At 39.1% G+C, this 72,089-nt stretch overlaps 1 non-coding gene across 1 annotated transcript; it reads left to right on the forward strand.

Annotated features, from left to right (window-relative positions):
- The first annotated feature begins 45,586 nt into the window (after positions 1-45,586).
- On the forward strand, positions 45,587-45,694 carry LOC130964263 (small nucleolar RNA R71). Its single transcript, XR_009080363.1, has one exon. It is a non-coding gene; the product is annotated as a small nucleolar RNA R71 (small nucleolar RNA).
- Positions 45,695-72,089: the final 26,395 nt, after the last annotated feature.

A 72,089-nucleotide genomic window follows, 5' to 3' on the forward strand; every position in this document is an offset into this window, starting at 1 on the left:
GCTGTACTCCTTGGGTATGAACCTCACAGCTTTATAGTTTGCCATATCCGCAAACCATGGAGCTTCCTGAATGGCAAAGAGTTGCTCATCTGGGAAAGTCTCAGAGATCTCAGTAGAAGGGAGGGACGCCCCAGCTACTGGTTCTATTCGGGACAGATGATCAGCTACTTGGTTCTCTGTCCCTTTTCTGTCTCTTATTTCTATATCAAACTCTTGCAGAAGCAACACCCATCTGATAAGCCTGGGTTTTGAATCCTGCTTTGTGAGTAAGTATTTAAGAGCAGCATGGTCAGTGTAAACAACCACCTTGGATCCTACTAGATAAGATCTAAACTTGTCAATGGCATAAACCACTGCAAGTAATTCTTTTTCTATGGTTGTGTAATTCTTCTGTGCATCATTTAGAACACGGTTAGCATAGTAAATGACATGCAGAAGTTTGTTATGCCTCTGTCCCAACACTGCACCAATGGCATGGTCACTGGTATCACACATTAATTCAAATGGTAATGCCCAATCTGGTGCAGAGATGACTGGTGCTGTGACCAGTTTAGCTTTCAGGGTCTCAAATGCCTGCAGACACTGTGTGTCAAACACAAATGGTGTGTCAGCAGCTAGCAGGTTACTTAATGGTTTTGCAATTTTCGAAAAATCCTTTATGAACCTTCTGTAGAATCCTGCATGCCCCAGAAAGCTTCTGATTGCCTTAACATTGGCAGGTGGTGGTAATTTTTCAATTACCTCTACCTTTGCCTTATCCACCTCTATTCCCCTGCTTGAAATTTTGTGCCCAAGGACAATTCCTTCAGTCACCATAAAGTGACATTTCTCCCAGTTTAAAACCAGGTTAGTCTCTTGGCACCTTTTCAGGACAAGTGATAGGTGGTTAAGACAGGAGCTGAATGAGTCTCCATATACTGAGAAGTCATCCATGAAGACTTCCAGAAATTTTTCTACCATATCTGAGAAGATAGAGAGCATGCACCTCTGAAAGGTTGCAGGTGCATTGCACAGACCAAAAGGCATCCTCCTATAGGCAAACACGCCAGAAGGGCAGGTAAATGCTGTTTTCTCTTGGTCCTGAGGATCTACTGCAATTTGGTTGTAGCCTGAATAGCCATCCAAAAAGCAGTAATAATCATGACCAGCTAGTCTTTCTAGCATTTGGTCTATGAATGGTAAAGGAAAATGATCCTTTCTGGTGGCTGTATTGAGCCTTCTGTAGTCAATACACATACGCCACCCTGTGACTGTTCTTGTAGGAACCAGTTCATTTTTTTCATTATGAACCACTGTCATGCCTCCCTTTTTGGGGACAACTTGGACAGGGCTCACCCAGGGGCTATCAGAAATAGGATAAATAATCCCAGCCTCTAGTAATTTAGTGACCTCTTTCTGCACCACCTCCTTCATGGCTGGATTTAGCCTCCTCTGTGGTTGAACCACTGGTTTGGCATTATCCTCCAATAGGATCTTGTGCATGCATCTAGCTGGGCTAATGCCCTTAAGATCACTTATGGACCACCCAAGAGCTGTCTTGTGTGTCCTTAGCACTTGAATCAGTGCTTCCTCTTCCTGTGGATTCAAAGCAGAGCTTATAATCACTGGAAAAGTGTCACCCTCTCCCAGAAATGCGTACTTCAGGGATGGTGGTAGAGGTTTGAGTTCAGGTTTGGGAGGTTTATCCTCCTCCTGAGGAATTTTCGAAAATTCCTTTGCTTCCTCTAGTTCTTCTTGATCAGGTTGAGCATCTTTGAAGATGTCCTCAAGCTCTGATTCTAGGCTTTCAGCCATATTGATCTCTTCTACCAGAGAGTCAATAATGTCAGCGCCCATGCAGTCATTTGGTGTGTCTGGATACTGCATAGCTTTTACAGCATTCAACTTGAACTCATCCTCATTGACTCTGAGGGTTACTTCCCCTCTTTGTACATCAATGAGAGTTCGTCCAGTTGCTAGGAAAGGTCTTCCTAGAATGAGAGTTGCACTCTTGTGCTCCTCCATTTCCAGCACCACAAAGTCAGTGGGAAAGGCAAAGGGCCCAACCTTGACAATCATGTCCTCTATTATGCCTGATGAGTGTTTAATGGAGCCATCAGCAAGTTGGAGGCATATCCTGGTTGGTTTGATTTCTCCAGCCAACCCAAGCTTTCTGATAGTGGATGCAGGTATTAGATTGATGCTTGCTCCAAGATCACATAGAGCTGTCTTGGTGCAAGCACCTTCTAATGTGCATGGTATCATAAAGCTCCCAGGATCTTGAAGCTTTTCTGGTAAGCTTTTCAGAATGACTGCACTGCATTCTTCAGTGAGAAACACTTTTTTAGTTTCTCTCCAATCCTTCTTATGACTTAGGATCTCTTTCATGAACTTAGCATAAGAAGGTATTTGCTCAAGTGCCTCTGCAAACGGAATCTTTATTTCAAGAGTCCTTAGATAGTCTGCAAAGCGGGCAAATTGCTTATCCTGCTCCGCTTTGCGGAGTTTCTGAGGATAAGGCATCTTGGCTTGATATTCTTCAACCTTAGATGCTGCAGGTTTATTTCTTACAGAAGTGGTTGAAGAAGCCTTGTTAGAGGGATTACTGTCAGCACTCTCAGGTGTCTGATCTCTCCTTGGCGTCTGAACGTCAGGAATGGGTGAAGATTGGGCGTTAAACGCCAACTTCTCCCCCTTTCTTGGCGTTTGAACGCCAGAACTGGGCAAGGAATGGGCGTTTAACGCCAGCTTTCCTTCCCTTTCTGGCGTTTGAACGCCAACAACATTCCTCTCTGGGCTCTTAATGTCCTCAGAGGGATTTTGCACATTGGTTTGGTTATCCTCTGTCAATTGTTCCTTGTTTGGCTTTTTGATCTTTTGAGCAGTGGTATTCAGTGTTTTCCCACTCCTCAGTTGAACTGCTTGACATTCTTCTGTTATCTGTTTAGATATTTGCTGTTTTGCTTGGTTCAACTACAGTTCTATGTTCTTGTTAGCAACCTTAGTATCATGGAGCATTTCTTTAAATTCTGCTAACTGTTCTGTCATCAGGAGCAATTGTTGATTAAGCTCATTCATCTGTTCCTGAGGATTAGGATCAGTGACTAATGCCATGACTTCCTCCTTTGGAACGAACTCATTGCTAGAATATAAGTATTGGTTTCTAGCAACAGTGTCTATAAGCTCTTGAGCTTCTTCAATTGTCTTCCTCATGTGTATGGATCCACCAGCTGAGTGGTCTAAAGACATCTGAGCTTTTTCTGTGAGCCCATAGTAGAAGATGTCTAACTGTACCCACTCTGAAAACATTTCAGAGGGGCATTTTCTAAGCATACCTCTATACCTCTCCCAGGCATTATAAAGGGATTCATTATCCTCTTATTTAAAGCCTTGGATGTCCAGCCTTAGCTGTGTCATCCTCTTTGGAGGGTAAAAATGATTCAGGAATTTGTCTGTCAACTGTTTCCATGTCTTTATGCTTGTTGTAGGTTGGTTATTCAACCACCTTTTAGCTTGATCTTTACAGCAAATGGAAACAGTAATAGTCTGTAGACATCCTGATCTACCTCTTTATCATGTACTGTGTCAGCAATTTGTAAGAATTGTGCCAGAAACTCAGTAGGTTCTTCCTGTGGAAGACCGGAATACTGGCAATTTTGCTGCACTATGATAATGAGTTGAGGATTTAGCTCAAAGCTGCTTGCTTTGATGGGAGGTGTACAGATGCTACTCCCATATGCAGCTGTAATGGGGTTAGCATATGACTCCAGAGTCCTTTTGGACTGATCAATCCCTCTTAGGTCCATAATGGACAAAAGGGAAATGATAATGATTGCAAATAGATAAATTTTGTTTTTTTTTGTTTTTTTTTTGTTTTTTTTTGTTTTGTTTTTTTTTTAGTTAAACGAAAAAAATAAAATAAAACAAAAGAAAATTAAAATAAAAATTCGAATATCAAAAAGAAAATAAGATCAAAGCAAATTGAGAACTGAATAAATTAGTTAATTAAAAAGATTTTGAAAATAGCAATTAAAAAGATATGATTGAAAAAATTTTTATGAAAAAGATTTGATTTTTGAAAAGAGGAAAGATAAAAACAACAAAAAGACACCAAACTTAAAATTTTTAGAAAATCAAACACTAATTTTCGAAAATTTTAAAGTAAAAACACAAAGAGGACACCAAACTTAGAATTTTTATGAATCAAAAAGGGACTAAGAACATGCAAAAACGAAAATCAAGAGAAAAATAAAAGCATGCAAAAGACACCAAACTTAAAATATGAACTAGACTCAACTAAAAGACTCTAAACCAACAAAAATAAACAGTCCTAATCTACGCAACAAGATAAGCCGTCAGTTGTCCAAACTCGAACAATCCCCGGCAACGGCGCCAAAAACTTGGTGCACGAAATTGCAATAACACTTTTGCAATCCCGCACAACTAACCAGCAAGTGCACTGGGTCGTCCAAGTAATACCTTGCGTGAGCAAGGGTCGATCCCACGGAGATTGTCGGCTTGAAGCAAGCTATGGTTATCTTGTAAATCTTAGTCAGGATATCAGAAATAATCAGGATTGATTGTGAAAAGCAAGAGAACATGAAATAGGTACTTGTTTAGCAGTAATGGAGAATAGGTTGAGGCTTTGGAGATGCTCCATCTTCTGAATCTCTGCTTTCCTACTGTCTTCTTCATCAAACACGCAAGGCTCCTTCCATGGCAAGCTGTATGTAGGGTTTCACCGTTGTCAGTGGCTACCTCCCATCCTCTCAGTGAAAATGTTCCTATGCTCTGTCACAGCATGGCTAATCAGCTGTCGGTTCTCGGTCAGGCCGGAATAGAATCCATCGATCCTTTTGCGTCTGTCACTAACGCCCCGCCTGCTAGGAGTTTGAAGCACGTCACAGTCATTCAGTCATTGAATCCTACTCAGAATACCACAGACAAGGTTTAGACCTTCCGGATTCTCTTGAATGCCGCCATCAGTTCTAGCTTATACCACGAAGATTCTGGTTAAGGAATCCAAGAGATATCTACTCAATCTAAAGTAGAACAGAGGTGGTTGTCAGGCACATGTTCATAGTTGAGAATGATGATGAGTGTCACGGATCATCACATTCATCCGGGTTAAGAGCAAGTGATATCTTAGAATGGAAGCAAGCATGATTGAATAAGAAACAGTAGTAATTGCATTAATCCATCAAGACACAGCAGAGCTCCTCACCCCCAACCATGGGGTTTAGAGACTCATGCCGTGGAATGTATACAATGAAACGTGTAAAATGTCATCCGGTACAGATACAATGTCAAAAGATCCTATTAATAGCAAACTAGTAGCCTAGGGTGTACAGAAATGAGTAAATGACAGAAAAATCCACTTCCGGGCCCACTTGGTGTGTGCTTGGGCTGAGCATTGAAGAATTTTCGTGTAGAGACCTTTTCTGGAGTTAAACGCCAGCTTTCATGCCAGTTTGGGCGTTTAACTCCAAGTTTTATGCCAGTTCCGGCGTTAAACACTGGAATTTCTGATGCTGATTTGCCACGCCTGTTTGGGCCATCAAATCTTGGGCAAAGTATGGACTATCATATATTGCTGGAAAGCCCAGGATGTCTACTTTCCAACGCCGTTGAGAGCGCGCCAATTGGGCTTCTGTAGCTCTAGAAAATCCACTTTGAGTGCAGGGAGGTCAGAATCCAACAGCATCTGCAGTCCTTTTCAGTCTCTTAATCAGATTTTTGCTCAGAACCTTCAATTTCAGTCAGAAAATACCTGAAATCACAGAAAAACACACAAACTCATAGTAAAGTCTAGAAAAGTGAATTTTAACTAAAAACTAATAAAAATATACTAAAAACTAACTAAAAGATACTAAAAACATACTAAAAACAATGCCAAAAAGGGTATAAATTATCCGCTCATCAGCAATGCACCTGCAACCTTTCAGAGGTGCATGCTCTCAATTTTCTCTGATATGGTGGAAAAATTTCTGGAAGTCTTCATGGATGACTTTTCAGTGTTTGGAGACTCATTCAGCTCCTGCCTTAACCATTTAGCACTTGTTCTAAAGAGATGCCAAGAGACTAACCTGGTTTTAAACTGGGAAAAGTGTCACTTTATGGTGACTGAAGGAATTGTCCTTGGGCACAAAATCTCGAACAAGGGGATAGAGGTGGATCAAGCTAAAGTAGAGGTAATTGAAAAACTACCACCACCTGCCAATGTTAAGGCAATCAGAAGCTTTCTGGGGCATGCAGGATTCTACAGGAGGTTTATAAAGGATTTTTCAAAAACTGCCAAACCTCTGAGCAACCTGCTAGCTGCTGACACGCCATTTATCTTTGATAAAGAATGTCTGCAAGCATTTGAGACTCTGAAAGCTAGATTGGTTACAGCACCAATTATCTCTGCACCAGACTGGACATTACCATTTGAATTAATGTGTGATGCCAGTGACCGTGCCATCGGTGCAGTATTGGGACAAAGGCATGACAAGCTTCTGCACGTCATTTACTATGCCAGCCGTGTTTTAAATGACGCACAGAAGAATTACACAACCACAGAAAAAGAGCTACTTGCAGTGGTTTACGCCATTGACAAATTCAGGTCCTATTTAGTAGGATCAAAAGTGATTGTGTATACAGATCATGCTGCTCTTAAATATCTACTCACAAAGCAGGATTCAAAACCCAGACTTATAAGATGGGTGCTGCTTCTGCAAGAGTTTGATATAGAAATAAGAGACAGAAAAGGAATAGAGAATCAAGTAGCAGATCACCTGTCCCGAATAGAACCAGTGGAAGGGGCGTCCCTCCCCCTCACTGAGATCTCTGAAACCTTTCCGGATGAGCAACTCTTTGCCATCCAGGAAGTGCCATGGTTTGCAGACATTGCAAACTACAAGGCAGTGAGATTTATACCCAAAGAGTACAGTAGACAGCAAATAAAGAAGCTGATCACGGATGCAAAGTATTATCTTTGGGATGAGCCATATCTCTTTAAGAGATGTGCAGACGGAGTAATCCGTAGATGTGTGCCTAAGGAAGAAGCACAGAAGATCCTATGGCACTGCCATGGATCACAGTTTGGAGGACATTTTGGAAGTGAGCGAACAGCCACAAGAGTCCTCCAATGTGGCTTCTACTGGCCTACTCTCTATAAAGACTCCCGAGTGTATGTACTTAATTGTGACAGTTGCCAAAGATCTGGCAATCTACCTCACAGTTACGCCATGCCTCAACAAGGGATCTTGGAGATCGAGTTGTTTGATGTATGGGGCATTGACTTCATGGGACCCTTCCCACCATCATACTCAAACACTTATATTTTGGTGGCAGTGGATTATGTATCCAAATGGGTGGAGGCTATTGCAACACCCACCAATGACACTAAAACAGTGTTAAAATTCCTCCAGAAATACATCTTCAGTAGATTTGGTATCCCTAGAGTGTTAATCAGTGATAGGGGCACTCATTTCTGCAATAAATAGCTTTATTCTGCTCTGGTTCGTTATGGAGTTAGCCACAGGGTAGCTACTCCATATCATCCACAAACTAATGGACAAGCTGAAGTCTCAAATAGAGAACTCAAAAGAATCCTGGAACGGACTGTAATTAACCGTAGAAGGGATTGGGCAAGAAGCTTGGATGATGCTCTGTGGGCATACAGAACGGCATTCAAGACCCCTATAGGGACCTCTCCATACCAGCTTGTGTATGGAAAGGCATGTCACTTGCCAGTGGAACTGGAACACAAGGCCTATTGGGCAACCAGATTCCTAAACCTTGATGCCAAGATAGCTGGAGAAAAAAGATTGCTCCAGTTAAATGAGCTAGAGGAATTTAGACTCAATGCTTTCGAGAATGCAAAGATTTACAAAGAGAAAGCGAAAAGATGGCATGATAAGAAATTGTCATCCAGAGTCTTTGAGCCGGGGCAGAAGGTTCTGCTATTTAATTCTAGGCTCAAATTATTCCCCGGGAAATTAAAATCCCGGTGGAGAGGTCCATATGTCATTACAAACGTATCACCATATGGATACATAGAGCTTAAGGATAATGAGTCTAACAAAAAGTTCATTGTTAATGGACAAAGAGTTAAACATTATCTTGAAGGAAATTTTGAGCAAGAATGCTCAAAATTGAGACTTAATTAAAACTCAGTAATAGTCCAGCTAATGACATTAAAGAAGCGCTTGTTGGGAGGCAACCCAGCCAATCACAAAATTTAATTTTATTTGTTTTTGTTGATTTTTACAGGTATAAGTCAAAATATCCTCAAGGTAAAATAGCAATTGATTGGATTCACAAAGTTAAAGGGGAATTTAGAAGTTCACTGGCGAAAAAAGGCCAGTAAGAAACATTTTGGGCGTTGAACGCCCAAAAGAAGCACCCACTGGGCGTTCAACGCCAGTAAGGGTAGCCATCTGGGCGTTAAACGCCAGAAAGGAGCATCTTCTGGGCGTTAAACGCCAGAAAGAAGCACCTTCTGGGCGTTTAACGCCAGATTGACAGCATTCTGGGCGTTCAGAAAAACGCCCAGTAACAAAGGTCTTCCTGGCGTTCAACGCCAGAAAGATGCATCAGCTGGGCGTTGAACGCCCAGGAGAAGCAACATTTGGGCGTTAAACGCCCAAACCATGCAGCAGTTGGGCGTTTAACGCCAGGATGGTGGGGAGGAGGTAAAATTCATTTTTTTACAATTTTTCTAAATTTTTTATGTTTCAATTCATAATTTCTTACATCAACATGTTTCAAATTATCATCCCTCAAATCAAATTAGTTTTCTAAAAATCCTAATTTCTAAAATCCCTTTTTCAAAAATATCAAATGTATCTTAATCCATAAGGACAAATTAAATTTCAATCCAATCCAACTCTTTTAAAGTTTGTTTTCAAAACTCAATTATCTCTTTAAAAATCTTTTTCAAAATTAAAAATTCAAATCCATCTTTTTAATTATTATTCATATCTTTCTCTTTTTAAACTATATCTTCTTCTTATCATATCTATCTTTTATAAATCATATCTTCTACCTTATCCTTTTCTTATTTTCGAAAATTTCCCACCCCCTCCCTTTATATTGAGTTCGGCGCCCCCCTCATCATCACTTTGCAACACTTGCTCTCCTCCTATCCCTCTCCTTTCTTCTCTTTTGCTTGGGGACAAGCAAAGCTCTAAGTTTGGTGTGGTTATCCGTGATCACAAAAACATACTCATTAAGATCATGGCCCCTAAAGGAAAACAACCCACCCCAAGAGGCAAGAAAGAGAGCGCTCCAAAGCCACTTTGGAATCAAGGAAAGTTCTTAACTAAAGAACATTCAGACCATTACTACAAAATAATGAGTCACAGATCAGTGATCCCGGAAGTCAAATTTGATCTGAAAGAAGATGAATATCAAGAGATTCAAGAGCAAATTCGAATCAGGAATTGGGAAATTCTGACCAATCCTGAAACGAAAGTGGGAAGAAACATGGTTCAGGAGTTCTATGCTAATCTATGGCAGACAGACAGGCAGAGAATAATTGGAGCTGCTCTCTATGACCATCGGACCTTAGTCAGAGGAAAGATCGTTCATACTCATCCTGACAAGATCAGGGAGATATTTAAGATTCCTCAACTGAAAGATGACCCAGACTCCTTTAACAGGAGAATGATGAGGGTAAATAAAGGCCTAGACAAGATTCTAGAGGATATATGCATCCCTGAAGCCAGGTGGACCACCAGCACCACTGGCACCCCAATTCAACTCAAAAGAGAAGATCTAAAACCAGTAGCCAGAGGCTGGCTAGATTTCATTGGGCGTTCCATATTGCCCACCAGCAACCGTTCTGAAGTTACCATTAAAAGAGCTGTCATGATTCATTGCATCATGTTGGGAAAAGAAGTAGAAGTCCATCAACTGATCTCATGCGAGCTATACAAAATAGCAAACAGGAATTCCAAAGACGCCAAATTGGCCTATCCAAGCTTAATCTCTATGCTCTGCAAAGATGCCGGAGTGAAGATGGGAATAACAGAGTATATTCCAGTTGAGAGGCCAATCACTGGACTATCAATGGTCAGACAACAGCAACAAGATGATTCAGCCAAGAGGAGAGCACAGAAAGCCCTCCCAGAACTGCCTCAATTCGAATATTGGGAACATCTTGAGGCTTCTATTTCCAAATTGCAAGAAGCTATGGACCAAATAAAGGAAGAACAGAACAATCAAAGTAGCATGCTTTGCAAACTGCTTAAGGAACAGGAAGAGCAAGGGCGTGATCTAAGGGAGCTAAAGCGCCAAAAATTAATCCTTGAAAAGCACCCCACAGATTAGAGGAACATCTACTCCTCAAAACAACAGGTTGCTGAGTTCCAATTTTTCTGCTTTAACTTAGTGATAGTAGTATTATAGAAATTTACCTTAGGAGATATTTAGTAGTAGTAATTAGTATGTCTATTTTGATTTTATTTCCAATTAAGCTATAATTTATTTTTCTCATCATCATCAGGCATGAATAAAGTAGTAGATTTTTTTTTAGAATAAAGAAGTAATCTATATTTTTCGAGTTCTTAATAATAAAAATTATAATTAATTATGTGCGGTGGCAATACTTTTGTTCTCTGAATGAATGCTTGAACAGTGCATAATTTTTATCTTGAATTTTATGAATATTGGCTCCTGAAAGAATGAGGAACACGAAAAATATTATTGATGATCTGAAAAATCATGAAATTGATTCCTGAAGCAAGAAAAAGCAGTCAAAAAAAAAAAGAAGAAGCAGTAGAAAAAGCCAATAGCCCTTAAAACCAAAAGGCAAGGGTAAAAAGGATCCAAGGCTTTGAGCATCAATGGATAGGAGGGCCCAAGGAAACTAAATCCAGGCCTAAGCGGCTGAATCAAGCTGTCCCTAACCATGTGCTTGTGGCATGAAGGTCCAAGTTACAAACTTGAGACTGAGTGGTTAAAGTCGTGATCCAAGGCAAACAGAGTGTGCTCAAGAGCTCTGGACACCTCTGACTGGGGACTCTAGCAAAGCTAAGTCACAATCTGAAAAAGGTTCACCTAGTCATGTGTCTGTGGCATTTATGTATCTGGTGGTAATGCTGGAAAACAAAGTGCTTAGGGCCACGGCCAAGACTCATAAAATAACTGTGTTCAAGAATCAACATACTACACTAGGAGAATCAATAATACTATCTGAATTCTAAGTTCCTATGGATACCAATTATTCTGAAATTCAAAGGATAAAGGGAGATGCCAAAACTGTTCAGAAACAAAAAGCTACAAGCCCCGCTCATTTAAAAAGAACCTGAGCTCCATTTAAAACTCTTAGATATTATTACTTCTTAATTTCTCTCATCCTATTTTATTTATCTAGTTGCTTGAGGACAAGCAACAGTTTAAGTTTGGTGTTGTGATGAGTGGATATTTTATACGCTTTTTGGGGGTAATTTCATGTAGATTTTAGTATGTTTTAATTAGTTTTTAATAGAATTTTATTAGTTTTTAAGCAAAAATCATATTTCTGGACTTTACTATGAGTGTGTGTATTTTTCTATGATTTCAGGTATTTTCTGGCTGAAACTAAGGGAGCTGAGCCAAAAATCTGACTTAGGCTGAAAAAGGACTGCTGATGCTGTTGGATCCTGACCTCCCTGCACTCGAAATGGATTTTCTGGAGCTACAGAAGTCCAATTGGCGCGCTCTCAATGGCGTTGGAAAGTAGACATCCAGGGCTTTCCAGCAATATATAATAGTTCATACTTTGCGCGAAGATAGACGACGTAACTTGGCGTTGAACGCCAAGTACATGCTGCTGTCTGGAGTTAAACGCCAGAAAAATATCATGATCCGGAGTTGAACACCCAAAACACGTCATAACTTGGAGTTTAACTCCAAGAAAAGCCTCTACTCGTGGATAGCTTTAGTCTCAGCCCCAGCACACACCAAGTGGGCCCCAGAAGTAGATTTCTGCACCAATTATCTTAGTTTATTCATATTCTGAAAACCTAGGTTACTAGTTTACTATTTTTAAACAAATTTTAGAAACTTATCTTGTACCTCATGACATTTTCTGATCTGAATTACATACTTTTTGATGGCATGAGTCTCTAAACTCCATTGTTGGGGGTGAGGAGCTCTGCAGCGTCTCGATGATTTAATACAATTCCTTTGTTTTCCATTCAAACACGCTTGTTCTTATCTAAGATGTTCATTTGCGCTTAATTATGGAGAAGGTGATGATCCGTGACACTCATCACCTTCCTCAATCCATAAACGTGTGCCTGACAAACACCTCCGTTCTACATCAGATTGAATGAGTATCTCTTAGATTCCTTAATCAGAATCTTCGTGGTATAAGCCGGATTGATGGCGGCATTCATGAGAATCCGGAAAGTCTAAACCTTGTCTGTGGTATTCCGAGTAGGATTCTGGGATTGAATGACTGTGACGAGCTTCAAACTCCTGAAGGCTGGGCGTTAGTGACAGACGCAAAAGAATCAATGGATTCTATTCCAACCTGATTGAGAACCGACAGATGATTAGCCATGCTGTGACAGAGCATAGGAACGTTTTCACTGAGAGGATGGGAGGTAGCCATTGACAACGGTGACACCCTACATAGAGCTTGCCATGGAAGGATCTTGCGTGTGTTGAAGGATTTCAAGAAAGAGTTGAAGTTCAGAGGACAAAGCATCTCCAAAACTCCAACATATTTCTCATTACTGCACAACAAGTAACGCTATTATTCTCTTTTATTTTTCCAATCTAATAATTTCAACTGATAATTTTGATTAACATCCTGACTAAGAACAATAAAATAAACATCGCTTGCTTCAAACCAATAATCTCCGTGGAATCGACCTTTACTCACGTAAGGTATTACTTGGACGACCCAGTGCACTTGCTGGTTAGTTGTGCGAATTGTCAAAGAGTTAGATTGCATTTCGTGCACCAAAAATCACCCCCAGCGAGATAGTGGGAGGTTAGGATCCCCTCCTTGGTTCCTTTTGGGCATATGAGAACGTACCTCCTGGGTAGTAGCAAGGGTTGTGGTTGCGCCCCACTTGCTCCAGGTTGGTTAGTATAGAGACTCCCCGGGTGGATGCAAGGGTTGTGGTTTTGTCCCACTTGCCCCGGATTATGATGAGTAATGTATAAATGTGCAATCATGTGATGTATAAATGACGATATGGTCATGGTGAATGATTATGGAATGTTATGAATGAATGTGGAATGACTATCTGAGATACGAGTTTTCCTGGATGAAAACAGTGGCTAGCCACCACGGGCCCCAGGTGGAGACTTGATACTCTGCTGACTCTATGTCTTAAGTGTGGCCGAACACTGTGAAAGTTCCGAATGAGCTCGCCCCCATGGATAAACACCAGTGTGGGTGTTGTATGATTATGATTATGATCATAATGATGATCGAGAATAACTCGAGTTGGGGATGCATGACAGAGGGACAGTCCAATGGTTAGCTACCAGGACTTGTCTGGTTGGCTATATAACCGATAGATGATATCATCAGCCATAGGGCAGGCACTCATCATTTGCATATGTTTGAATTATTTGGATTTGCCTACTTATTTTGAATTGCTATATCATATATGGTATACTACCTGATTAGATGCTACTTGTTCTACTTGTACCTTAATTGTACACGACTTGTCAAAAATTCTTGTCAAGATGAATATTCCGTGATCAAATTCTTTTTGTATTGCTTGTGTTTAGACAACTGAGAGGTCCATCATGCTGGTGTCGGTGGACACTGAGGGCTGTTCTTAATGAGATGAATTGATGATGTAATTGAATAATGATGATGATTATTGAATGAAATCATTTGAGCTCCCTGGGTAGATGCAGTGAAGTGGATTCACTTGCTCCAAGTGAGGATATGATGTATTGGTATAGAATTGCTGAGACAGAATAACTGGTTATGGTTTTGTTTATGATTCTGATTCTGATTTGTTGGAGAGTTAGAAAGTTGGAGAACATGAAAGATATGAGTTAGATTTAGCATTCCCTTATGACAGTTGCCTAATCATGGATTAGCGAGAACCTAGGATGGATAATTGGTGAAGAGAAGTTTAAGATGTTTAGTGAGTTTTTATTGCAGTGCATTGTATTTATTTGGCACTTTTACCGTAATGAGAACCCATGGGTCGGGAGTTCTCATTCCGTATATATCTCTTATTTTTCAGATACAGGTCCAGGTGCTCAAAAGTGAGCTGTGGTTCGTCTGAAAGACGACAAAGATCTTTATATTCTCTACTTTATGTTTTGCTTAGAATCTCCTTACCTTTATTTTGAAAAGATTATCTTATGTATTGAACTCTTTTGAACTTGCCTATAGAGGCTTTCATTTTCTATTTGGGAGAGCTTAGGAGATTCTGTTGTCAACTACTCTTATACTGAACGCATAACATAATCAACTACTCTCATATTGAAATTATCTTATGTATTGATTAATGAACACATAACATATTACTTTTTTATTAATCAAATTACTACAATTTAAATTAATTTCAATAAAATAATTTAAAATTATAATTTCAACCGACGAATTATTGAACAATTTATTATTATATACATGACACGAATTATTAAACCATTTCTCATGTGTTTTTTTTTTCAAAATAAAAATACTATTTTTACTTATAATTATTATTCTTTATTAATTATTTCATTTAAATACTAATATTATTTATTAATTTTTTAATTTTATTTCCCAGATTTATTAAAAATTCCTTTTCAATATTTTAGGTATTAATTGTTGTTATTTAATTAACTTATTTTAGGTATTAAATTATTAAAATTTTAGGTATCAATTATACCTCAATTACGGTATTAAGACTTTGAACATAATTTTAATTTAATTTTAGACAATATCAAAAACAAATAAACATATATGATATTTTAGGTATTAATTATTGTTATTTATTAACTTATTTTAGGTATTTAATTATTAAAATATTAGATATTAATTATATTCCATTTATTATGTTAAGACTTTAGACATAATTCTAATTTAATTTTGGACAATGTTAAAAATAAATATATATAATATTAAATTAGAAGAATAGCTTTTAATTTTACATAAAATAATATAATAAATATAGAGTATAAATAAATTTACTTGACAAATATAATTATTCATAGTGTGATATTTTATTACGATAACATATCTTTGTGTATTGGCTCTCTATATAACAATAATATATATATATATATATATATATATATTTCTTTTTAATTTATTATTTTTTATCACATGACATATTTATTATTATATTTCAAATTAAGAGTTTTCTTGATCTAACATTGTGGTAAAAGAATGGCAAGCAAAAAAAATGAGAACATTCTAAACATAATTACCGCTAATCCTTTTTTTTAGTTTTTAAATATATTATTTATTTTATTTATTTAAAGTAATAATTAAATTTATTATAACTGTATACAATTATCTTTAAACTATTAGTATTATTAGTATATTTTTAAAATTATTTACATATTATTAGTATATATAATAAGTAATAGTAAATTTTCTTTCATATTTATCATTTAAAAAATTTATAATTTTGACATAGTTTTTATTCTATTTTTTTCATACCTAATGACTATTGACTACGATCCTATTAATAGTATCACTTATAGTAGATTATACAAAGAGAAAGTATGAAAAATAAAGATAAGAATTATAAGGTTATAGAAAGGCTCATCCAAGTTTGACAAGAGTAAAACGGCTTACATAGAAATATTTCTAATAGATGATAATATTAGTTGATTTATATACTAAACTTTTTCAAGTAATGCTAAGTTCAATTTATAAATAGAGTTTAATTTCGATGCACTGATAGTGTAAAGTATTTTACAGAGTCGTGCAATCACATCCATTTTTTTGGATGACCACTCACGCGGTCAATGTGAAAGGTATTTATTTTTATTAATGTGTCATTACGTAATTGGATGCATATGTAAAACTACTTTACAATGTTAGTGCATCAAAATTAAATTCTTATAAATATTTGTAGTTTATATTTTTAAGTTAATTTTATAAGTATACCATTTCACAAGTCAAAGACAATTCTTTTCAATAGCTTTGTAAATGCTAATAACTTTTATATTTAATTTATTTTGCTATACGATAAAATTCATTGTTCAATCAAGAATTATTTGACAAAAATATTTGAGAATGAATTGGTAGAAAGGAAGGTCTATGTCTGCTCAAATTTTGAGATTGAGAAATCAAGCGACATATATCTTCTGACTGTACACACGTGCAAAATATCTTTTGAGAATGAGTCATGTATAGTACATACGGTCGATGATTGTAAAATTCTGGATAATCATTTTAATTTTCTTGCCCATGCTGATATATTGAAACAAACAAATGAACGATTCTACTTATTTAGTACGTACTTAATTTATATTAACCCACACAAAATTATTTTCCTTTTGATTCTAAGTTTTGCCAAAAACTTGTATAATAGCATCATTTTATCTGATAACAAAAATTTTAACAGTTTATTTATGAAAATATTTGAAATTGTATTGTGACTTATTTTAAAGATATATCCTTTTATTAATATACTATTGTTAGTTTTATCGTTTAACGTAAAATAAATCAGTAAATTCTCTTTATTTTATACACGTACGAAGTTATAATTTCTTATATTATTCACTCATTTGTCCTTAATTTGATACTTTTAATTCAAATTTTTTTGTTCAATTAGATGTTATTGAACTCTTAACTGAAAAAGAAAAACTTATATCATGGTCAAAAATAGAGAAAAGTGACCAGTACATTATGATTGATCTTCATGATTTGCAGTATGTAAAATTTTAATCTTTTAATATGAATATCTTTTGGTAATAATTATATGTTGTGGTGCAAATTTTTTTATTTATGTATTACTATTTACTCTTTTAATTCTCACTTTCATTCAAAAATGAGAAAAAAATAAGATGTTCACTATGAGATCAATTTACAATCCAATTACTTGATCGTCTCTATGACCATCAAGCAACCGAATACATAATTTATTCTCTAATTTATAAAATTTAACAAAGACAATAGTAAACATATTAGTTTCGCATTTATTTATATATTTTATTTATTTATGTTATATTTGTAATTATATTATATCTATTTTTATCAATATATTTTTTTAAAAAATACCGTTAGTATTAGCACATGGTGTATTAAATAAATTAAATGATAAAAAATACGTAACTATTTTTTTTTCAGTCAAGATTCAGTAAAATACTAGAATTTAGACTTGCAATATCAATATATTAATAGTAAAGTGGAGAAAAAAATATAATATTATATCAAAGAAATTTTTTTAAATCATAATTTAAATATTTTAAACGGGATAATTTTATTTAGAAAATTCATAATTCAAACATAATTTTTATACACTTAATAGCTACATTCGAGTTAATACATTTAATACTATGTTTAAAAAAAACACGAACAATACATATCATATTATTTATTTATTAATTAAATTATTACAATTCAAATTAATTTTAATAGAATAATTTAAAATTATAATTTCAATTTTATCACGTGCATAGCACGGATTATTACACTTGTTATAAATAAAAAATTTCCCAACTTATATATAAAAATATCTGAAATATACTCTTGAAATAAATATAATAAGTCATAAATAACTTTTTATTTAATTTTAATTTTTAAAAATATGGAGTCTTACATCAGGGGCTGAAGAGAGACTGAGAGGAGAGAGGTTAGAGAGAGAGAGAAAAGGGTGAGAGATTAGAGCGAGAAAACAAATTCGAAACGAAGGGATAGAGGGTTCGAGGTTTGAATTTGAGGCACAATTACTATTGAATTCACTGCCGGATTAATCCGACAGTACTGTGATGCGTGTAACCAAAACGCAACGTTTCACTAAACAAAGTTCAGCGTTGAATTTTCTCGCTGGTATATTCGACGGTCACTAACGCGCCAAAATTTCTTTTTTTCCCTCCAAATGTTACCGTTGAAACATCAACTCTGACGGTAATATTTTAGGGTGACAAATTTATTGTCAAATCTGACGGTTAATGTCCGACGTTAAGCCGATTATTTTTAATATTTTTCTTATAGTGTTTCAGAAAATAAAAGAAAAGAGCATGATATTGATATATATGCAATAAAGAATAAATTATATTTTTTTTTTATCTCTAATGTACTAAACTTCTTTAATGTTTAATTTAATTAAACTTTATTTTGAAATTTAAAATAAATTTTAATTTTGCCCTTCAATAATATTAACTTTTAATGGTAGATAATTATTCAATTATTTTTTAAATCATATCTAAGTAAATTACTCTTAATTATATTACTTTCATTCTAATTAATTTTTTTATTAAGAGTAAAATTAAAAAAATAAATTGAATAATTATCTATCGTAAAGAATTAAAATTATTAAAGGATAAAACTAAAATTTATTTTAAAATTAGAATAAAGTTTAATTAAATTAAACATTAAAAAAATTTAGTATCTAGAGATAAAAATGTATAATTTATACTTTATTGTATATATGTCATGTTCTTTTTTTTTCTTTTCCAAAAATTTATTTACTAGACATTCTATAAACATAAATAAAAATCTTGAATTCGTAATACAATCCATTCTGTTAAAATTTATTTTTATTTTATTTAATTTAGTAATTCTTCTCTCAGAGAAATATATCTTTTTTGTATCTAACGTTTGAAAATCGTTTCAATGTTATCCTATCGTCAATTCTATTAACAGATAATGGCATGATAACATTGAGACGATTTTAAAACGTTAAAAATTTAAATACGATGTATAAATATTAAGGACAACTTTAAGATTTATTCTAAATAATAAAAACAAAAATAACACTTTACTCTATTTTTTTAGTTCTCAAAATTTCCACTAGAAATTCAGCTTGTTCAAAAACTCTGTAGCTCCATAACACAATTAGATACTAAAAAGAAGTTCGTCCAATAGATATAATTGCTGGGAAAAAAAAGCTAGTCTAATCAAACATAATAATACAAAGAGCAAACTACCAATTCTATTCCTGACTTATGAAAACGCTAACAAATATGGATTTTATGTTTGTCACTGTTATCAAAGATATATGTAGACGTAGCACAAGTGAAGAGGAAATTATTAAGAGATAAGCATGCTAACTAATCATTGACCCAACGCACTAAAGGCATCAACTGTGACTATGACTCTGGCTTCCACAAAGCTGGCACTGCCATGCGTATCCATTTTGTTCATCCAGGACAGCTTTTCGCAACTCGATTGAGAGTTGGGTTAGGGATCAACCTTGGTCCGAAATGCGCTAGCCATGTACTTGAGTTCCCCAAGGTCAAAATTTTTCCATGTACACTCTTCAAATTTGGTTCATCCTATAGACATCATTGATATACACGTGTCAGTCAAGGTGCTGGTTGGCACAAGCACAGATGTAACGATAAGGAATTTGATCAGCTTGAAAGTCACTGCAATCACAATATCTAGCATATAAATACACTGTGTATTGCTCCCTGCCAGGACTCGACACTTTATTTGTCTATCAAAACGACTCACTTAAATCTTTTCATCAGTTGCATGAAGGTTCGCTTCAAGTCACCTTGTGGCTTAGATTAGTGTTGTTGCTAGGAGATTTCACGCGTCCTTTAACATAGAATTGATGTACTCTACTAGATTCGTCGTCATGTGATTCCAACCATGTCAGTTAAACTCTAAGGGTTGAACCATGACCATTTTTATTTTAGTATAGCATACCTATCATCTTGGCCAATTTTAATTTTGTTATTATTATCCATATTCAATACACTAGTATAATTTAATTTGAATATGTTTAAATGTTTAATGTTGACAGTTAAGAGTTTTATTAGAATATCAGGTGGTAAAATGGTGAGATCAGGTAAATGAGAAGACAAAGAAGAGTTTATATGATGTATAAATTATTTTATTTTTTTTCATTTTCCAAAATAACCACGTTTTTGCCTAGTTTAAGTGCCAAATTAAAATAATGTTATTTAATCCCGTGTCTATCGTAACAAATTAGAAGTAACTTAGCATTTCGTTCGTTGACTCAACGCTAAAAAGGGTCTAAGAACCAATATGGTACTTAGAGCTGGATCTCGATAATCATTATAATAAACTTTAAATCTGAGGAACTAAAATAGTAAAAATTTTAAATTTTAGACTATGACAATTTAGTCTAGTAAGCAAAGCATCAAAATTAAATTTTATATTATATGAAATGGCAGAGAGTCAAGCAAAAATGTTTAAAACATCTTTAAATAAAGATTTTTTATTTCGTCCATTGAATTGATTATCATGTATTAGATTTTCGACAGGTGACATATATTAAAAGTGGAATAAATGATAATTTGTATCCATAAAAGATGAAAATACTAATATATATATCAACACTAGATTGAAACTAAGCTTGTACTCAAGCAAGATTTTTTCAATGTGACAAAAGTATCCTACGTGGCACTCCAATCCTCCAAAGACAGGATATTTTTGTCACACAGAAGGCATCTTGCATAAGTACAAATTTAGTTTCGATTTAATATAGGTATATATGTCAGCATTTTCATCTTTCATGAAAAAATATTTCTATATTCTTGAATATGATAGCAATTTTTTAGTTAGCTTAAAATTTAAATTTTTAACAAAAATTTTATTACGGAATTATTTTATTATTTTATTGTTTTTTATATTTTTATAAAATTTTTCTGCTTTCTTTCATTATCATTTTGATACTTTTTTTCATTTTACGAATTTAATAATTTTTTGTTAGTTAAATTTTTATTTATAATTTTTATAATTCTTTTCATATTTTTTATTTTTAAAGATTGATATTTTAATCTACTAATTTTTATTGCTAATTGTTTTATTTGTAGTCTAATATTTTTTATTTCTTTTTAAATTCTTTGAGTAAAATTTATTATAAAATTAAAATTTTAAAAAAATATATATTTTATATTAATTTAAGAAATTTAGTATTATTTGAATTAATATTAGTTAAAGTTATTAATATAATTATTTCTTTTTTTAAATTTTTTATTTTATTCATAATTTATACTTTTATTTATTAATCTAAGTTTTTTAACTGTAGTCAAATAAACAACTTTAAAGAGAAAATTATTTGTTATCTTTGTACGAGTGGTGTCCATATGAAATAGATGAATTAATTTGTATTCAACGTTATAAAAAAACAAGCTTTTATATAATGGATGAGATTTCATTTTTGTCTATATATTATAATAATAAGAATTGCTGTAATTTATTCTCTTTATTTATTTATTTTTGTCAGAAATTTCTTTAAGCATATTCTGTAAGATTAGAGAAAATGAGGAGAGAAAGCGCCGCATCTCCATTGCTGGATTAACTCTCATCGAAGTTGAAAGCTCTGGTTAAGATATGCAAGAAATATCTGGTCGTCATTTAAAAACAATCAAAATGTAGCATTTTTTCATCCTTATATTTAAGTTCATTTAAACTTTGCAATTGACACGATTGATAAGTTGAAACTCAGGCCAACCAGATTAAAAGTAAAACAAAAATAGTCTAACTACACATCCAAGCATTTTTGACAATTAAATTAGGCCAAACTCAATAAAAATTACTTTTATCACACCAGCGTGTATACACGCTCATTTCAACGACGTAAATCCTTGTTCGTCTTCGACTTTGTGTTTGCGTTCTTTCTTCTTCTTCTTGACTTTCTTCCTTCTTCGTCTTCGCATTTTTCCTTCTTTTTTTCGGGTTCTTCCTTCTCTTTCATCTTCCTCCTTCTTCTTCGCATTCCTTCTTCTTCGCATTCCTTCTCCTTCTTGGTGTGTTTTTTCTCGATCGTCATTCTTTTATTGCTGCTGTTGTTATTGCGTTTTTTCTTTTCCTCCTTCTAATTGATATTTATTTGGATTAAAAAATGAATTCAATGTGTTTTTGTTAATGATCGAATCTTTTTTACTGTTGTTCATACCCTGACCCAATGACAAGACCCAGATCTAATAGTACGTAAAGGCCCAATCCACAAGATTGGCTTTTCCCCGCAAACCGACCCCCTTGTAAGAGGTCAGGTTCGACATAGGTTCTGCCACAAAGAAGTCAGGGACGAAGGTTAGTTGTCAGATAACACTTATTCAAATAAGTAACTGCCCCAAAATCTCTCAACTCACTTCCAGGAGTCAAATCTTAACCTCCCTAAGATAAAGGGACGGTTATCCTCCTTAAAAGGTGGAACCACTCCAACGGTGGTTATGGGTTCACCACTATAAGTACAATGACAACCCTCAGGTATCTCTAAGTTCTCATACTCTCTAAACTTGCTTATACCCTTGCTGACTTAGGCATCAGAGTGTTTTTGCAGGTACCACCCTCTTATCTTTCCTTCGAATACAAGTTGGACGAAGGTCTCAAACGCAGGACCAAGCCTGAAGGCCTTCTTCCCAAGAAGATTGGGCCAACATCGCGAGTCCAGTCTATCAATCTCCGGTTACCCAACGTAACATTGGCGCCGTTGGCGGGGACCCGAGAGATCATCCTTCGATGGCGGACAACTCACCCGAAGATGGCCATGCCACGACCGATTCAGAACAAAAAAATCTGAACACAGGAAACAATGATGCAGACATGGCCCTCCACCAGGAAGCGAATGACCAACACAAAGAAGGTATCTCGGGGTTAAAAAACCAAAGGCAAATTCTTCGGAAGGATGCGAATCAGGAAAGGAAGGACCGCCCCATGCAGCCAAACTAATTGGATTGGTCCACGGCCACCAGGGATGTTTGGAACAGCTAGAACAGGAATTTGAATGATAACGAGAGGCGGAGAGGAACTTAAGGGAAGAGATAGAGCGACAAAAAGAGTTAGAAGAAAAACTCTTAAAGCTAGAATCTTCCCTTAAAAGCCGAAATTCTCGTAGTGACCGAGAAGATTCACCCTTGGGGGGAGACGACCCGTTCAGTGAGGACATAATGAGGGCAAAAGTTCCAAGGAACTTCAAAAGCCCTGATATGGACCTCTATGACGGGACCACAGATCCAAAGCATCATCTGAGCAACTTTAAAAGTCGGATGTACCTGGCCGACGCTTCTGATGCCACTCGCTGCAAAGCTTTCCCGACCACCTTGACGAAAGCAGCGATGAAGTGGTTCGACAGCCTCCCTCCAAGATCGATCACGAGCTTTGACGACCTCTCGCGGAAATTCCTGATGCGGTTCTCCATTCAAAAAGACAAGGTAAAACACGCACCAAGCCTCCTGGGTGTGAAACAAGAGATTGGAGAACCTTTAAGGAACTACATGGAAAGGTTCAATAAAGCGTGCTTGGAGATTCAAGACCTGCCCATGGAGGTAGTAATCATGGGCCTAGTAAATGGACTCAGGGAAGACTCCTTCTCCCAATCCATATAAAAAAGGTACCCTACCTCCTTGAATGATGTACAGGAAAGAGCCGAAAAGTACATCAACATGGAGGAAATGCTAGACTACGAGAGCCGAGTTGGCGGCTTGGGCACTCTCATCTGTCGAAAGAGAAAGAGAGAGAGCCCAAGAAGAAGGAGGAGATCGGCGTAGAGAAGTCGAGGAGATATCACTCTTATACTCCTCTGAAAGTTTCTCTAGTCGATGTGATAGGAAAATCTGCCATACTGAAAGGCTTCCACCTCCTAGGCCCATCAAGAACAAAAAGGGGGAGGGGAGTCGTGACGACTACTACGAATACCATAAGATGTATGGTCACCCTACAAATGACTGTTACGACCTCAAAAACGTGATAGAAAAACTGGTCAGGGAAGGTCGGCTTGACAGATATCTCATAGAAAGGTCAGACAATCATGGAAAAAGGAAGCGAGATAACAGTGACCGAAGAGACCCACCACCACAGACCCCAGAGAGACATATACACATGATCTCGGCGGGATTTGGGGGAGAAGGGCTCACCAAGTCATCTCGCAAGAGACATCTAAAGCGGGTCTACCAGGTCAGAAGCGAGACTCCCGATCTTCCAACCATCTCATTCACCAAAGAGGATGGACAAGGGATCATCCCCGGGCATAACAACCTGGTGGTGATAACCATGATCCTGGCAAAAGCCCATCTCCACAGAACCTTGGTGGATCAAGGGAGCTCGGCTGACATCCTCTTCAAGCCAGCATTCGACAAACTAGGGTTAGATGAAAGGGAGCTAAAAGCTTACTCGGACACCCTGTATGGACTAGGAGATATGCCAATAAAGCCACTAGGATACATACCCCCTCCACACGACCTTTGGAAATGGGGAAAAATCCAAAACTCTGAGCTTCGACTTTATAGTCGTCGATGTGGGGTCGGCGTATAATGCCTTAATTGGCAGGACTACCCTAAATTGGCTCGGAGCGGTGGTGTCAACCCCTCACCTTTGCATGAAATTTCCAACGCCTAAGGGAATAGCGACGGTGCGGGGAGACCAGAAATTTGCAAGAAAGTGCTACAATGAAAGCTTAAACCTCAGAGAAAAGGGCAAGAAAGTTCACACCATAGAGCTCGGTGCGGTAAAAGCTAAAGAAGTGCTGCGGCCGCAATCGGGGAGAAAAACTGAAAAGGTTCAAATCGGAGAAGATGAAGGGAAAAATACCAACATAGGAGCCAGTCTAGTGGAGATTTAAAATAGAGGCTGATAAAGCTCCTACGAGAAAATTCCGACCTCTTCGCCTGGAAAGCTTCTGACATGCCAGGGATAGACCCTCAACTCATGTCCCACAAGCTTTCAGTACACCCCGGATCACGACCCGTACAGCAGTGCGGGCGTAAGCTCGGACCAGAACGAGCTCAAGTGGTGGAGGAGTAAGTACAAGCCCTCTTAGAGGCCGACTTCATCTGGGAGGTCAAGTATCCAGCATGGCTAGCAAATGTAGTGCTAGTCAAAAAGCAAAACGGCAAGTGGAGGATGTGCGTCGATGATGAGCAGATAATTTATACGCTTTTTGGCATTATTTTTAGTAGGATCTAGCTACTTTTTGGTATATTTTTATTAGTTTTTAAGCAAAATTTACATTTCTGGACTTTACTATGAGTTTGTGTGTTTTTCTGTGATTTCAGGTAGTTTTTGACTGAAATTGAGGGACCTGAGCAAAAATCTGATTCAGAGGCTAAAAAAGGACTGCTGATGTTGTTGGATTCTGACCTCCCTGCCCTCAAAATGGATTTTCTGGAGCTACAGAAGCCCAATTGGCGCGCTCTCAATTGCATTAAAAAGTAGACATCAAGGACTTTCCATCAATATATAATAGTCCATACTTTGCTCGAGTTTTGATAACACAAACTGGCGTTCAAACGCCAACTTCGTGCCTTATTCTGGCATTAAACGCCAGAAACAGGATAGAAGCTGCAGTTAAACGCCCAAACTGGCATAAAAGTTGGCGTTTAACTCCAAGAAAAGTATCTACATACGAAAGCTTCAATGCTCAGCCCAAGCACACACCAAGTGGGCCCGGAAGTGGATTTCTGTATCATTTACTTATTTCTGTAACCCTAGTAACTAGTTTAGTATAAATAGAACTTTTTACTATTGTACTCACATCTTTGGATTATCCTTAGATCATCTTTGATCAGTTTTATGCTATCTTAGACTTTTATAGGGGCTGGCCATTCGGCCATACCTGGACCTTCATCATTTATGTATTTTCAACGGTGGAGTTTCTACACACCATAGATTAAGGTGTGGAGCTCTGCTGCTCCTCAAGTATTAATGCAATTACTACTATTTTCTATTCAATTCATGCTTATTATTGTGCTAAGATATCTATTCACACACAAGAACATGATGAATGTGATGATTATGTGACACTCATCACCATTCTCAACTTATGAACGCGTACCTGACAAACACTTCCGTTCTACATGACAACAAGCTTGAATGCATATCTCTTGGATTCCTGGTCCATGCGTTTGATTGCCTCTCCTGACAACAGAGCCTTCAATTCCTTGAGATCAGAGTCTTCGTGGTATAAGCTAGAACCAATTAGCAGCATTGTTGAGATCCAGAAAGTCTAAACCTTGTCTGTGGTATTCCGAGTAGGATCTGGGATGGGATGACTGTGACGAGCTTCAAACTCATGACTGTTGGGCGTAGTGACAGACACAAAAGGATCACTAGATGCTATTCCAACACAAGTGAGAACAGACAGATGATTAGCCCTACATAACCCGTAGCTGGACCATTTTCACTGAGAGGACGGGAGGTAGCCATTGACAACGGTGATACCCGAACATACAGCTTGCCATAGAAAGGAGTATGAAAGATTGGATGAAGGCAATAGGAAAGCAGAGATTCAGAAGGAATAACGCATCTCCATACGCTTATCTGAAATTCCCACCAGTGAATTACATAAGTATCTCTATCTTTATTTTATGTCTATTTATCTTTTAATGATCAAAACTCTATAACCATTTGAATCCGCCTGACTAAGATTTACAACATGACCATAGTTTGCTTCAAGCCGACAATCTCCGTGGGATCGACCCTTACTCACATAAGGTTTATTACTTGGATGACCCAGTGCACTTGCTGCTTAGTTGTGCGAAGTTGTGAAAAAGAGTTGAGATTACAATTGTGCGTACCAAGTTTTTGGCGCCGTTGCCGGGGATTGTTCGAGTTTGGACAACTGACGGTTCATCTTGTTGCTTAGATTAGGTATTTTTATTCTTCTTTTTTTTTTCAATCTTTATTTTATTTTCAAAAAGTTTTCAAAAATCTTTCAAAATTTTTTCTTCTTTTTCATTTTTCCAAAATAATTTTTGAAAAATCCAAAAAAAATTTAATAAAATCATAAAAACCAAAAATTTTGTGTTTCTTGTTTGAGTCTAGTGTCAATTTTTTAAGTTTGGTGTCAATTGCATGTTTTTAAAATTGGTGCATTTTTCAAAAAATTCATGCATTGCATTCTTCATGATCTTCAAGTTATTCTTGATAAGTCTTCTTGTTTGATCTTCATATTTTCTTATTTTGTGTCTTTTGTTGTTTTTCATATGCATTTTTGAATTATTAGTGTCTAAACATGAAAAATCTCTAAGTTTGGTATCTTGCATGTTTTTTTTTCTTGAAAATCTTTCAAAAATAAGTTCTTGATGTTCATCATGATCTTCATAGTGTTCTTGCATGCATCATTGGTTTTGATCCAAAATTTTCATGTTTTGAGTCATTTTTGTATTTTTCTCTCTCCTCATTAAAAATTCAAAAATAAAAAAATATCTTTCCCTTATTTCTGTCATAAATTTCGAAATCTTTGGGTTGACTTAGTCAAAAATTTTTAAAATAAGTTGTTTCTTGTTAGTCAAGTCAAGATTTCAATTTCAAAAATTTATCTTTTCAAAATCTTTTTCAAAATCAAATCTTTCTAAATTTCTTTTTCAAATCTTTTTCGAAATAAATTTCAATCATATATTTTTAATCATATCTTTTCAATCATATCTTTTCAAACATATCTTTTTCAAATCATATCTTTTCAAAATCAATTTCAAAATCTTTTCTAACTTCTTATCTTTCCAAAATTGATTTTCAAATCTTTTTCAATTAACTAATTGACTTTTTGTTTGTTTTACTATTTCTTATCTTTTTCAAAACCACCTAACTACTTTTCTCTCTCTAATTTTTGAAAATCACCTTCCTCTTTTTCAAAATTCTTTTATTTAACTAATTATTTCAAATTTTAATTTTAATTTTATTTCCTCTCTTAATTTTCGAATTCTAACTAAATTTTAAAATAAAAACAAAATTATTTTCCTTTTCCTTTTAATTATTCTCTCCTTCTATTTATTTTATTTATTTACTAACACTTCTCCTCCACTCATCAAAAATTCGAACCCTCTCCCTCTCTCTGAGTTCGAATTTTTCTCTTTCTTTCTTCATTCTTATTCTTCTTCTCTTCTACTCACATAAAGGAATCTCTATACTGTGACATAGAGGATTCTTCTTCCTTTTCTATCCTCTTCTTTTTCATATGAGCAGGAGCAAGGATAAGGATATTCTTATTGAAGCAGATCTTAAACCTGAAAGGACTCTGAAGAAGAAGCTAAGAGAAGCTAAAGCATAATAATCCAGAGAAAACTTTACAGAGAATCTCGAAAAAAGAAGTAATGGCTGAACCCAACAACAATGCAAGAAAGATGCTTGGTGACTTCACTGCACCAAATTTCAACTTCCATGAAAGAAGCATCTCAATCCCTGCCATTGGAGCAAACAATTTTGAGCTAAAGCCTCAATTAGTTTCTCTGATGCAGCAGAATTGCAAGTTTCATGAACTTCCATCAAAAGATCCTTTTCAGTTCTTAACTGAATTCTTACAGATCTGTGATACTGTTAAGACCAACGGAGTTGATCCCAAGGTCTACAAGCTTATGCTTTTCCCTTTTGCTGTAAGAGATAGAGCTAGAGTATGGTTGGACTCTCAACCTAGAGATAGCTTGAACTCTTGGGATAAGCTAGTCATGGCTTTCTTAGCCAAGTTCTTTCCTCCTTTAAAGCTGAGCAAGCTTAGAGTGGATGTTCAAACCTTCAGGCAGAAAGAAGGTGAATCCCTCTATGAAGCTTGGGAAAGATACAAGCAACTGACCAAAAAGTGTCCTTCTGACATGCTTTCAGAATGGACCATCTTGGATATATTCTATGATGGTCTGTCTGAATTGTCTAAGATGTCATTGGACCATTCTTCAGGTGGATCTATTCACCTGAAGAAAATGCCTACAGAAGCTCAGGAACTTATTGAAATGGTTGTAAATAACCAGTTCATGTACACCTCTGAAAGGAATCCTGTGAGTAATAGGACGCCTTAGAGGAAAGGAGTTTTTGAAATTGATGCTCTGAATGCTATATTGGCTCAGAACAAAATGTTGACTCAGTAAGTCAATATGATTTTTCAGAGTCTAAATGGATTGCAAAATGCATCCAACAGTACTAAAGAAGCATCTTCTGAAGAAGAAGCTTATGATCCTGAGAACCCTGCAATGGCAGAGGTGAATTACATGGGTGAAGCCTATGGAAACACCTATAATCCCTCATGGAGAAATCATCCAAATTTCTCATGGATGGATCAACAAAAGCCTCAACAAGGCTTTAATAATGGTGGAAGAAACAGGTTTAGCAATAGCAAGCCTTTTCCATTATCCTCTCAGCAACAGACAGAGAATTCTGAGCAGAGCCCTTCTAGCTTAGCAAACATAGTCTCTGATCTATCTAAGGCTAGTCTAAGTTTCATGAATGAAACAAGGTCCTCCATTAGAAGTTTGGAGGCACAAGTGGGCCAGCTGAGTAAAAGAGTCACTGAAACTCCTCCTAGTACTCTCCCAAGCAATACAGAAGAGAATCCAAAAAGAGAGTGCAAGGCCATAACCTTATTTGGTGTGGCCGAACCTAGAGAGGAGGAGGAGGACGTGAATCCCAGTGAGGAAGACCTCATGGGACATCCTCTGGACAAAAAGGAGTTCCCAATTGAGGAACCTAAGGAATCTGAGTCTCATCTAGAGACCATAGAGATTTCGTTGAACCTATTTCTGCCATTCATGAGCTCTGATGACTATTTCTCCTCTGAAGAGGATGAAGATATTACTGAAGAGAAAGTTGCTAAGTACCTTAGAGCAATCATGAAGCTGAATGCCAGGTTATTTGGTAATGAGACTTGGGAGGATGAACCCCCCTTGCTCACCAATGAACTGAATAACTTGATTAGGCAGACATTACCTCAAAAGAAAGAGGATCCCGGAAGGTTCTTAATACCTTGTACCATTGGCACCATGACCTTTGAGAAGGCTCTGTGTGACCCGGGATCAGGCATAAACCTCATGCCACTCTCTGTCATGGAGAAACTGGGAATCTTTGAGGTTCAAGCTACAAGAATCTCACTAGAGATGGCAGACAAATCCATGAAAAATGCTTATGGACTAGTAGAGGACGTGCTAGTGAAGGTTGAAGGCCTTTACATCCCTGCTGATTTTATAATCCTAGACACTGGGAAGGATGAGGATGAATCCATCATCCTTGGCAGACCTTTCCTAGCCACAGCAAAAGCTGTGATTGATGTTGACAGAAGAGAGTTGGTCCTTCAATTGAATGAGGACTACCTTGTATTCAAGACTCAAGGTTCTCCTTCTGTACACATGGAGAGGAAGCATGAAAAGCTTCTCTCAATACAGAGTCAAACAAATCCCCCACATTCAAACTCTAAGTTTGGTGTTGGGAGGCCACAATCAAACTCTAAGTTTGGTGTTGAGAGGCCACAACCAAACTCTAAGTTTAGTGTTGATAGGCCACAACCATGCTCTAATTATCTGTGAGGCTCAATGAGAGCCCACTGTCAAGCTATTGACATTAAAGAAGTGCTTATTGGGAGGTAACCCAATTTTTATTTATCTATGTTATTTCATGTTTTCTTTAGGTTGATGATCATGTGGAGTCACAAAAACAACTGCAAAAATCAAAGTAAATTAAAAAACAGCATTAAAAATAGCACACCCTGGAGAATAAGCTTACTGGCATTTAAACGCCAGTAAGAGTAGCAGAATGGGCGTTAAACGCCCAGTCTGGCACTATTCTGGGCGTTTAACGCCAGAAATGGGCACCAGACTGGCGTTTAACGCCAGAACAGAGCACCAAGTTGGCGTTAAACGCCAGAAACAAACAACAGCTTGGCGTTAAACGCCAGGAAAGGTATAAAAGCTGGCGTTTAATGCCAGAAACAAGCAGCAGTCTGGCGTTAAACGCCAAAATTGCACTCTAAGGGTGTTTTTGCATGCCTAAATAGAACAGGGATGAGAAGTCCTTAACCCCTCAGGATCTGTGGACCCCACAGGATCCCCACCTACCCCACCTCTCTCTCTCCCCCTCACACATCTCTATAACACTCTACCCAAAACACCACTCACCTATCATATCTTATTCTCTTCCTTATATTCTCTTCACCAATCACCTCTATCCTTCTTTCCCAAAAATCCCACCTACCTCACTTTCAAATTCAAACACTTTTCCCTCCCAAACCCACCCAATCCCATTCGGCCACTCTCCCTCTCTTTCCCTATAAATACCCTTCTTCACTCCTTGGTTTTCACACATCACAAACCCTCTCCTACCCCCTTGGCCGAACCTATCTCTCCCTCCATCTCCTCTATTTTCCTCTTTTTCCCCTTCTTTCTTTCTTCTTTTACTCTAGGATGAGAAAATTTGTTAAGTTTGGTGTGGTAAAAGCATTGCTTTTTGTTTTTTCATAACCATTTATGGCACCTAAGACCGGAGAAACCTCTAGAAAGAGGAAAGAGAAGGCAAAAGCTTCCACCTCCGAGTCATGGGAGATGGAGAGATTCATCTCAAAGGTCCATCAAGACCACTTCTATGAAGTTGTGGTCAAGAAGAAGGTGATCCCTGAGGTCCCTTTCATGCTCAAGAAGAATGAGTATCCAGAGATCCGACATGAGATCCGAAGAAGAGGTTGGGAAGTTCTCACCAACCCCATTCAACAAGTCAAAATCTTAATGGCTCAAGAGTTCTATGCCAATGCATGGATCACTAGGAACCATGATCAAAGTATGAACCTGAATCCAAAGAATTGGCTTACAATGGTTCGGGAGAAATACTTAGATTTTAGTCCGAAAAATGTAAGGTTGTCATTCAACTTGCCAATGATGCATGAAAACACACGCCCCTACACTAGAAGGGTCAACTTTGATCAAAGGTTGGACCAAGTCCTCATGGACATATGTGTGGAAGGAGCTCAATGGAAAAGAGACTCAAGAGACAAGCCGGTTCAATTGAGAAGACCGAACCTTAAGCATGTGGCTAGAGGATGGTTGGAGTTCATCCAACGCTCCATCATTCCTACTAGCAACTGATCTGAAGTGACTGTAGATCGGGCCATCATGATCCATAGTATCATGATTGGGGAGGAAGTGGAAGTTCATGAGATCATACCTCTAGAACTCTACAAGGTGGCTGACAAGTCCTCCACTTTGGCAAGGTTAGCCTTTCCTTATCTCATTTGTCACCTATGCAATTCGGCTGGAATTGACATAGAAGTAGACATCCTCATTGAAGAGGACAAGCCCATCACTAAGAAAAGGATGGAGCAAACAAGAGAGCCCACTCATGGACCTCAACAAGAGCATGAGGAAATTCCTCATCAAGAAATCCCTGAGATGCTTCAAGGGATGCATTTTCCTCCACATAATTATTAGGAGCAACTCAACACCTCTTTGGAAGGTTTGAGTTACAACATGGACCAACTAAGGGTGGAGCACCAAGAGCACTCCATCATTCTCCATGAGATTATAGAAGATCAAAGAGCTATGAGAGAGGAGCAACAAAGGCAAGGAAGAGACATAGAGGAGCTCAGGCATTCCATTGGATCTTCAAGAGGAAGAACTAGCCGTCATCACTAAGGTGGACCCGTTCTTTAATTTCTTTGTTCTTATTTTTCTGTTTTTCAAATTTGATGCTTTATGTGTTATCCATGTTTGTGTCTTTATTACATGATCATTAGTGTATAGTGTCTGTGCCTTAAAGCTATGAATAATTCCATGAATCCTTCACCTATCTTAAATGAAAAAAATGTGCCTAATTACAAAAGAACAAGAAGTACTTGGATTTCAAATTTTATCTTGAAATTAGTTTAATTATTTTGATGTGGTGGCAATACTTTTTGTTTTCTGAATGAATGCTTGAACAGTGCATATTTTTTATAGTGAAGTTTATGAATGTTAAAATTGTTGGCTCTTGAAAGAATGATGAACAAAGAGAAATGTTATTAATAATCTGAAAAATCATGAAATTGATTCTTGAAGCAAGAAAAAGCAGTGAAAAAAAAGAAAAAGAAAAAGAAAAAGAAAGAAAAAAGAAAAAGCAAGCAAAAAAAGCCAATAGCCCTTTAAACCAAAAGACAAGGGTAAAGAGAATCCAAGGATTTGAGCATTAATGTATAGGAGGGTGATGCAAATGCATATTTGCTTTATTAGTTAGTTAGTTTAGTTAGTTTTAGCTTAATTTCACTCATTTTCTCTATATAAACAAGTCCTTTTATGAATTTTGTTTCCATGCATGAGAATACCAAGGAATATGTTGATTCTAGCCAAATTCATGCAAATGATTTAAGGAATGCATATATGAATGAGTATGAATGAATCTCATGAAATTTATTGCATGAATTGGTAAGACTTTGAAGCTATTTCCCTTGTTGATGATAGGTGATGAAACAAGGAAGCATGGAAGCAAGAATGATGCAAGCTGGGCAAGAAGTTGGCGTTGCCAACTTAGATATAATGGGCGTTGTTCTTGCCAACGCCAGGAAGAGGAGTTGGTGTTGCCAACTTGGGATTAGAGGGCGTTGTTGAGGATAACGCCAGGCTACCAAGAAGAAGAGTTGGCGTTGCCAACTTGGGAAGAGAGGGCGTTGTTGAGAACAACGCCAGGCAGCCTTGGAAGCAAAGTTGGCGTTGCCAACTTGAAGAATAGGCTGAGTTGTTGAAGGCAACGCCCACACAAGCAAGAAGCTTGGGCCATGAAGGAGTGTCGAGGGCGTTGCCAATGCCAAGAACTATGGGCGTTGTTGAAGGCAACGCCACACAAGCAAGCTTGGCCCTGGATGAAGTGAAGCACGTTGCCAACTTGAGGAGGGCGTTGCCAACGCCACACACAAGGAACTTGGCCCTGGAGGAAGAGCTAGCGTTGCCAACTCTAGGACCACGTTGCCAACGCCCACACAAGGAACTTGGCCCTGGAGACACAAGCAAGGGACTTGATCCTGGAAGAAAAGGAGCTGGCGTTGCCAACTCAAGATGGGCGTTGCCAACGCCACACAACCAAGCAACAAAATGGAGCCTTGAAGAGAAGCTCGAGGGCGTTGCCAACGCCAAAAACCATAGGCGTTATTCAAGGCAACGCCACACAAGAATGCTTGGCTAGGCACCAAGTCTTGGTGCCAACCAAGTTACCAACGCCCAAGCCTTGCCAACCAAGTTGCTAACGCCAGGGAGAGGCACCATTCAAGTTGCCAACGCCAGGAAAGGCACCATGCACGTTGCCAACGCCCATTAGCCTTGCTATGCACGTTGCCAACGCCAGAAAGCAAAACGTCAGCTTTAGGCCCTAAAAACCAGAGTCACCTTTAGGCCCTAAAAACAAGAACATGAAGTTGAATTCAAGAAGGCTAGAGATTAGCCTTGGAGTGTGGCACGAGCACGTTGCCAACGTGCTAGATAGGGGGCGTGTTTTGCAACAACGCCAGCCCCAAGCCCCTGCCTTGGGAGGCTATGCACGAGCACGTTGCCAACTTGGGAGTGAAGGTGCGTTTTTGGCAACAACTTGGCAGCTTGACCTTACCTTCTTTGAGGAACCATAACTTGAGCTAGGAAAGTCCAATTGAGGTGATTCCAGTGGCATTAGAAAATAGACATCAAGAGCTTTCCAATGATGTATAATAGTTCATATTGAGGCTGAAGGTTGACACTCAAATTCTGGGCTACATTTAGCATGAAAGTAGAGCCAAGAAGAGGAAAAGCAAGTTGTTGGCAACAACTTGGGCTAGCAACGCCCAAGTCTCATACTTCACTTCCAGGAAAATGTCTTGCACGTTGCCAACGTGCATTTGGCCTGGAGTTAGTGCCAATAACGCCAAGCCAATGGGCCAGAATTGGTGCCAACTTACTCTGCCTCCTCTATTCCTCACAAAGGCCAGAAACTTCATCAATTGAACCAGAAATTCAACAAAGAGAAAGTCCATATTGCTAACCCACTTAAAGATCTTTGAAAGAGCTTTAGGACTAGTATAAATAGAGATTGAGTTTGTACTTTGAGGGATATTTTTTTTTTGACTTTACTTTTACACTTTGACACTTAGAACTTTTTTTCATACTTTTAGCACTTTTATTTTGAGAACTCTTTGGTACTTCCGGGAGGATAACCAGAGAGCTTTTTTGGTGTTTCTTGGAACTTTTCTTTATTTTCAAGTTTTAAGCACTTCATTCTTCCGCTTCTTCTTCCTCTTTTACACTTAGTTTAATTTTTGTTGATGGAAATTGTTGTTGAAATTGGAGCAATGACTCACTAAACCCCACCTTCATTAGGGGGAGGAGCTCTGTTTGTTGGAATGAATTGGTGAACCCATCTTCTCCTCCTCAATTCTAGTGGTTGATCTAAAGAGGGAACTCTTGCTCTTCATAGATTCAACCACCATCGAGAGAGGGGTTAATCTACATGAATTATGTGGTGAATTTGAGGAATGAGCCACATAATTCAGTTTAGAGTTCATCCTTTCATGATTTCTTTAATCAATATACCTTGGTTAGTATGTGAGATGTAACTCTCCTTGGTTGAGATTATAGGAATTGTGTGGCTGGATTAGATTTGAGCTTCATCTCTTCTCATGAACAATTAGATCACGAGAGTGGCAATTGGTTATGTTGAGAGAGATTGAATCACCAAGAGATTGGGATTCAATCACCCACTTGCCATGGATCTATACCCATGATTGAGGAAGATTTGACTAACATCAATTCATGAAAACTAGCATCTCTGATCCCTAATGATCTTCTCTATCATTAATTCTTATTTCTCTTGTTCTTAGTGTTTGACAACCCATTGCCCAATTCCCTTCTACATCCTGTCAATTTACTATTCTTGTTATTACATTCTGTTCCTTTATTTCTTGCCATTTACTCTTATGTTCTTTAAATTTCTGCAACCTTTAATTCCTTGCAATTTATCTTTGATGTCATTTAAGTTTCTTGCACTTTAAGTTTCCGTCATTTACTTTCATTTCATTTCTCTATTCTAGTTCTTTACATTTTGTGTCATTTACATTCTTGCAATTATGTTCAAAAATCAAAATGCTCATGAAATTAAAACTATGTTTGCTTGACTAAATCTACCATTTAACTAAAGTTGCTTAATCTACCAATCCTCGTGGGATCGACCTCACTCCTAGTGAGTCTTATTACTTGATGCGACCCGGTATACTTGCCGGTTGTACGTGAAATCTAATTTTTACATATCAAGTTTTTGGCGCCGTTGCCGGGGATTGGAAAGATTGACAATGATTAAGTGAAAGGTGGTTTAGATTAAGCAATTTTTTTGTGTTTTTGTTAAGCCCACTAACTGTTTGATATTTTGTTTCACTAACCCCAATTCCACTCTAGTTCTAGAATATTTCACTTGTGATTCTGGTTTTATTTGTGTATGTCAGGAGCTAATAGACATAATATTGAGGACGAGAGAACCCGCCGAAGGATAAGGAGAGCAGAAAGAGGAAAGGGAATAGTTGGTGAAGAGGATTCAGAGGGAGAAGATCAAGTCATGGAGGATGAGATGCACAATCCTGGAGGGGTCAACAACAATGATGGACCACCTAGAAGGGTGCTATCTTCCTACACCATCCCTGATCCAAGACATTGTGGGAGTAGTATTGCCACTCCTCCAGTTCAGGCCAATAACTTTGAGTTGAAACCTCAGCTCATCACTTTGGTACAGAACAACTGCTCTTATGGAGGGGGACCTCTTGAAGACCCAAATCAACATCTATCTGTTTTTCTGAGGATATGCAATACAGTGAAGACAAATGGAGTGCATCCAGATGTCTACAAGTTGTTACTATTTCCATTCTCTTTGAGGGATAAAGCCACTCAATGGCTAGAATCATTCCCCAAGGAAAGCCTCAATGATTGGAATGACCTGATGGGCAGATTTCTAGCAAAGTTCTACCCACCTCAAAGAATCATTAAGTTGAAGACAGAGGTTCAAACTTTCAGGCAAATGGAAGGGGAGTCATTGTATGAAGCCTGGGAAAGGTATAAGGCACTCATGAGAAGATGTCCACCTGACATGTTTAGTGACTGGGTCAAGCTCCAAAACTTCTATGAAGGTTTAAACTTAGAAGCAAGGAAGGGACTAGACTACTCATCAGGAGGATCACTCAACATGATGAAAACTGCCGAGGAGGCTCAAGACCTCATTGAGATTGTGGCAAACAATCAATATTATTACTCATCAGAGAGGCAGCATAATCCGACCCCAAAGAAAGGTGTAATGGAGCTCGAAGGTGTTGATGCTATCTTGGCACAAAACAAGTTAATGCACCAACAAATCCAACAACAAATAGAGACAATAACAAAGAGAATGGATGGTATGCAACTTGCATCAGTGAACACAACAAATCAACCATCACTTGAATGGAGCCAAGGTGAAGGGATCACGGTTGAACAACCACAAGAACAAGTTCAATACATGCAGAATACCTCAAATTCTCAGGATGAATTCCATGGTGATACATACAACTCATCTTGGAAGAATCATCCCAATTTAAAGTGGGGAGAAAACCATTGGCAAAAGAACAACAACCACAATCACACCCGTAACACAAACAACCAAAATCACCATACCAACAACACTAACCAATATAGAAAAACACAAAACACATATCAACACCCCCATCATAACTCACAAACTCACCAAAATAACTTCTCTGCGCCATCATCCAACTCACAAAATTTCCACACTAATCCGCCCAACAACTTCCAACAACAATCAACCCCCATCATACCTCCAATTGACCATCATGAGGCCAGAATCTCAAGTCTAGAAGCAACCTTGCAAGCACTTGCTCAAACCACTCAAGCTTTAGCTAAGGGACAACAGGAACAAGCGGTCACTATGAAGAACATTGAGAGACAAGTGGGACAATTAGCCAAACAAGCCGAGAAACCAACCAATGTTCTCCCAAGTGACACAATACCCAACCCAAGAGAAGAATGTAAGGCCTTGCAGTTAAGGAGTGGCAAGGTAGTTGGTGAAAGTTCAAATAAAGAAGCAATAAAACCCAAAGAGCAAGACACAGTGGAAGTACATGTGGAAAGGAAAGGTGAAGAAAAGGGTTCAACATCTAACAAAGGCAAAGAAGTTGTCAAGCCACAAAGCAACCCACCTGGACAAGGAAGCAACCGTGATAGCAATGGGAGTGTGAATCCACAACAAGAAGGAGTAAAAGCCTATGTACCCAAGCTTCCATACCCAACCAGGATACACAAAGGAGCAAAGGACCAACAATTCCCAAGGTTCTTAGAAATCTTCAAGAAACTTGAAATCAACATCCCATTGGCAGAAGCTCTGGAACAGATGCCATTATATGCAAAGTTTCTTAAGGAATTGATCACCAAGAAGAGAAGTTGGCAAGAAAAAGAAACGGTGATTCTCAATCAAGAGTGTAGTGCCATCATTCAACAAGGGTTACCTCCAAAACTCAAAGACCCTGGCAGCTTCCTCATACCTTGCACGATTGGGAGCATGGCCGTTGATAAATCACTTTGTGACCTGGGAGCAAGCATCAACCTAATGCCCCTTACCATGATGAAGAAAATGATGATTGAAGAGCTTAAACCCACAAGGATGTCACTCCAACTTGCTGACAGATCCATCAAAGTACCAAATGGAGTAGTTGAGAACCTCTTGGTGAAAGTGGGAAACTTCATATTCCCAGCTGATTTTGTGGTCCTAGACATGGATGAAGAGAGAAACAATTCAGTCATTCTTGGTAGACCCTTTTTGGCTACAGCTAGAACAATCATTGATGTGGAAAAGGGAGAGATGATTTTCAGAGTGCATGATGAGCAAATGACCATAAATGTCTTCAAAGCAATGCAACACCCTGTTGAGAAAGAAACTTGCATGAGGATTGATGTAGTAGACTCTTTGGTTGAAGAAGTGCTCGACACAAACCATCAATTGAAACAAGAAGAAGTCCATAACATCAAGGGACAAGAAGAGAACAAGTTGGAAGCATCAAATGAACCAAGTGAAGTTACAAAAGAAGAGGCACCACAACAAGAGTTGAAACCACTACCCCCTCATCTTAAATATGCATTCCTTGGTGAGAAGGATAGCTTCCCAGTGATCATCAATTCCACATTGAATGCAGAGGAAGAAGAAAAGCTCCTTGTAGTATTGAAAGCCCACAAAGAGGCGTTGGGATGGACCATTGATGACTTGAAGGGCATAAGCCCTGCCGTATGCATGCACAAAATACTCTTAGAGGAGGGTTCCAAACCGGTGGTACAACCCCAAAGAAGATTGAATCCTACAATGAAGGAGGTTGTTCAAAAGGAAATCCTTAAGTTGTGTAAAGCTGGGATCATCTACCCTATATCTGACAGCCCTTGGGTCAGTCCAGTGCACGTGGTTCCCAAGAAAGGGGGGATGACCGTCATTGTTAATGAGAAGAATGAGCTTATCCCAACACGAACAGTGACAGGGTGGAGAATGTGCATAGACTATAGGAGGCTGAATGATGCTACACGAAAAGACCACTTTCCTCTCCCTTTCATTGACCAGATGCTTGAAAGGTTGGCTGGCCATGCCTACTACTGTTTTCTTGATGGATATTCTGGATATAACCAGATAGTAGTTGACCCCATGGATCAAGAGAAGACCTCCTTCACTTGCCCCTTTGGAGTTTTTGCATATAGGAGAATGCCATTTGGACTTTGCAATGCCCCAGCTACCTTTCAAAGATGCGTGCTATCAATATTCTCAGACATGGTAGAAAAATTTATTGAAGTCTTTATGGATGATTTCTCTGTTTTTGGTGATTCCTTCAATACTTGCTTGCACCATCTTACCTTAGTCTTGAAAAGGTGCCAAGAAACCAATTTAGTTTTGAATTGGGAGAAATGCCATTTCATGGTACCCGAAGGCATTGTTCTTGGTCACAAAATCTCAAGAAAGGGTATAGAGGTTGACAAGGCAAAAGTAGAAATTATAGAAAAACTTCCTTTGCCAACTAGTGTGAAAGCTGTTAGAAGTTTCTTAGGACATGCTGGATTTTATAGGAGATTCATCAAAGATTTTTCCAAAATAGCAAAGCCACTAAGCAATTTGCTGGTGGTAGAAAATCCTTTTATCTTTGATGAGGAATGCAAGCATGCTTTTGAAACTCTAAAGGCTAAGCTCACCACAGCACCAATCATCACACCCCCAATTTGGGGACTACCTTTTGAACTTATGTGTGATGCAAGCAACCTTGCAATCGGTGCTGTGTTGGGGCAAAGGAAGGAAAAGAAGCTTCATGTTATCTACTATGCAAGTAAGGTATTGAATGAAGCTCAAAAGAACTACACCACAACAGAGAAAGAGCTACTAGCTGTGGTATATGCTTTTGATAAGTTTAGACAATATTTGATTGGATCTAAAGTCTTAGTGTATACTGACCATGCTGCTCTTAAGTATCTTATGTCAAAACAGGATGCCAAACCAAGGCTAATCCGATGGGTGCTACTCTTACAAGAGTTTGACATTGAGATCAAAGATAGAAAGGGCAATGAAAATCAAGTTGCTGATCACTTATCAAGGGTGCCACAAGATGCATGCCAAGACAACCTCCCATCAATAAATGAAGAATTTCCAGATGAGCACCTCTTGCAAATTCAACATGTCCCTTGGTTTGCGGATATGGCCAACTACAAGGCGGGGAGAATCATTCCACAAGAGTACACAAAACAACAAGTCAAGAAGCTGCTACATGAAGCTAAATTCTTCTTCTGGGATGAACCTTTCTTGTTCAAGAGATGCCCAGATGGAATGATAAGAAGATGTGTGTCAGAAGGTGAGATGAAGGACATACTTTGGCATTGTCACAACTCTAGTTATGGTGGTCATTTTGGGGCTGAAAGGACGGCTGCTGGTGCGCGAAATTGTGATCACTACAACTTCACACAACTAACCAGCAAGTGCACTGGGTCGTCCAAGTAATACCTTACGTGAGTAAGGGTCGATCCCACGGAGATTGGTGGTATGAAGCAAGCTATGGTCATCTTGTAAATCTCAGTCAGGCAGACTCAATTGGGTATAGTGATATGCGAAAATAACATAAAGATAAAGATAGTGATACTTATGTATATCATTGGTGTAAGAGCTTCAGATAAGCGTATGAAGATGCCTTCCCTTCCGTCTCTCTGCTTTCCTACTGTCTTCATCCAATCCTTTCTTACTCCTTTCCATGGCAAGCTCGTGTAGGGTTTCACTGTTGTCAGCAGCTACCTCCCATCCTCTCAGTGAAAGCGATTGCATATGCTCCGTCACAGCATAGCGGAATTCATCTGTCGGTTCTCAATCAGGCGCGGAATAGAATCCAGTGATTCTTTTGCGTTTGTCACTAACGCCCCGCCCTCAGGGTTTGAAGCACGTCACAGTCATTCAGTCATTGAATCCTACTCAGAATACCACAGACAAGGTTTAGACCTTCCGGATTCTCTTGAATGCCGCCATCAGGTCCTGCCTATACCACGAAGACTCCGAAGAATCCAAGAGATATTCACTAAGCCTCAGATTCTTGTAGAACAAGAATGGTTGTCAGTCACCTTGTTCATGAGTGAGAATGGTGATGGGCGTCAATCATCACCTTCATCATGTTGAAGAACAAGTGATATCTTGGATAAAGAACAAGTGGAATTGAATGGAAGAACAATAGTAATTGCATTAATACTCGAGGTACAGCAGAGCTCCACACCTTAATCTATGGTGTGTAGAAACTCCACCGTTGAAAATACATAAGAACAAAAGTGATCATTGGTTTCGGCCCCAGACAGGGAACCAGAAGAACCAAGATGAAAATACAATAGTAAAAGGTCCTACTTATAGAAACTAGTAGCCTAAGGTGTACAAAGGTGAGTAAATGACATAAAAATCCACTTCCGGGCCCACTTGGTGTGTGCTTGGGCTGAGCAATGAAGTAATTTTCGTGTAGAGACTCTTCTTGGCGTTTAACTCCCATTTTGGTGCCAGTTTGGGCGTTTAACTCCCATTCTTGTGCCAGTTTGGGCGTTTAACGCTGGGAATTCTTGAGGTGACTTTGAACGCCGGTTTGGGCCATCAAATCTTGGGCAAAGTATGGACTATTATATATTGCTGGAAAGCCCAGGATGTCTACTTTCCAACGCCGTTGAGAGCGCGCCAATTGGGCTTCTGTAGCTCCAGAAAATCCACTTCGAGTGCAGGGAGGTCAGAATCCAACAGCATCTGCAATCCTTTTTAGTCTCTGAATCAGATTTTTGCTCAGATCCCTCAATTTCAGCCAGAAAATACCTGAAATCACAGAAAAACACACAAACTCATAGTAAAGTCCAGAAAAGTGAATTTTAACTAAAAACTAATAAAAATAATAAAAAACTCAACTAAAACTATCAAAAACATACTAAAAACAATGCCAAAAAGCATACAAATTATCCGCTCATCACAACACCAAACTTAAATTGTTGCTTGTCCCCAAGCAACTGAAAATCAAATAAGATAAAAAGAAGAGAATATACTATAAACTCCAAATTATCAATGAAACTTAGCTCCAAATTAGATGAGCGGGACTAGTAGCTTTTTGCCTCCGAACAGTTTTGGCATCTCACTTTATCCTTTGAAATTCAGAATGATTGGCTTCTTTAGGAACTCAGAATCCAGATAGTGTTATTGATTCTCCTAGTTAAGTATGATGATTCTTGAACACAGCTACTTATTGAGTCTTGGCCGTGGCCCAAAGCACTCTGTCTTCCAGTATTACCACCGGATACATACATGCCACAGACACATAATTGGGTGAACCTTTTCAGATTGTGACTCAGCTTTGCTAAAGTCCCCAATTAGAGGTGTCCAGGGTTCTTAAGCACACTCTTATTGCCTTGGATCACAACTTTATTTCTTTCTTTCTTTCTTTTTCTTTCTCCCCTTTTTTTCGTTTTTCTCTTTCTCTTTTTTTTTTGTTTGTATTCACTGCTTTTTCTTGCTTCAAGAATCATTTTTATGATTTTTCAGATCCTCAGTAACATGTCTCCTTTTTCATCATTCTTTCAAGAGCCAACAATTTTAACATTCATGAACCACAAATTCAAAAGACATATGCACTGTTTAAGCATACATTCAGAAAACAACAAGTATTGTCACCACATCAAACTAATTAAGCTAGTTTTAAAGATGAATTTGAAATCCTGTACTTCTTGTTCTTTTGTGATAAAAACAGTTTTCATTTAAGAAAGGTGATGGATTCATATTCATAGCTTTAAGGCATAGACACTAAGACACTAATGATCATAAGACACAAACATGGATAAACATAAGCATAAAAATTCGAAAAACAGAAAATAAAGAACAAGGAGATTAAAGAACGGGTCCACCTTAGTGATGGCGGCTTGTTCTTCCTCTTGAAGGTCCTCTGGAGTGCTTGAGCTCCTCAATGTCTCTTCCTTGTCTTTGTTGCTCCTCTCTCATGATTCTTTGATCTTCTCTAATTTCATGGAGGAGGATGGCATGTTCTTGGTGCTCCACCCTTAGTTGTCCCATGTTGGAACTTAATTCTCCTAGGGAGGTGTTCAGTTGCTCCCAATAGTCTTGTGGAGGAAAGTGCATCCCTTGAGGTATCTCAGGGATTTCTTGATGAGAGGGGTCTCTTGTTTGCTCCATCTTCTTCTTAGTGATGGGCTTGAGGTCATGCCTTCTCAGTTGAACCGGCTTTGGATGCCATAAATGGTTATGGAAAAACAAAAAGCAATGCTTTTACCACACCAAACTTAAAAGGTTTGCTCGTCCTCGAGCAAAAGAAGAAGGAAGAGAGTAGAAGAAGAAGAAATGGAGGAGATGGATGTGAGTGGTGAAGAGAAAGAGATGTTGAGGTGATTGTTGAATGGGTGAAGAAGAAGAGAGGGTGGTGGGGTTGGTGGGGATTCTGTGGGGTCCACAGATCTTTAGGTGTCAAGGAAAAGTCATCCCTGCACCAAATGGCATCAAAATCCACGTTTTGAGCCATTTCTGGCGTTAAACGCCGGGCTGGTGCCCATTCCTGGCGTTTAACGCCAGGTTCTTGCCCTTTCCTGGCGTTTAACGCCAGTCTGGTGCCCCTTTCTGGCGTTAAACGCCCAGAATGGTGCCAGACTGGGCGTTAAACGCCCAACTGCTAGCCTCACTGGCGTTTAAACGCCAGTGAGTTCTTCCTCCAGGGTGTGCTGTTTTTCTTCCTGTTTTTCATTCTGTTTTTGCTTTTTCAATGGATTTTGTGACTTCTTATGATCATCAACCTACAAAAAAGATAAAATAACAAAAGAAAATAGTTAACTATAAAACATTGGGTTGCCTCCCAACAAGCGCTTCTTTACTGTCATTAGCTTGACAGAGGACTCTCATGGAGCCTCAGATATGCTCAGAACCGTGTTGGAACCTCCCAACACCAAACTTAGAGTTTGAATGTGGGGGTTCAACACCAAACTTAGAGTTTGGTTGTGACCTCCCAACACCAAACTTAGAGTTTGACTGTGGGGGCTCTGCTTGGCTCTGTTTTGAGAGAAACTCTTCATGCTTCCTCTCCATGATGATAGAGGGATGTCCTTGGGCCTTAAACACCAAGGATTCTCCATTCACTTGAATGATCAACTCTCCTCTATCAACATCAATCACAGCCTTTGCTGTGGCTAGGAAGGGTCTGCCAAGGATGATGGATTCATCCATGCACTTCCCAGGATCTTGTCTCTTTTGAGGTAATTTCTGCCTAGACAAGTCATCCAGTTCTTTGGTGAGCAAGGGAGGTTCATCTTCCCAAGTCTCATTTCCAAATAACTTGTCATTTAGCTTCATGATTGCTCCAAGGTATTTAGCAACTTGCTCTTCAGTGACATACTCATCCTCTTCAGAGGAAGAATACTCATCAGAGCTCATAAAAGGCAGAAGTAAGTCCAATGGAATCTCTATGGTCTCTTTTTGAGCCTCAGATTCCCATGGTTCCTCATTGGGTAACTCAGAGGAGATTGGTACACGCCCACTGAGGTCTTCCTCAGTGGCGTCCTCCTCCTCTCTTTCCTCTCCATATTCGGCCATGTCTATGGCTTTGCACTCTCCTTTTGGATTTTCTTCTGTATTACTTGGGAGAGTGCTAGGAGGGAGTTCAGTAATTTTCTTGCTCAGCTGTCCCACTTGTCCTTCCAAATTTCTGATGGAGGACCTTGTTTCATTCATGAAACTTTGAGTGGTCTTTATTAGATCAGAGACCATTGTTACTAAGTCAGAAGTATTCTGCTTAGAACTCTCTGTCTGTTGCTGAGAAGATGATGGAAGAGGCTTGCCATTGCTAAACCTGTTTCTTCCACCATTATTGAAACCTTGTTGAGGTCTCTCTTGATTCTTCCATGAGAAATTTGGGTGCTTTCTCCATGAAGAATTATAGGTGTTTCCATAGGGTTCTCCTAGGTAATTCACCTCTTCCATTGAAGGGTTCTCAGGATCATAAGCTTCTTCCTCAGATGAAGCATCCTTAGTACTGCTTGGTGCATTTTGCATTCCAGACAGACTTTGAGAAATCAAATTGACTTGTTGAGTCAATATTTTATTCTAAGCCAGTATGGCATTCAGAGTGTCAATCTCAAGAACACCTTTCTTCTGACTAGTCCCATTGTTCACAGGATTCTTTTCAGAAGTGTACATGAATTGGTTATTTGCAACCATTTCAATTAGTTCCTGAGCCTCTGTAGGCGTCTTCTTCAGATGAAGAGATCCTCCAGCAGAGCTATCCAAAGACATCTTGGATAGTTCAGAGAGACCATCATAGAAAATACCTATGATGCTCCATTCAGAAAGCATGTCTGAAGGACATCTTCTGATTAATTGTTTGTATCTTTCCCAAGCTTCATAGAGGGATTCTCCATCCTTCTGTCTGAAGGTTTGGACTTCCACTCTAAGCTTACTCCATCTTTGTGGTGGAAAGAACTTTGCCAAGAAGGCATTGACTAGCTTTTCCCAAGAGTCCAGGCTTTCTTTAGGTTGAGAATCCAACCATATTCTAGCTCTGTCTCTTACAGCAAAAGGGAATAACATCAATCTATAGACCTCAGGGTCAACCCCATTAGTCTTGACTGTGTCACAGATTTGCAAGAACTCAGCTAAAAACTGATGAGGATCTTCCATTGGAAGTCCATGGAACTTGCAATTCTGTTGTATTAGAGAAACTAACTGAGGCTTAAGCTCAAAGTTGTTTGCTCCAATGGCAGGGATAGAGATGCTTCTCCCATAGAAATTGGGAGTAGGTGCAGTAAAGTCACCCAGCACCTTCCTTGCATTGTTGGCATTGTTGTTGTTTTCGGCTGCCATGTGTTCTTTTTCTTTGAAGAATTCGGTCAGGTCTTCTAAAGAGAGGTGTGCTTTGGCTTCTCTTAGCTTTCTCTTTAAGGTCCTTTCAGGTTCAGGGTTAGCTTCAACAAGAATGCCTTTGTCTTTGTTCCTGCTCATATGAAAGAGAAGAGAACAAGAAAATATGGAATCCTCTATGTTACAGTATAGAGATTCCTTTAGGTGTCAGAAGAAAAGAAGAGTAGAAGACAGAAGTAGAAAATTCGAACTTATCAAAGAAGATGGAGTTCGAATTTTGCATTAAGGAATAGTGTTTGTCCATAAATAGAAGGATGTGAGAAGAAGGGAAGTAATTTTTCGAAAATTAAGTAAAAGATTTTGAAAACATTTTGAAAAACACTAATTGATTTTCGAAAATAAAAGTGGGAAAGAATTAAAGTGATTTTTGAAAAAGATTTTGAAATTAGAAATTAAAAAGATTTGATTGAAAACTATTTTGAAAAAGATGTGATTAAAAAGATTTGATTGATTTAAAAAAATGTGATTGAGAAAATATGATTTGAAAACAATTTTAAAAGATATGATTTGAAAACAATTTGAAAAGATATGATTTTAAAAATTAATGACTTGCCTAACAAGAAAAGATATGATTCAAACATAAAACCTTCCTCAACAGAAAAGGCAAAAAATGTTCAATCAAATCATTAATTGTTAGTAAGTATCTTTGAAAAAGGAAAGAAATTGATTTTGAAACCATTTGATTGAAAAGATATGATTTGAAAAAGATTTGATTTTGAAAAACTTTGAAAACTTGAAAAAAAATTGATTTTGAAAACAAAATCTTCCCCCTAGCACCATCCTGGCGTTAAACGCCCAGAATGTGCATATTCTGGCGTTTAACGCCCAAACCTATACCTTTTTGGGCGTTAAACGCCCAACCAGGCACCCTGGCTGGCGTTTAAACGCCAGTCTGTCTTCTTCACTGGGCATTTTTGAATGCCCAGCTTTTTCTGTGTGATTTCTCTGCAGTATGTTCCGAATCTTCAATTCTCTGTATTATTGACTTGAAAAGACACAAATTAAAAATATTTTTGGATTTTTAATAATAAGGAAAAATCAAAATGTAATCAAGAATCAAATAACAATGCATGCAAGACACCAAACTTAGCAGTTTGAACACTACTGACACTAATGCATATGAGACACACAAAACACTCAAGTCAAGAGAATTCAAAGACCAAAACAAGAAAATCATCAAGAACAACTTGAAGATTAATTAAGACACATGCATAAATTCGAAAAATGCAAGAAGAACAGAAACATGCAATTGGCACTAAACTTAAGATGAGACTCTAGACTCAAACAAGAAACATAAAATATTTTTTGGTTTTTATGATTTTGTAATTTTTTTGTGCTTTTTTCGAAAATTGTATGGAAGAGAAAATAAAGGTATCAAAATTCTTAATGAGAATTCCAGGAATCATGCAATGTTAGTCTAAAGCTTTAGTCTAAAGGAATTAGACATAGCTAGCTAAGCTTCAGCAAGACATTGCATTCAAGAGCTAAATTGATGATGATCAATCAGCTTTGGTGATGATAAGAACATCACCTTGAAACACTAGGATTCATTCTTAAGAACTCTGAAAAAAAATACCTAATCTAAGCAACAAGATGAACCGTCAGTTTTCCATACTCGAACAGTCCCCGGCAACGGCGCCAAAAACTTGGTGCCGCGAAATTGTGATCACTACAACTTCACACAACTAACCAGCAAGTGCACTGGGTCGTCCAAGTAATACCTTACGTGAGTAAGGGTCGATCCCACGGAGATTGGTGGTATGAAGCAAGCTATGGTCATCTTGTAAATCTCAGTCAGGCAGACTCAATTGGGTATAGTGATATGCGAAAATAACATAAAGATAAAGATAGTGATACTTATGTATATCATTGGTGTAAGAGCTTCAGATAAGCGTATGAAGATGCCTTCCCTTCCGTCTCTCTGCTTTCCTACTGTCTTCATCCAATCCTTTCTTACTCCTTTCCATGGCAAGCTCGTGTAGGGTTTCACTGTTGTCAGCAGCTACCTCCCATCCTCTCAGTGAAAGCGATTGCATATGCTCCGTCACAGCATAGCGGAATTCATCTGTCGGTTCTCAATCAGGCGCGGAATAGAATCCAGTGATTCTTTTGCGTTTGTCACTAACGCCCCGCCCTCAGGGTTTGAAGCACGTCACAGTCATTCAGTCATTGAATCCTACTCAGAATACCACAGACAAGGTTTAGACCTTCCGGATTCTCTTGAATGCCGCCATCAGGTCCTGCCTATACCACGAAGACTCCGAAGAATCCAAGAGATATTCACTAAGCCTCAGATGCTTGTAGAACAAGAATGGTTGTCAGTCACCTTGTTCATGAGTGAGAATGGTGATGGGCGTCAATCATCACCTTCATCATGTTGAAGAACAAGTGATATCTTGGATAAAGAACAAGTGGAATTGAATGGAAGAACAATAGTAATTGCATTAATACTCGAGGTACAGCAGAGCTCCACACCTTAATCTATGGTGTGTAGAAACTCCACCGTTGAAAATACATAAGAACAAAAGTGATCATTGGTTTCGGCCCCAGAGAGGGAACCAGAAGAACCAAGATGAAAATACAATAGTAAAAGGTCCTACTTATAGAAACTAGTAGCCTAAGGTGTACAAAGGTGAGTAAATGACATAAAAATCCACTTCCGGGCCCACTTGGTGTGTGCTTGGGCTGAGCAATGAAGTAATTTTCGTGTAGAGACTCTTCTTGGCGTTTAACTCCCATTTTGGTGCCAGTTTGGGCGTTTAACTCCCATTCTTGTGCCAGTTTGGGCGTTTAACGCTGGGAATTCTTGAGGTGACTTTGAACGCCGGTTTGGGCCATCAAATCTTGGGCAAAGTATGGACTATTATATATTGCTGGAAAGCCCAGGATGTCTACTTTCCAACGCCGTTGAGAGCGCGCCAATTGGGCTTCTGTAGCTCCAGAAAATCCACTTCGAGTGCAGGGAGGTCAGAATCCAACAGCATCTGCAGTCCTTTTTAGTCTCTGAATCAGATTTTTGCTCAGATCCCTCAATTTCAGCCAGAAAATACCTGAAATCACAGAAAAACACACAAACTCATAGTAAAGTCCAGAAAAGTGAATTTTAACTAAAAACTAATAAAAATATAATAAAAACTCAACTAAAACTATCAAAAACATACTAAAAACAATGCCAAAAAGCATACAAATTATCCGCTCATCAGCTGCAAAGGTCCTTCAAAGTGGTTTCTATTGGCCTTCAATCTTCAAGGATGCTAGGGAGTTTGTAAGCCAATGCAATGAATGTCAAAGAACAGGGGGTTTGTCAAAGAAAAATGAGATGCCTCAGAAGTTCATTTTGGAAGTGGAACTCTTTGATCTGTGGGAATAGATTTTATGGGACCTTTTCCTCCATCCTACACATTCAAATACATCTTGGTAGCAGTAGAGTATGTCTCCAAATGGGTAGAAGCAATAGCCACCACCACATGTGATACCACCGTGGTCTTGCAATTTCTCAAGAAGAACATCTTCACTAGATTTGGAGTGCCCAAAGGACTTATAAGTGATGGGGGAAGCCACTTTTGCAACAAGCAACTCAATTCTTTACTCCACAAATATGGTGTTACTCACAAAGTGGCCACACCATATCACCCTCAAACCAATGGGCAAGCTGAACTTGCCAACAGAGAGCTAAAAAGGATCTTGGAGAAGACTATGGGAACAACAAGAAAGGACTGGGTTAGGAAGCTGGATGATGCACTTTGGGCATATAGGACAGCCTTCAAGACACCCATAGGAAAATCTCCATTTCAGTTGGTGTATGGAAAGGCATGCCACCTCCCTGTGGAGCTTGAACATAAGGCCTTTTGGGCCACCAAACTTCTGAATCTAGATGCTCAAGCAGCAGGAGAGAAGAGGTTGCTACAACTCAATGAACTTGAGGAGTTCAGATTGGAGGCATATGACAATGCCAAAATATACAAGGAGAGGGCAAAGAGATGGCATGATAAGAGGATCTCTCAAAGAACATTTGAACCGGGCCAAAAGGTGTTGTTATTCAATTCAAGATTGAAGTTCTTCCCTGGGAAGCTGAGGTCTAGATGGACTGGTCCATACACCATCACCAAAGTATCACCTCATGGCTATGTTGAATTACTTGATGAAGCCTCAAAGCAAACCTTCACAGCTAATGGACATAGGGTGAAGCACTATTTTGGTGGCCCTTGGAGCAAGGAAGAGAGTGTGCAACTCTTAATATGAGCAAAGAAGCTGCATTGTCAAGCTAAGGACAATAAACAAGCGCTTCATGGGAGGCAACCCATGCACAGGGAGTCTTTTATTTTCATTCTTTAGTAACCAATAATGATTAAGTAGACTAGTACATGGTGTATGCAAGGCACTAAGTTGGTGTGGCCAATTTTGAAGTAATGGCAAAAGTGTGTTCTACAACACTTAGCCACAAACTAAGTTTGGTGTCCATACATACACGAAAATGCTAGACTATGAAAGTATAGTCATCATTTTAGTGATTCAAAAAAAAAAAAAAAAACGTGAAATAGCATATAATGTAGGTAAAATACTAAGTTTGATGTGGCTATCTTTGGAACTAATTCCATAGAACACTTAGTCACAAACTAAGTTTGGTGTCTTTACTTACATTAATAATGCTAGAAAAAATAGATTAGGGAATCAATTCATAAATTTTAATTTTAGTTTAGTCAATTTTGCATAGGAGTATCATCATAAGTTGTTAGCTATTAATGTCACTTTAAGAATCTCAAACTTTTGGAATTTTGTTGCAGGAAAGAAAGAAAGAAGTGATGGGGAATCTTAGAAGCATATAATGAAAGAAAGAAAGAAATGATGGGGAATCTTGGTGAGTGAGGTCACGGATACACAAGGAAGGGAAGTCACATGAGTTTTGAACTTTGTGCATGGGGAAAAACAAATTAACATGCATTGGGCACAAGGAAGCATGCTCCCCATGCCATGACCGAGCCTTAAATGTCACTAGAACCATGCCTCCCCACCAACTTTCACTTTAAATACTTCAACCACATTCATCAAACCTCATTCTTCATCACTCATTCTTCTACCCCCATAACCTCATTTTATTACCCGAAACTCATACTCAACCTCCAACCTATTCCATGTTTCATATATTCTTGCCTTAGGCCTAATCTTTACCCAACAAAACTCTTGAAGCATTACATCTCTCACATAACCGAAACACTCAACCTCCTTCACCATCATTTTCTATCTTCTCTAAGTCACCGTGCTTATCTCATATCCCTCTCATTCACAACTATTTTCTTTATGCTTGAGGACAAGCATTGATCTAAGTTTGGTGTGGAAGATTCAACCCTTGCAAGTGAATTTCAATGGCCTCATCATCAAGGGATAGGAGAGGAGATGAAGGACAAGACACCTTTGATGAAAGAAGATTCAAATCCAAACACAATGAGCGGATCTTTAGTTGGATGTCAAGCAAAGATGTTGTTCCAGAGCTACCATTCAAGCTAAAAAAAGATGAATACCCTGAAATACAAAAAATAATCAGAAAAAGGGGATGGGAGCTTCTCTGTGACCAACCTCAAGAAGTGAGCATGCTTCTCATCCATGAGTTCTATACTAATGTGATAAGAGAATATGATGATGAAGAACCTTACATGAGTTATGTAAGAGGTGTGACTGTTGATTTTAGCCCGGACACCATCAACAGGGTGCTAAAAGTCAAGGCAAAACAGTTCAAACGACCTAGCTATGAAGAAAGGGTTGAAAATGACCCAAGATATGTGGATGTGGTGAGTGACTTATGCAGAATAGGCACGGATTGGGTGTTGGATTCACATGGACAACCACTCAAACTTCGGAGAGGTGATCTCATACCTCAAGCAAAAGGATGGCATGACATAGTGAGGAGGTCATTGATCTCTACTTCAAATAATTCTGAGGTAACGGTGAATAGAGCAATAATGATCCATTGCATAATGAAAGGAGGGGAAATCAATGTTGGAGACATTATAGCCAAGAACATCATTGACATAGCTCAAAAGGTCAAACAGGATAGTTGGCTAGGATATCCTAGTACCATTCTGCGCCTATGTGAAGAAGCTGGAGTGCCTCTGGAAGAATTTGAAGAAACTGATGTGGTCTCTGTTGGGAAACCTCTTACCAAAGAAAGGTTGGAGTTCATCACCACAACCCAATTGGAAAGGCAACCTTTAGCAAGAAGGAAGAAAAGGAAAGAAGTAAGACAAGAGGAGGAGCCTCAAGAAATGGAAGAGCCCCACACTTTGAACATGAACCAACTCCAAGCCGCCTTGGAAGGGATTTTTGGGCAATATTCACAAATTCAAAGAAGCCAAGAGGAACAAGCACAACAACAAAGGGACCTTTGGCAATTGATGGATCAACAAAGAGGGGTTCAAGTTCAATGGATGGACCAACAAAATGAATACCAAACACACATGATGGAGCTACAACAAGAACAATATGCCAAGATGCAGGAAGCCATCAACAATTCAACTATGGAACATGAAAAAGCCATGGAGAAAGTCATACAAGAACAAGCTCAACTAAGGAAAGAGCAAGCTCAGCAAAGGGAGCTTCTCCATAGGTTGGATGCTAGACATGATGCATTTCACAAAGATTTCAATGAAAGCAGAATGTTTAGGGAGGCCAGGCACAAGGACAGACTTGACTATGATATATGCACCCAAGAAAAGCTCAGTTACCTCTGTTCCACACCCCCATTAATCAACCCACAAATTAAAACCTTTAATGAAGCTCGCAAGATATTTGAAGAGCAGGAACTTGCAAGGGTGAGATTTAATCAACAGAGGCTAAAGGCGACAATGATAAGCTCAGGAATTTGGCAAGAAGAGGGGGGTACAACAACAACAAAACAACAAGGAGAGCTAAGAAGTAAAAAGAAACAAGATCCAAAGGGGGATTCAACAACAAATCAACAAGGAGAGTTGAGGAAGAAAAAGAAAGAAGATCCAAAGGGCAAAGGAAAGCAAGGAGAATCAAGCAAAGGAAAAGGGACATGAAGACTAAAGGTGGTGAAGTTCCTATGTTTTTCTTTATGTTTTATTAAATAAAGAAGATGTATGTCTGAAATATGGTATACCTTCTAGGATGCATTTTCTTTTTGAAGCATTGTCTTTCATGTTGCCCATCCCATGCATCACCACTCACAGATTTGGAATGGTTGCTTGTCTTTAGTACTTTTACTTGTCATTGGAATAAAAGATGTAGTTTGATGCAAGAACAGAGAGAATTCTAGCTTAAAAAGAATCATGTTGTCCCATAAGCAAAGTGCTAGTATTTTTATTGTGAAAGAAGCAATGTTCAAGAAACTCAAAAGAATGCTTGCTTATACAGGACTAGTTTGGTTAAGGATCACAAAGACTTTATCAGTAAAAGCACAAATAACCTTGACAATAAAGAAAATAGAATACAAAGACTGAAAGGCTAGGCATCAATGACATAATTTGGATATGTGTCTGTGGTGATTGATGTTAAGAGACATACTTGGGCTAGTAAATCCGAGGGGTGCTTCATCACCCGGTAACTTGAGTTAACTAACTCGGGATTATCGATTGAAAACCCACAATCAAGAGTAGCTCTATAACAGAACATTTAGCAACCCAAAGAGGTGCTGGACACCACTATCCAAACAAAATTTCAATGTTATATGCCTGTGACTGAATGTGTTAAGGAAAGAGGCTTGAGTTAGTAAATCTTTAAGAGTGTCTCAACACTTAATAACTTGAACCAACTGGTTTGGGATTGTTGATTGAAAGCTTATGCTAAAGAGCCGCCTTAAGACAAGATTTCGAGCTCATTTAAAATGAAAAAAAAAGAAGGGGGAAATATAAAAAAAAAGGAAGAGAAGCATCAAGAAAAATTGGTTCAAGGATCATGTGCTAAGGTATAAAAGGAAGTCTAGTGAAGTTAATCAATTTAGTATTGAAGCAAGCATTTTTAATTGAAAAAGTTGAATAGTTGTGTTCAATTACAATAAATTAATGACCACACAAGTGAGGATGACATGCTCAATGAAAAATTACTCTCTGGAAGAACATTCAAATCTTACATCTTAGATTCTTGTGACAAAGTCCTTTATATTTTGCTTGAGGACAAGCAATACTTTAAGTTTGGTGTTGTGATGCAAATGCATATTTGCTTTATTAGTTAGTTAGTTTAGTTAGTTTTAGCTTAATTTCACTCATTTTCTCTATATAAACAAGTCCTTTTATGAATTTTGTTTCCATGCATGAGAATACCAAGGAATATGTTGATTCTAGCCAAATTCATGCAAATGATTTAAGGAATGCATATATGAATGAGTATGAATGAATCTCATGAAATTTATTGCATGAATTGGTAAGACTTTGAAGCTATTTCCCTTGTTGATGATAGGTGATGAAACAAGGAAGCATGGAAGCAAGAATGATGCAAGCTGGGCAAGAAGTTGGCGTTGCCAACTTGGATATAATGGGCGTTGTTCTTGCCAACGCCAGGAAGAGGAGTTGGCGTTGCCAACTTGGGATTAGAGGGCGTTGTTGAGGATAACGCCAGGCTACCAAGAAGAAGAGTTGGCATTGCCAACTTGGGAAGAGAGGGCGTTGTTGAGGACAACGTCAGGCAGCCTTGGAAGCAAAGTTGGCGTTGCCAACTTGAAGAATAGGCTGAGTTGTTGAAGGCAACGCCCACACAAGCAAGAAGCTTGGGCCATGAAGGAGTGTCGAGGGCGTTGCCAACGCCAAGAACTATGGGCGTTGTTGAAGGCAACGCCACACAAGCAAGCTTGGCCCTGGATGAAGTGAAGCACGTTGCCAACTTGAGGAGGGCGTTGCCAACGCCACACACAAGGAACTTGGCCCTGGAGGAAGAGCTAGCGTTGCCAACTCTAGGACCACGTTGCCAACGCCCACACAAGGAACTTGGCCCTGGAGACACAAGCAAGGGACTTGATCCTGGAAGAAAAGGAGCTGGCGTTGCCAACTCAAGATGGGCGTTGCCAACGCCACACAACCAAGCAACAAAATGGAGCCTTGAAAAGAAGCTCGAGGGCGTTGCCAACGCCAAAAACCATAGGCGTTATTCAAGGCAACGCCACACAAGAATGCTTGGCTAGGCACCAAGTCTTGGTGCCAACCAAGTTACCAACGCCCAAGCCTTGCCAACCAAGTTGCTAACGCCAGGGAGAGGCACCATTCAAGTTGCCAACGCCAGGAAAGGCACCATGCACGTTGCCAACGCCCATTAGCCTTGCTATGCACGTTGCCAACGCCAGAAAGCAAACATGGAGCCTTGAGAAAGGCTCGAGCACGTTGCCAACGTGCTGAAGAGAAGGAGTGTTCATCAACAACGCCAGGAAATTGTGATGCACGTTGCTAACTTGGAATATATGGGGCGTTATCCACAACAACTCCAACAAGGCAGCCTGACCAGGTCCACTTCAATGGAAGATATCTTGAGCTACAGAGACCTAAATTGAGTGCTTCCAGTTGCGTTGGAAAGCTAACATTCAGAGCTTTCCAACCATATATAATAATCTATGGTGGAGCACAAAATTGAAGCCAAACCAGAGTCACCTTTAGGCCCTAAAAACAAGAACATGAAGTTGAATTCAAGAAGGCTAGAGATTAGCCTTGGAGTGTGGCACGAGCACGTTGCCAACGTGCTAGATAGGGGGCATGTTTTGCAACAACGCCAGCCCCAAGCCCCTGCCTTGGGAGGCTATGCACGAGCACGTTGCCAACTTGGGAGTGAAGGTGCGCTTTTGGCAACAACTTGGCAGCTTGACCTTACCTTCTTTGAGGAACCATAACTTGAGCTAGGAAAGTCCAATTGAGGTGATTCCAGTGGCATTAGAAAATAGACATCAAGAGCTTTCCAATGATGTATAATAGTTCATATTGAGGCTGAAGGTTGACACTCAAATTCTGGGCTACATTTAGCATGAAAGTAGAGCCAAGAAGAGGAAAAGCAAGTTGTTGGCAACAACTTGGGCTAGCAACGCCCAAGTCTCATACTTCACTTCCAGGAAAATGTCTTGCACGTTGCCAACGTGCATTTGGCCTGGAGTTAGTGCCAATAACGCCAAGCCAATGGGCCAGAATTGGTGCCAACTTACTCTGCCTCCTCTATTCCTCACAAAGGCCAGAAACTTCATCAATTGAACCAGAAATTCAACAAAGAGAAAGTCCATATTGCTAACCCACTTAAAGATCTTTGAAAGAGCTTTAGGACTAGTATAAATAGAGATTGAGTTTGTACTTTGAGGGATATTTTTTTTTTGACTTTACTTTTACACTTTGACACTTAGAACTTTTTTTCATACTTTTAGCACTTTTATTTTGAGAACTCTTTGGTACTTCCGGGAGGATAACCAGAGAGCTTTTTGGTGTTTCTTGGAACTTTTCTTTATTTTCAAGTTTTAAGCACTTCATTCTTCCGCTTCTTCTTCCTCTTTTACACTTAGTTTAATTTTTGTTGATGGAAATTGTTGTTGAAATTGGAGCAATGACTCACTAAACCCCACCTTCATTAGGGGGAGGAGCTCTGTTTGTTGGAATGAATTGGTGAACCCATCTTCTCCTCCTCAATTCTAGTGGTTGATATAAAGAGGGAACTCTTGCTCTTCATAGATTCAACCACCATCGAGAGAGGGGTTAATCTACATGAATTATGTGGTGAATTTGAGGAATGAGCCACATAATTCAGTTTAGAGTTCATCCTTTCATGATTTCTTTAATCAATATACCTTGGTTAGTATGTGAGATGTAACTCTCCTTGGTTGAGATTATAGGAATTGTGTGGCTGGATTAGATTTGAGCTTCATCTCTTCTCATGAACAATTAGATCACGAGAGTGGCAATTGGTTATGTTGAGAGAGATTGAATCACCAAGAGATTGGGATTCAATCACCCACTTGCCATGGATCTATACCCATGATTGAGGAAGATTTGACTAACATCAATTCATGAAAACTAGCATCTCTGATCCCTAATGATCTTCTCTATCATTAATTCTTATTTCTCTTGTTCTTAGTGTTTGACAACCCATTGCCCAATTCCCTTCTACATCCTGTCAATTTACTATTCTTGTTATTACATTCTGTTCCTTTATTTCTTGCCATTTACTCTTATGTTCTTTAAATTTCTGCAACCTTTAATTCCTTGCAATTTATCTTTGATGTCATTTAAGTTTCTTGCACTTTAAGTTTCCGTCATTTACTTTCATTTCATTTCTCTATTCTAGTTCTTTACATTTTGTGTCATTTACATTCTTGCAATTATGTTCAAAAATCAAAATGCTCATGAAATTAAAACTATGTTTGCTTGACTAAATCTACCATTTAACTAAAGTTGCTTAATCTACCAATCCTCGTGGGATCGACCTCACTCCTAGTGAGTCTTATTACTTGATGCGACCCGGTATACTTGCCGGTTGTACGTGAAATCTAATTTTTACGTATCAGAGGGCTCAAGGAAATAAAATCCAGGCCTAAGCGGCTAAATCAAGCTGTCCCTAACCATGTGCTTGTGTCATGAAGGTCCAAGTAAAAAGCCTGAGACTGAGTGGTTAAAGTCGTGATCCAAAGCAAAAAGAGTGTGCTTAAGAACTCTGGATACCTCTAACTGGGGACTTTAGTGAAGCTGAGTCACAATCTGAAAAGGTTCACCCAGTTATATGTCTGTGGCATTTATGTATCCGATGGTAATACTGGAAAACAAAGTGCTTAAGGTCACGGCCAAGACTCATAAAGTAGCTGTATTCAAAAATCAACGTACTGAACTAGAAGAGTCAATGACACTATCTAAAATTCTGAGTTCCTATAGATACTAATCATTCTGGATTTTAAAGGATAAAGTGAGATGCCAAAACTGTTCAGAAGCAAAAAGCTACTAGCCCCGCTCATCTAATTGGGACTAAGTTTCATAGATATTGTGAGATTCATGGTATGTTCTCTTCTTTTTATCCTATTTTGTTTTCAGTTGCTTGGGGACAAGCAACAATTTAAGTTTGGTGTTATGATGAGCGGATAATTTATACGCTTTTTGGCATTATTTTTAGATAGTTTTTAGTAGGATCTAGCTACTTTTTGGTATATTTTTATTAGTTTTTAAGTAAAATTCACATTTCTGGACTTTACTATAAGTTTGTGTGTTTTTCTGTGATTTCAGGTATTTTCTTGCTGAAATTGAGGGACCTGAGCAAAAATCTGATTCAGAGGCTGAAAAAGGACTGCTGATGCTGTTGGATTCTGACTTTCCTGCACTCGAAATGAATTTTCTGGAGCTACAGAAGCTCAATTGGCGCGCTCTTAATTGCGTTGGAAAGTAGACATCCAGGGCTTTCACGCAATATATAATAGTCCATACTTTGCTCGAGTTTTGATAACGCAAACTGGCGTTCAAACGCCAATTTTCTGCCCTATTATGGCGTTAAACGCCAGAAACAGGATAGAAGCTGCAGTTAAACGCCCAAACTGGCATAAAAGTTGGTGTTTAACTCCAAGAAAAGTCTCTACACACGAAAGCTTCAATGCTCAGCCCAAGCACACACTAAGTGGGCCTAGAAGTGTATTTCTGCATCATTTACTTATTTCTGTAACCCTATTAACTAGTTTAGTATAAATAGAACTTTTTACTATTGTACTCACATCTTTGGATTATCCTTAGATCATCTTTGATCAGTTTTATGCTATCTTAGACTTCCATGGGGGCTGGCCATTCGGCCATGCCTGGACCTTCATCACTTATGTATTTTCAACGGTGGAGTTTTTACACACCATAGATTATGGTGTGGAGCTCTGCTGCTCCTCGAGTATTAATGCAATTACTACTATTTTCTATTCAATTCATGCTTATTCTTATTCTAAGATATCTATTTGCACACAAGAACATGATGAATGTGATGATTATGTGACACTTATGAACGCGTGCCTGACAAACACTTCCGTTCTACATGACAACAAGCTTGAATGCATATCTCTTGGATTCCTAGTCCATGCGTTTAATTGCCTCTCCTGACAACAGAGCCTTCAATTCCTTGAGATCAAAGTCTTCGTGGTATGAGCTAGAACCAATTGGCAGCATTCTTGAGATCCGAAAAGTCTAAACCTTGTTTATGGTATTTCGAGTAGGATCTGGGATGGAATGACTGTGATGAGCTTCAAACTCATGACTGTTGGGCGTAGTGACAGACGCAAAAGGATCACTGGATCCTATTCCAACACAAGTGAAAACCGACAGATGATTAGCCCTACGTAACCCGTAGCTGGACCATTTTCACTGAGAGGACGGGAGGTAGCCATTGACAACGGTGATACCCGAACATACAGCTTGCCATAGAAAGGAGTATGAAGGATTGGATGAAGGCAATAGGAAACCAGAGATTCAGAAGGAATAACGCATCTCCATACGCTTATCTGAAATTCCTACCAATGAATTACATAAGTATCTCTATCTTTATTTTATGTCTATTTATCTTTTAATTATCAAAACTCTATAACCATTTGAATCCGCTTGACTGAGATTTACAACATGACCATAGTTTGCTTCAAGCCGACAATCTCCGTGGGATCGACCCTTACTCACGTAAGGTTTATTACTTGGACGACCCAGTGCACTTGCTGGTTAGTTGTGCGAAGTTGTAAAAAAGAGTTGAGATTACAATTGTACATACCAAGTTGTTGGCGCCATTGCGATCACAATTTCGTGCACCAGTCGACTACACCGACCTGAACAAGGCATGTCCCAAAGACCCATATCCACTTCCCAGTATTGATACTCTAGTAGATGCGAGCTCAGGGTATCAATAGTTGTCGTTTATGGATGCCTACTCGGGATACAATCAAATCCCGATGTATAAGCCAGATGAAGAAAAAACCTCATTCATCACACCTAGAGCGAACTATTGCTATCTGGTCATGTCTTTTGGATTAAAAAATGCTGGGGCCACATACCAAAGGTTGATGAATAAGGTGTTCGCTCCCCACCTCGGTAACTTAATGGAGGTCTATGTGGACGACATGCTGGTAAAAACCAAGGAGGAGACCGACCTCTTGACAGATCTCTCGCAAGTCTTCAACACCGTAAGGTTACATGGGATGAGACTAAATCCTACAAAATGTACCTTCGCGGTGGAGGCTAGAAAATTTCTAGGGTTCATGCTAACAAAAAGGGGGATCGAAGTAAATCCCGACAAGTGCAAAGCTATTCTAGAAATGAAATGCCCGACTTGTCTATGAGAGGTTCAACAATTGAACGATCGACTTGCTGCCCTCTCCAGGTTCCTGGTGGGATCGGTACTAAGATCCCTTCTACTGTTCTCTCTACTAAGAAAAGGATGTTAGTTCGAATGGACTTCGGAATGCGAAGAAGCATTCTAGGAGTTCAAAAGGTTTTTGAGCAAACTTCCAATTCTGACCCGACCCGTAGTTGGGGAAGAACTCGTCCTGTATCTGTCCGTAGCAGGCAAAACTGTAGCATCAGCTCTAATACGGGAAGATGAGGTTGGGCAGCATCCTGTGTACTTCACCAGCAAAGTTCTACAAGGCCTTAAACTAAAGTATCAAAAATTTGAAAATTTTGCATACTCCTTAGTAGTAGCCTCACGATGGCTACAGCCTTATTTTCAAACATACACAATAAAGATACGAACGAACCAGCCCATGAAGCAGATCATTCAGAAGACAGATATTGCAGGCAGAATGGTTCAATGGGCAATAGAGCTCTCCGAGTTTGATCTAATGTACGAAACTCAGACGACAATAAAAGCCCAATGCCTCACCGACTTCATAGCAGAATACACAGGAGACCAAGAGGAAAAATCCACTATGTGGGAGTTATATGTAGATGGATCCTCCAACAAGGTTGGAAGTGGTGCATGCATAATACTGGTCAACAAAGGGGGAACGCAAATAGAAGTCTCCCTCAAGTTCGAGTTCCCAGCTTCCAACAATCAGGCAGAATATGAAGCCTTGATTGCACAGTTAAAACTGGCAGAAGAAGTTGGTACAACCAAAGTAATGATATTCAGCGACTCTCAGGTGGTGACTTTCCAAATAAACGGAGAGTATCAGGCCAAAGATCCCAACATGAAAAGGTACTTAGACAAAACCTTGGAGTATCTTAGGCGCTTTGAAGAGACCGAGATCAAGCATATAACTTGGAACCTCAACAGCATAGCAGACACCCTCTCCAAGCTTGCAAGTACCAAACCAGGAGGGAACAACAGAAGCCTAATCCAAGAAACTCTCCCAGAACCCTCTGTGGTCAAAACAGAGGCCGTTCAAGATGTCCTTAAAGTCACCAGGTTAGACCTCGGGTGGTTGAAACCCTTAGTCGAATACCTAAAATTTGACATCCCCCCCAAAGAGGAAAAAAAGGCCAAAAAGATCCGGAAGGAAGCACAAAACTACACCCTGGTGAAAAATATCCTCTATAAAAGGGGAATATCAACACCACTACTAAAGTGCATCCCGACCTCAAGGACAACCGAGGTGTTAGAGGAGGTTCACAATGGAATCTGTGGGAATCATATTGGGGCTAGGTCGTTAGCCAGAAAAGTAATCCGAGTTGGGTTCTACTGGCCGACCTTGCAAAAAGATGCCACAAAATTTGTGAAGAAGTGCCAACCATGCCAAATGCATGCAAACTTCCATGTAGCTCCCTCCAAGGAGCTCATTAGTATAACTTCCCCATGGCCTTTCACAAAATGGTGGTTGGACTTGCTAGGACCATTCCCCCAAGCGCCGGGACAAGTAAAGTACCTAATAGTGGGAGTGGATTATTTCACAAAGTGGATAGAAGCAGATCCATTGGCCACTCTCACCGCTCAGAGAAGTCGGAAGTTTTTCTACAAAAATATTATCACCAGGTATGGAGTACCTCACTCCATCACCACTGATAATGGCACTCAGTTCACCGACTCAACCTGGTCTGTGAGGATGCACCATAGTAGAACGGCCATGTCTGCAGTGAAGGAGGACTCATGAGTGCTCGAAAAGACGTAATGAGACATAATCTATGCCCATACGTGAGCCTCCAAGGTGAGTGCGAAAGTCGATATTCCCTTAGGACGGGAACGATGGTATCCAAAAATCCATCTTCTGCCAGGTTGTGCGATAACTCTAAGAACAGCCTCCCAGTCAAATTTGTACATCTGGCGCTTGAGTGCGGCTTCTTGAAATGCGTCCAGTCCTTCTGGAGCAGGGGGGAGATCTAAGGCTCGCTGAATGGCCTCTTCTGTAATGGAGACTTGCTTCTGACGAACATAAACAGACTGCAGAATCGACAGGTGGAAATTGGAGTAGAACTCAACTACCCAAAAAAGATTAACCTACTGTGGCTGTCTCTGTAGGAATTCCCAGTGTCTTTGTGCAATTCGTGGCTCAATAAATTCAGCAATACGAGGTGGAAGGATAAGAAGGTGTTCGTTGTTGTAATTCCGAGCTGCCAGAATGGGGAACATCTGCTCACAGTAGTGATTGGAAAATCGTGCATTGTCCTTTGCTGGGAATGCTTTCTCCTTTTCATCGACCTTTATAATCCTTTTAATTCTTTTTGTTGAGGGCTTAACTGCAGTTGAAGATGGCTCTGCCACTAATGCTCTTTTTGTTCCTCTCCTTACTGTGGATTTGGGAGTAGCTTTCTCCTTGCCTTTCTTGGTGGCCATCCTAAAAGGGAACAAGTAAAGACATGAATGTTTCAAGGATTATAGCAAGGAAAAGAATGGGAAAGGTGGTAATCAATGCACAGTAAGGAATAATAATGTTAGCACATGGTCATGACTACTTGTGAAAAATCAACAACGGAAATATAGCAGGTGCATGTGATGACAGTTAAATGTAAAGTGTTTATTGGCATGTCGGCAAGGGCATGAGTAGCATAGATCAAGCATTCAATGTCCAAGTTAGATTACCACGTCTTCCAAACAAACAATATGCTTGTAATAACAATTATATAAAAATTAATAAAATAGAAAAAGGGTTTTGTGAAAAGCAAGCATTTAGAGTAGTAGATTAAAAGAAATCTAAAAATAGTGCACAATGCCATGTGAGCATTTTCACAAACACATAGCATGCATGTTAAATAAGGTATGGAAAATATTAACTTGAACATGCAAGTAACCCTATAAAAATAATATATAACTGTTAAACAAGTCCTAAACAATCCACAAGCAACATATAAAAATAATGACCCAAATAAATCTCCAACACCAATAGGGAAAAAAGAAAGAAAAAGAAAACATGGATAGGAAAAGTAGAAGAGAAAGAAAAAGAAAACATGAAAATAAGAAGAAGAATGAAAAAGTAGATATGGAAGAAGAGAAGAAAAACCTTGATAATGGTGGTGAGAAAGAGGGAGTAGAAGGGAGGAAGAAAGGAGAAGGAAGAAGGAGGAAAGTAGGATTGGGGTCAGAAAAGATAAGATAATCTGGCAAATTTGAATGAATTGGGCGGCGGAAGCGACGCGGACGCGTGGGTCATGCGGTCGCGCGGACAGCCCTTGAAGGAAATGACGCGGACGCGTGACATGATTTGCGCTAGTGGCGCGAGGGCAGCTTCGCGCTCGCACAACTCTCTGTGTGAAACATGTTTTGCCAAATTTCAGGGTGATGCGGTCGCATGGTGGACGCGATCGCGTGGATGGCCAAATTATGAAAACAGTGCGGATGCATGGTGCACACGTTCGCGTGGCAGGGCTTGTGCGGCTAGCACAGTTTCAGCCCAGCTCCAGTGCAACTCACTGCCATACACCCTTTTACGTCGAATTGCAGAGCCACGCGTTCGCGTGGTTGACGCGGATGCGCGGGGAGGCCATTTGACAAATGACGTGATTGCGTCATCAACGCGGTCGCGTGGGTCAAATGGTGCCAGGGGCATGCCTCCAGCCACACTCCTACGTAACTCTCTGTTTATTTTCTTTAATGTTTCGAAGCCACTACGACGCGAGCGCGTCAACGACGCTGGCGCGTCGCATGCCTTAATCCCCCTCTTTTTTTATATGCAATGTGCAATATGCAGATGAGATGCAAAGTATAAGCATTAGTACTGAGAAGAGTTATTGACGAAGGAAATTAAAGAGAGGGGAGGGAACGATCATACCATGGTGGGTTGTCTCTCACCCAGCACTTTGCTTTAACGTCCTTAAGTTGGACGCTCCACTAGCTCAGTCTTCTGCTGTGGGCGGATCTTCCAAGAGGAAAATCTCTAGTTCCTAATTTTTTGCCATCTTTTCGCCATGGAATAACTTCAAGCGATGTCCATTGACTTTAATAATTTCAGAGCTTGAAGGATGGCTCAAGTGAAAGACTCCGTATAGTTCCACCCTCTCTACTCGATAGGGACCATACCATCTGGATCTCAGCTTGCCTGGCATGAGCCGCATTCTGGAGTTGTAAAGTAAGACTAAGTCCCCATGTTGGAATTCTCTTCTCTTGATGTTCTTGTCATGCACAGCATTCACTTTCTCTTTATACAGCCTGGAGTTTTCATAAGCTTCTAGGTGGAGGTTCTCTAATTCTTGAAGTTGCAACTTCCGTTCAACTCCGGCTCTCTCATAGTCCATGTTGCATTCCTTTACTACCCAGAAGGCTTTGTGTTCTAACTCAACTGAGAGATGACAGGCCTTTCCTTAAACCAAGCGAAAAAGACTCATCCCAATCGGTGTCTTGTATGCTGTCCGATATGCCCAAAGCGCGTCTCAGAGCCTGGTGCTCCAGTCCTTCCTATAAGGCTTGACTATCTTTTGCAGTATGTGCTTTATCTCTCTGTTAGACACCTCTGCTTGCCCATTAGTCTGGGTGTGATAGGCTATTGATACCTTATGAATTATCCCATGCCTCTTTAGTAAACATGTTAGTCTCCTGTTACAAAAGTGAGTGCCTTGATCGCTCACGATTGCTCGTGGTGATACAAAGCGACAAATAATATGGTTTTTAACAAAGGAAACAATAGTGTTAGCATCATCAGTACGGGTAGAAATTGCTTCCACCCATTTAGAAACATAGTCTACAGCTAACAGTATATAAAGGTGGCCATTAGAATTCGGAAATGGACCCATGAAGTCAATGCCCCAAACATCAAAAATTTCACAGAGCCTGACAGGCCTTTCCATAAACCAAGCGGAAAGGACTCATCCCAATCGGTGTCTTGTATGCTGTTCGATATGCCCAAAGCGCGTCTCAGAGCCTGGTGCTCCAGTCCTTCCTATAAGGCTTGACTATCTTTTGCAGTATGCGCTTTATCTCTCTGTTAGACACCTCTGCTTGCCCATTAGTCTGGGGGTGATAGGCTATTGATACCTTATGAATTATCCCAGGCCTATTTAGTAAACATGTTAGTCTCCTATTACAAAAGTGAGTGCCTTGATCACTCACGATTGCTCGTGGTGATCCAAAGCGACAAATAATATGGTTTTTAACAAAGGAAACAATAGTGTTAGCATCATCAGTATGGGTAGAAATTGCTTCCACCCATTTAGAAACATAGTCTACAGCTAACAGTATATAAAGGTGGCCATTAGAATTCGGAAATGGACCCATGAAGTCAATGCCCCAAACATAAAAAATTTCACAGAAAAGCATAATTTGTTGAGGCATTTCATCCCTCTGGGATATATTACCAAATCTTTGGTATGGAGGACAAGATTTACAAAGGTTAGCAGCATCTTTAAAAAGAGTAGGCCACCAGAATCTACAGTCTAAAATTTTTCTAGCAGTTCGTTGAGGGCCAAAATGTCCTCCACTCTCAGATGAGTGGCAGGCCTCTAAAATGGACTGAAATTCTGATTGAGGTACACACCGTCTAATTACCTGGTCAGCACCACACCTCCATAGATATGGGTCATCCCATACATAGTATTTGGACTCGCTTTTCAGCTTGTCTCTCTGATGCTTAATGAAATTGGGAGGAAAAGTGTGGCTAACTAGATAATTAGCTACGGGTGCATACCAAGGAACTTGGTGGACGAAATTGTGACCCTCTTTATATTTGCATGAGATTTATTTAATGGCTATTGGCTATGTGTGGACACAACTCCGTTCAACTTAACCAGCAAGTGTACTGGGTCATCCAAGTAATACCTTACGTGAGTAAGGGTCGATCCCACAGAGATTGTTGGTATGAAGCAAGCTATGGTCACCTTGTAAATCTCAGTTAGGCAAATTAAATTGGTTTATGGTTTCGAAAATTAATAATAAAAAGAAAATAAAAGGGATAGAAATACTTATGTAAATCAATAGTGGGAATTTCAGATAGGTGTATGGAGATGCTATGTTCCTCTTGAAACTCTACTTCACTACTCACTCTTCCTTCAATCCTTCTTACTCCTGTCCATGGCAAGCTGTATGTAGGGCATCACTATCATCAATGGCTACTTTCAATCCTCTCGGGAAAATGGTCCTGTGCGCTGTCACTGCACGGCTAATCGTCTGGAGGCATCACCCTTGGTTGATAGCTACATCCCATCCTCTTAGTGAAAATGGTCTAAATGCTCTGTCACAGCACGGCTAATCATCTGTCGGTTCTCAATCAGGTTGGAATAGAATCCATTGATTCTTTTGCGTTTGTCACTAACGCCCAGCCTTCAGGAGTTTGAAGCTCGTCACAGTCATTCAATACCGGAATCCTACTCGGAATACCACAGACAAGGTTAGACTTTCCAGATTCCCAGGATCCTACTCGGAATACCACAGACAAGGTTAGACTTTCCGGATCCTCATGAATGCCGCCATCTATCTAGCTTATACCACGAAGATTCTGTTGGGGAATCTAAGAGATATGCGCCCGGCCTAAGGTAGAACGGAAGTGGTTGTCAATCACGCGCGTTCATATGCGAGAATGATGATGAGCGTCACGGATCATCACATTCATCAAAGTGTTGTGCAACGTATATCTTGGAATAAGAATAAGAGGGAATTGAATAAAAAGTAATAGTAATTGTATTGAAACTTTGAGGTACAGCAGAGCTCCACACCCTTAATCTATGGTGTGCAGAAACTCCACCGTTGAAAATACATAAGTAAAAGGTTCAGGCATGGCCGAATGGCCAGCCCCCTGAGTGATCAAGAGACCGAATAATCAAAGGCTAAACAGTCAAGAGATTAAACTATCAAAAGATGTCTAATACAATAGTAACTTATCCTATTTATACTAGACTAGCTACTAGGGTTTACATGAGTAAGTAATTGATGCATAAATCCACTTCCGGGGCCCACTTGGTGTATGTTTGGGCTGAGCTTGATTAATCCACGAGCTGAGGCTTCTCTTGGAGTTGAACTCCAAGTTATGACGTGTTTTGGGCGTTCAACTCCGGATCATGACGTTTTTCTGGCATTTAACTCCAGACAGCAGCATGTACTTGGCGTTCAACGCCACGTTACATCGTCAATTTCCGAATAAAGTATGGACTATTATATATTGCTAGAAATCTCTGGATGTCTACTTTCCAACGCCGTTGAGAGCGCGCCATTTGGAGTTCTGTAGCTCCAGAAAATCCATTTCGAATGCAGGGAGGTCAGATTCCAACAGCATCAGCAGTCCTTTTGTCAGCCTTTTTCAGAGTTTTGCTCAAGTCCCTCAATTTCAGCCAGAAATTACCTGAAATCACAGAAAAACACACAAACTCATAGTAAAGTCTAGAAATGTGAATTTAACATAAAAACTAATGAAAACATCCCTAAAAGTAGCTTAAACTTACTAAAAACTACCTAAAAACAATGCCAAAAAGCGTATAAATTATCCGCTCATCACAACACCAAACTTAAATTGTTGCTTGTCCCCAAGCAACTGAAAATCAAATAGGATAAAAAGAAGAGAATATACTATAAATTCCAGAATATCAATGAATATTAATTATAATTAGATGAGCGGGAATTGTAGCTTTTTGCTTCTGAACAGTTTTGGCATCTCACTTTTTCCTTTGTAGTTTAGAGTGATTGGCGTCTCTTAGGAACTTAGAATTTCGGATAGTGTTATTGATTTTCCTAGTTAAGCATGTTGATTCTTGAACACAGCTACTTATGAGTCTTGGCTGTGGCCCTAAGCATTTTGTTTTCCAGTATTACCACCGGATACATAAATGCCACAGACACATAACTGGGTGAACCTTTTCAGATTGTGACTCAGCTTTGCTAGAGTCCCCAGTTAGTGGTGTCCAGAGCTCTTAAGCACACTCTTTTGCTTTGGATCACGACTTTAACCACTCAGTCTCAAGCTTTTCACTTGGACCTTCATGACACAAGCATATGGTTAGGGACAGCTTGATTTAGCCGCTTAGGCCTGGATTTTATTTCCTTGGGCCCTCCTATCCATTGATGCTCCAAGCCTTGGATCTTTTTACCCTTGCCTTTTGGTTTTAAGGGCCATTGGCTTTTTCTGCTTGCTTTTTCTTTTTCTTTCTATTTTTTTTTCGCCAAAAATTTTTTTTTTCGCAAGCTTTCTTTTTCACTGCTTTTTCTTGCTTCAAGAATCAATTTCATGATTTTTCAGATCATCAATAACATTTCTCTTTGTTCATCATTCTTTCAAGAGCCAACAATTTTAACATTCATAAACAACAAGATCAAAAATTATGCACTGTTCAAGCATTCATTCAGAAAACAAAAAGTACTGTCACCACATCAATATAATTAAATTAAATTCAAGGATAAATTTGAAATTCATGTACTTCTTGTTCTTTTGAATTAAAACATTTTTCATTTAAGAGAGGTGAAGGATTAATGGATTTTATTCATAGCTTTAAGGCATGGTTACATACTAATGATCATGAAATAAAGACACAAAACATAGATAAACACAACATTAAAAACCGAAAACAGAAAGAAATAAAGAACAAGGAATGAATCCACCTTAGTGGCGTCTTCTTTTTGAAGGACCAATGATGTTCTTAAGCTCTTCTATGTAGTGGCGTCTTCTTTTTGAAGGACCAATGATGTTCTTAAGCTCTTCTATGTCCCTTCCTTGCCTTTGTTGCTCCTCCCTCATTGCTCTTTGATCTTCTCTTATTTCATGGAGAATGATGGAGTGCTCATGATGTTCCACCCTTAATTGTTCCACATTGTGGCTCAAATCTTCTAAGGAAGTGTTGAGTTGTTCCCAATAGTTGTTGGGAGGAAAGTGCATCCCTTGAGGCATCTCAGGGATTTCTTGATGATGAGCTTCCTCATGCATCTCTTGAGAACCGTGAAGGGTCTCTCTTGCTTGCTCCATCCTCTTCTTGGTGATGGGCTTATCCTCTTCAATGGAGATGTCTCCTTCTATGATAACTCCAGCTGAGTAACATAGATGGCAAATAAGGTGAGGAAAAGCTAGCCGTGCCATGGGTGAGGGCTTGTCGGCTATTTTGTAGATTTCATTAGAGATGACCTCATGAACTTCTACTTCCTCTCCAATCATGATGCCATGAATCATGATGGCCCGATCCACAGTAACTTCAGATCGGTTGCTAGTGGGAATGATGGAGCGTTGAATGAACTCCAACCATCCTCTAGCCACAGGCTTGAGATCCAGTCTTCTTAGTTGGACTGGCTTGCCTTTGGAGTCTCTCTTCCATTGAGCTCCTTCCACACATATGTCCATTAGGACTTGGTCCAACCTTTGATTAAAGTTGACCCTTCTAGTGTAGGGGCGTTCATCTCCTTGCATCATGGGCAAGTGGAATGCCAACCTCACATTTTCCGGACTAAAATCTAAGTATTTCCCCCGAACCATTGTGAGATAATTCTTTGGATTCGGGTTCATACTTTGATCATGGTTTCTAGTTATCCATGCATTGGCATAGAACTCTTGAACCATTAAGATTCCGACTTGTTGTATGGGGTTGGTTAGGACTTCCCAACCTCTTCTTCAGATTTCATGTCAGATCTCCGGATACTCATTTTTCTTGAGCTTGAAAGGGACCTCAGGGATCACCTTCTTCTTTGCCACAACATCATAGAAGTGGTCTTGATGGCTCTTGGAGATGAATCTTTCCATCTCCCATGACTCGGAGGTGGAAGCTTTTGTCTTCCCTTTTCCTTTTCTAGAGGATACTCCGGCCTTAGGTGCCATTGATGGTAATGGAAAAACAAAAAGCTTATGCTTTTACCACACCAAACTTAAAATATTGCTCGTCCTCGAGCAAGAGAAGAAAGAAGAGAAGAAGAAGAAGAAACTATGGAGGAGAAGGGGAAGTGATGGTTCGGCCAAGGGTGAGAAGAGGGGGTTGTGTTGTGTGAAAATGAAGTAGAATGAAAGGGTATTTATAAGGAGAGGGGGGAGGGTGTGTTCGGCTATTTAGGGTGGGAATGGGTGGGAAATTGGTTTTGAATTTTTGAAGGTAGGTGGGGTTTATGGGGAAGAGTGTTTATTGGGAAGAGAGATTCAGAGATTGAAGTTGTTGGGAAGTGTGACATGGGGAAGAGTAAAATAGGATTAGGAGGTAAGGTGGGAATATGTTAGGTGGGGATCCTGTGGGGTCCACAGATCCTGAGGTGATCCTGTGGGGTCCACAGGTCCTGAGGTGTCAAGGAATTCCATCCCTGCACCAAATAGGCATGTAAAATGCCTTTGCACACCATTCTGGCGTTTAAACGCCCATTGCTGCACATTCTGGGCGTTCAACGCCCATGTAAAGCATGTTTCTGGCGTTGAACGCCAGTTTCATGCTTGTTACTGGCGTTCAGCGCCAGCTTTTCTTCTCTGGGCACATTCCTGGCGTTCAGCGCCAGAATGTTGCTTGTTTCTGGCGTTTAGCGCCAGAATGATGCTCTGTTCTGGCGTTTAGCGCCAGAATGATGCTCTGTTCTGGCGTTGAACGCCGGCCAGATGCATCTTACTGGCGTTGAACGCCAGTCTGTGCGTCCTCTAGGGTGCGAATTTTTTTCTGTTGTTTTTGACTCTGTTTTTAATTTTTATGATTTTTTTCGTGATTCCTCATGATCATGTACCTAATAAAACACAAAATAACAATAATATAGAATAAAATAAAAATTAGATAAATAAAATTGGGTTGCCTCCCAACAAGCGCTTCTTTAATGTCAATAGCTTGACAGTGGCTCTCATGGAGCCACAAGGTGATCAGGTCAATGTTGTATAGTCCCAACACCAAACTTAGAGTTTGGATATGGGGTCTTAACACCAAACTTAGAGTTTGGTTGTGGCCTCACAACACCAAACTTAGAGTTTGACTGTGTGGGCTCTTCTTGACTTTGAACTGAGAGAAGCTCTTCATGCTTACTCTCTTTTGTCACAGAGGGATGGCCATGTGCCTTAAACACAAGGTAGTCCCCATTCAATTGAAGGACTAATTCACCTCTGTTGACATCTATCACAGCTCCTGCTGTGGCTAGGAAAGGTCTTCCAAGGATGATGCAATCATCCTCTTCCTTCCTAGTGTCTAAGATTATGAAATCAGTAGGGATGTAAAGGCCTTCAATCTTTACTAACACGTCATCTACTATTCCATAAGCTTGTCTCAATGACTTGTCTGCCAATTGTAATGAGAACAAGGCAGGTTGTACCTCAATGATCCCCAGCTTCTCCATTACAGAGAGTGGCATAAGATTTATCCCTGACCCCAGATCACACAGAGCTTTTTCAAAGGTCATGGTGCCTAAGGTACAAGGTATCAAAAACTTGCCAGGATCTTATTTCTTTTGAGGTAGAATTTGCTGAATCCAGGTATCCAGTTCACTAATGAGCAGGAGAGGTTCATTTTCCCAAATCTCATTACCAAACAACTTGGCATTCAGCTTCATGATAGCTCCTAAGTATTGAACAACTTGCTCTCCAGTCACATCTCCATCCTCTTCAGAGGAAGAATAGTCTTCAGAGCTCATGAATGGCAGAAGGAGATTTAATGGAATCTCTATGGTCTCTGTATGAGCCTCAGATTCCTTTGGATCCTTAATAGGAAACTCCTTCTTGCCTGAGGGACGTCCC

The sequence above is a fragment of the Arachis stenosperma genome, chromosome 2 (genome assembly GCF_014773155.1).
Source record: "Arachis stenosperma cultivar V10309 chromosome 2, arast.V10309.gnm1.PFL2, whole genome shotgun sequence".
NCBI lineage: Eukaryota > Viridiplantae > Streptophyta > Magnoliopsida > Fabales > Fabaceae > Arachis > Arachis stenosperma.